Source organism: Salmo salar, chromosome ssa10, assembly GCF_905237065.1.
Source record: "Salmo salar chromosome ssa10, Ssal_v3.1, whole genome shotgun sequence".
NCBI lineage: Eukaryota > Metazoa > Chordata > Actinopteri > Salmoniformes > Salmonidae > Salmo > Salmo salar.
The window spans coordinates 123535676-123607764 of record NC_059451.1 but is presented as its reverse complement, the minus strand read 5'-3'; the positions used below and the strand labels follow the sequence as shown (position 1 = coordinate 123607764).

Here is a 72089-nt window from a genome sequence, read left to right as displayed (position 1 = left end):
GAAATGCTGAATACAACATGTGTAGACCTTACAGTGAAATGCTGAATACAACAGGTGTAGTAGACCTCACAGTGAAATGCTGAATACAACATGTGTAGACCTTACAGTGAAATGCTGAATACAACAGGTGTAGTAGACCTCACAGTGAAATGCTGAATACAACAGGTGTAGTAGACCTCACAGTGAAATGCTGAATACAACAGGTGTAGTAGACCTCACAGTGAAATGCTGAATACAACAGGTGTAGTAGACCTCACAGTGAAATGCTGAATACAACATGTGTAGACCTTACAGTGAAATGCTTACTTACAAGCCCTTAACCAACAATGTAGTTCAAGAAATAGAGTTAAGAAAATATTTACTAAATAAACTAAAATAACACAATAAGATTACATAACAATAATGAGGCTATATACAGGGGGTACCGGTACAGAGTCAATGTGGAGGCTATATACAGGGGGTACCGGTACAGAGTCAATGTGGAGGCTATATACAGGGGGTACCGGTACAGAGTCAATGTGGAGGCTATATACAGGGGGTACCGGTACCGAGTCAATGTGGAGGCTATATACAGGGGGTACCGGTACCGAGTCAATGTGGAGGTTATATACAGGGGGTACCGGTACAGAGTCAATGTGGAGGTTATATACAGGGGACACCGGTACAGAGTCAATGTGGAGGCTATATACAGGGGGTACCGGTACAGAGTCAATGTGGAGGTTATATACAGGGGACACCGGTACAGAGTCAATGTGGAGGCTATATACAGGGGGTACCGGTACAGAGTCAATGTGGAGGCTATATACAGGGGGTACTGGTACAGAGTCAATGTGGAGGCTATATACAGGGGGTACCGGTACAGAGTCAATGTGGAGGTTATATACAGGGGGTACCGGTACAGAGTCAATGTGGAGACTATATACAGGGGGTACCGGTACAGAGTCAATGTGGAGGCTATATACAGGGGGTACCGGTACAGAGTCAATGTGGAGGCTATATACAGGGGGTACCGGTACAGAGTCAATGTGGAGGTTATATACAGGGGGTACCGGTACAGAGTCAATGTGGAGACTATATACAGGGGGTACCGGTACAGAGTCAATGTGGAGGTTATATACAGGGGGTACCGGTACAGAGTCAATGTGGAGGCTATATACAGGGGGTACCGGTACCGAGTCAATGTGGAGGTTATATACAGGGGGTACCGGTACCGAGTCAATGTGTGGGGGTGCAGGTTAGTGGAGGTAATTTGTACATGTAGGTAGGGGAAAATAAACAAGTAGCAGCAGTGTAAAAACAAAGGGGGGGGGGTCAATGTAAATAGTCTGGGTGGCCATTGATTCATTGTTCTGCAGTCTAATGGCTTGGGGGGTAGAAGCTGTTAAGGAGCCTTTTGGACCTAGACTTGGTGCTCCGGTACCGCTTGCTGTGCGGTAGCAGAGAGAACAGTCTATGACTTGGATGACTGGAGTCTTTGAAACATTTTTGGGCCTTCCTCTGACACCACCTGGTATATAGGTCCTGGATTGCAGGAAGCTTGGCCCAGTGATGTACTGGGCCGTACGCACTACCCTCTGTAGCGCCTTGCGGTCGGGTGCTGAGCAGTTGCCATACCAAGCGGTGATGCAACCGGTCAGGATGCTCTCATGGTGCAGCTGTAGAATTTTTTGAGGATCTAGGGGCCAATGCCAAATATTTTTTGGGAAAAGGTTTTGTCTTGCCCTCTTCATGACTGTCTTGGTGTGTTTGGACCGTGATAGTTCGTTGGTGATGTGGACACCAAGGAACTTGAAACTCTCGACCCGCTTGAAACTACACTTGAAACTACATCCCCGTCGATGTTAATGGGGGCATGTTCGGCCCTCCTTTTCCTATAGTCCACGATCATCTCCTTTGTCTTGCTCGCAATGAGGGAGAGGTTGTTGTCCTGGCACCACACTGGCAGGTCTCTGACCTCCCTATAGGCTGTCTCATCATTGTCGGTGATCGGGCCTACCACTGTTGTTGTCAGCAAACTTAATGAGGGTGTTGGAGTTGTGCCTGGCCACGAAGTCGTGGGTGAACAGGGAGTACAGCAGGGGACTAAGCACACACCCCTGAGGGGCCCCGGTGTTGAGGATCAGCGTGGCAGATGTGTTGTACCCTTACAACCTCGGGGCGGCCCGTCAGGAAGTCCAGGATCCAGTTGCATAGGGAGGTGTTTAGTCTCAGAGTCCTTAGCTTAGTGACGTTGAGCTGTGGTCAATGAACAGCATTCTCACATAGATGTTCCTTTTGTCCAGGTGGGAAAAGGCAGTGTGGAGTGCGATTGAGATTGCGTAATCTGTGGAGCTGTTGGGGTGATATGCGAATTGGAGTGGGTCTAGGGTTTCCGGGATGATGGTGTTGATGTGAGCCATGACCAGCCTTTGAAAGCACTTCATAGCTACAGATGATAGTGCTATGGGGCAGTAGTCATTTAGGCAGGTTACCTTTGCATTCTTTGGCACAGGGACTATGATGGTCTGCTTGAAACATGTAGGTATTATAGACTTGGTAAGGGAGAGGTTGAAAATGTTGGTGAAGACACTTGCCACTTGGTCCGCGCATGCTCTGAGTACATGCCCTGATAATCCGTCAGGCCCCCATTCCTTGTGAATGTTGACCACATCGGCTACGGAAAGCGTGATCGCACAGTCGTCCAGAACAGCTAGTGCTCTCATGCATGCTTCAGTGTTGCTTGCCTCGAAGCGAGCATAAAAGGCATTTAGCTCGTTTTGTAGGCTCGCGTCACTGGGCAGCTCACGGCTGGGTTTCCCTTTGTAGTCTGTAATAGTTTACAAGCCCTGCCACATCCGACAAGCATCGGAGCCGGTGCAGTAGGAGGCAATCTTAGTCCTGTAGTGTCCCACTCCTTGAAAGCTGCAGCTCTAGCTGGATGCGGATGTTGCCTGTAATCCATGGCTTCTGGTTGGGATATGTACATACGGTCACTGTGAGGATGAAGTCCTTGATGCACTTATTGATGAAGCCAATGACTGAGGTGGTATACTCCTCACTGCCATTGGATGAATCACGGAACATATGTGTCTGTGCTAGCAAAACAGTCCTATAGCGTAGCGTCCTCGTCATCTGAACACTTCTATATTGAGTGAGTCACTGGTACTTCCTGCTTTAGTTTTTGCTTGTAAGCAGGAATCAGGAGGATATAATTATGGTCAGATTTGCGAAATGGAGGGCGAGGGAGAGCTTTGTATGCATCTCTGTGAGTGGAGTAAAGGTGGTCTAGAGTTTATTTTCCATCTGGTTACACATGTGACATGCTGGTAGAAATGAGGTAAAACGGATTTAAGTTTGCCTGCATTAAAGTCCCCGGCCACTAGGAGCGCCGCTTCTGGATGAGCATTTTCTTGTTTCCTTATGGCCATATAGAGTTGGTTGAGAGCGGTCTTAGTGCCAACATCAGTTTGGTGGTAAATAGACGGTTACGAATAATATAGATGAGAACTCTCTTGGTAGATAGTGTGGTCTACATCTTATCATGAGATACTCTACCTCAGGCGAGCAATACCTCAAGACTTATTTAATATAAGACATTGCACACCAGCTGTTATTGACAAATAGACACACACTCCCACCACTCGCCTTACCAGACGTAGCTGCTCTGTCCTGCCGATGCACGGAAAACCCAGCCGGCTCTATATTATCTATGTCGTCGTTCAGCCACGACTCGGTGAAATATAAGATATTACAGTTTTTAAATGTCCCATTGATAGGATAGTCTCGACTTTAGATCATCCAGTTTATTCTCCAGTGATTGGCCAATAGAACCGATGGTAGTGGTGATTTACTCACTCGCCTCTGAATCCTCTCAAGGCACCTCGATCTTCTCCCTCCGTATCTCCCGTCATTTCTTCACGAGAATGACTGGGATTTTGGCCTGGTCTACGGGAAGCAGTATATCCTTCACGGTGGACTCACTAAATAAAATGTCTTTGTCCAGTTCGAGGTGAGTAATTGTTGTTCTGATTTCCAGAAGCTCTTTTCGGTCATAAGAGACGGTAGTAGCAACTTTATGTACAAAATAAGTTACAAACAATGAAGAGAAAACAAACAAAATAGCCCAGTTGGTTAGGAGCCCGTAAAACACAAGCCATCCCCTCCGGCATCATTATATATTCTCCTAATTGAAGAGAATTGGAATTGAAATTACAGTGTTCTTCCTTAATTGGCTGGAATTTAAATGGAATTGTCTCCAATCCTGCTGTTTATAGCCTGGAGTTTAATCTGGGTCAGGGGAAAAACCCCAGTGTCTGTTTGGAGATTTTATCCTCTTCCTAATGACCGTAACAAACACCTTTCCTCCCTCAGATGTGTGACTTCATAGAGACCCACTATCTGGATGAGCAGGTCAAGTCTATCAAGGAGCTGAGTGACTGGATCACCAACCTGCGGCGTATGGGTGCCCCTCAGAACGGCATGGCAGAGTACCTCTTCGACAAACACACCCTGGGGAACGAGTAGCAGCTGAACCATCCCCTCTTATACTAGGGTCGTGTTCATTAGGGCACACCGTAGCAAAAAAACGTTGAAACAGAAAACGTCCATTTCTTATTGGATAAATTCAGATAGTAGTACCTCAGTTTCAGCTCGTTTTGTGACGAATGAACACAACCCATTTTCCCGCCTGCTGGTCAATTTTTTTTCACGTTTGGTCTGTCCTTACGACTGGTAATCTTCTAGTATCATAGATACACGCTGGCTTAAAGACCAAAATGACCAGAAGCCATTGCTCTATTTACATGACTGCTCTATATCGTGATTCACTTTTTTCATATGATCTCCCGAGGCTGACTTCCAGTCTGTTTTGTGTTTTATCATACCAACTCCTTGTCATTCAGTATGGCTTGACAAAGACTGCACAAACAGATCTGGGACCAGGCTATATTTTTCCCCTCTGTTTACCTACAGTATGTGTCCGTTTACAATTGATATGCGTTGCCAAAATTAAGACTTTAACTGGTTCCTAGAAATATCTCGTAGCTTGGTGGAGTTTAAAAGTGCGACTGTTGTGAGTAGGACCACATAACTATATATATATATTTTTTTTCTCTCTCTCTCTCTCTAATGCTTTTCATATTTAATTTGTAAAGCCAATATTGAGTGATTGCGGTGAAAGATATTACTTAATAAAATACCCTTTTTCCATTCTATATTACGTCTACACAGTTAATTAATTGGCCATTTTAATGAAATGATGTCTATATTTTTTGGAATTTGGGTCTGTGTCTTAAGGTGATGATGTATGACAATAAACATTTGAATCGCTGTGTGTTTACTGTTTCACTATTAGGAGGGTTAGATGTGCATTACATAAAGCAAAAAATAAAAATAAAACATCTGATATTTTTTGAAAGGTTCATATTTATTACAGAGCAAAACATCCCAAGTAAGACTACTACTAAAACTATACACAGTATCATTCAGGGCAAGACAATATATGTACATATATATATATTTTTTTTTTAATACATTACTTCATTTTCATGACCACTTGGCAATGTGTTGCAAAAAATACTGGTAACTTTTCCCAAATTCCTGACTATTCTAGATATCCTGGTTAGGGGGGGGGGATTCTGTATTTCCTGCTTATTTCCGTCCAGATTTCTATAAAACCTGGGGATTTGGGGAAAGTTACTGCAACCCTACTAACTCCTTGTTACAGAGACTTCTAGAACGAGACGTCCTGTTTCGAAACATTTATATTGTTCTGGGATTTGATCTGATCAGATCAGATCTGTAGTGTATAGAATAGATATCAGGATCAGATCTGTAGTGTATAGAATAGATATGAGGGGGATCAGATCTGTAGTGAATAGAATAGATATGAGGGAGATCAGATCTGTAGTGTATAGAATAGATATGAGGAGATCAGATCTGTAGTGTATAGAATAGATATGAGGGGAATCAGATCTATAGTGTATAGAATAGATATGAGATCAGATCTGTAGTGTATAGAATAGATATGAGGGGGATCAGATCTGTAGTGAATAGAATAGATATGAGGAGATCAGATCTGTAGTGTATAGAATAGATATGAGGAGATCAGATCTGTAGTGTATAGAATAGATATGAGGGGAATCAGATCTATAGTGTATAGAATAGATATGAGATCAGATCTGTAGTGTATAGAATAGATATGAGGGAGATCAGATCTGTAGTGTATAGAATAGATATGAGGGAGATCAGATCTGTAGTGTATAGAATAGATATGAGGGAGATCAGATCTGTAGTGTATAGAATAGATATGAGATCAGATCTGTAGTGTATAGAATAGATATGAGGGAGATCAGATCTGTAGTGTATAGAATAGATATGAGGGGGATCAGATCTGTAGTGAATAGAATAGATATGAGGAGATCAGATCTGTAGTGTATAGAATAGATATGAGGAGATCAGATCTGTAGTGTATAGAATAGATATGAGGGGAATCAGATCTATAGTGTATAGAATAGATATGAGATCAGATCTGTAGTGTATAGAATAGATATGAGGGAGATCAGATCTGTAGTGTATAGAATAGATATGAGGGAGATCAGATCTGTAGTGTATAGAATAGATATGAGATCAGATCTGTAGTGTATAGAATAGATATGAGGGAGATCAGATCTTTAGTGTATAGAATAGATATGAGGGAGATCAGATCTGTAGTGTATACAATAGATATGAGGAGATCAGATCTGTAGTGTATAGAATAGATATGAGGAGATCAGATCTGTAGTGCATAGAATAGATATGAGATCAGATCTGTAGTGTATAGAATAGATATGAGGGAGATCAGATCTGTAGTGTATAGAATAGATATGAGATCAGATCTGTAGTGTATAGAATAGATATGAGGGGGATCAGATCTGTAGTGTATAGAATAGATATGAGATCAGATCTGTAGTGTATAGAATAGATATGAGGAGATCAGATCTGTAGTGTATAGAATAGATATGAGGGAGATCAGATCTGTAGTGTATAGAATAGATATGAGGGAGATCAGATCTGTAGTGTATAGAATAGATATGAGGGAGATCAGATCTGTAGTGTATAGAATAGATATGAGGAGATCAGATCTGTAGTGTATAGAATAGATATGAGGGGGATCAGATCTGTAGTGTATAGAATAGATATGAGATCAGATCTGTAGTGTATAGAATAGATATGAGGGAGATCAGATCTGTAGTGTATAGAATAGATATGAGGGAGATCAGATCTGTAGTGTATAGAATAGATATGAGGGAGATCAGATCTGTAGTGTATAGAATAGATATGAGGGAGATCAGATCTGTAGTGTATAGAATAGATATGAGGGAGATCAGATCTGTAGTGTATAGAATAGATATGAGGGAGATCAGATCTGTAGTGTATAGAATAGATATGAGGAGATCAGATCTGTAGTGTATAGAATAGATATGAGGGGGATCAGATCTGTAGTGTATAGAATAGACATGAGATCAGATCTGTAGTGTATAGAATAGATATGAGATCAGATCTGTAGTGTATAGAATAGATAGTAGGGAGATCAGATCTGTAGTGTATAGAATAGACATGAGATCAGATCTGTAGTGTATAGAATAGATATGAGATCAGATCTGTAGTGTATAGAATAGATAGTAGGGAGATCAGATCAGTGGTTGAGACCCAGACGGTTCCCTATACCTTCCTTTTCTAGAGCTGCTGGACAAATAAACACCAGCCTTGGGATGATTACTATATAGCAGAATCTAAGGTCGCATAATTCTCAGGTCACTGGGGTCTTCCACTGTCATTTTTCAACCTCTCCCTGACCCAGTCTGGAATATCTACATGTTTCAAGCAGACCACGATCACCTCTGGGCCCCAAGAACGCCAGAATAACCTGCCTACGACACTATCAACATATATTAACATACAGCTGGCTGGTTATAAAATGCACCGGCAGGATAGAACAGCGGCGTCTGGTAAGACAAGGGGCGGAGGACTGGAAGACTGTGATCATGCTCTTCGCAGCCAATGTAAGACCTTTAAACAGGCCAACATTCACAAGGCCGCAGGGCCAGATGGATTACCAGGACGTGTACTGAGAACATGCGCTGACCAACTGCCAAGTGTCTTCACTGACATTTTCAACCTCTCCCTGTCCAAGTCTGTAATACCAACATGTTTTAAGCAGACCACCATAGTGCCTGTGCCCAAGAACACCAAGGTAACCTGCTTAAATGATTACCGACCTGTAGCACTCACGTCTGTAGCCAAGAAGTGCTTCGAAAGGCTGGTCATGGCTTACATCAACACCATCATCCCAGAAACCCTGGACCCATTCCAATTTGCATACCGCCCCAACAGATGAGACAATCTCTACTGCACTCCACACTGGACAAAAGGAACACTCTCTCTTTCCCACCTGGACAAAAGGAACACCTACAGTATGTGAGAATGCTGTTCATTGACAACAGCTCAGCGTTCAATACCATAGCTGCTTTCAAGCTCATCTCTAAGCTAAGGACCCTGGGACTGAACATCTTCCTCTGCAACTGGACTTCCTGACGGGCTGCCCCCGAGTGGTGAGGGTAGGCAACGACACATCCACCAAGTTGACCCTCACACCCCTTGGGTGTGTGCTCAGTCCCCTCCTGTACTCTCTGCTCACCCACCACTGCGTGGCCACATACGACTCCAACACCAATCGTTAAGTTTGCTGACGACGCGACGGTAAGACAGCATACAGGGAGGTCACAATGCCAGGACAACAACCTCCATCAACATGTGCAAGACAAAAGGAGCTGATGGTGGACTACAGGAAACGGAGGGCCGAGAACGTCCCCCATCCACATAGACAGGGCTATAGCGGAGCGGGTTGAGAGCTTCAAGTTCCTTTGTGTCAACATCACTAAGGAATTATCATGGTCCACACACACCAAGACAGTCGTGAAGAGGGCACAACAACACGTATTCCCCCTCAGTCATCTGAAAAGATTTGACATGGGGTCCTCAGATCCTCAAAAGGTTAGACAGCTACACCATCGAGAGCATCCTGACTGGTTGCGTCACCGCTTGGTATAGCAACTGCTCGGCATCTGACCGCAAGGCTCTACAAAGGGTAGTGCGTACGGCCCAGTACATCACTGGGGCTAAGCTGCCTGCCATCCAGGACATCTACGCCAGGCGGTGTCAGAGGAAGGCCCAAAAAATTGTCAAAGACTCCAGCCACCCAAGTTAGACTCTTCTCTCTGCCTCCGCATGGTACCAGAGCACCAAGTTTGGGAACAAAGGGCTCCTTAACAGCTTCTACCCCATAAGACTGCTGAACAGTTTATCAAATGGCTACCCGGACTATTTGCATATTGACCCCCTTATTTTATTCAGATTTCTTTTTTCACACACTACCCCATAATGAAAAAAGCAAAAAACAGGTTTTTCGAAATCTTTGCTAATTAATAAATAAATAAAAAATGGAAATATCACATTTACATAAGTATTCAGACACTTTACTCGGTACTTTGTTGAAGCACCTTTTTGGCAGCGATTACAGCCTCGAGTCTTCTTGGGTATGATGCTACAAGAGATGTAAGATTGGGTTCAAGTCCGGGCTCTGGCTGGTCCAATCCAGAACACTCTTGTCCCAGACTTGTCCCGAAGTCAGTCCTGCGTTGTCTTGGCTGTGTGCTTAAGGTCATTGTCCTGTTGGAAGGTGAACCTTCACCCCAGTCTGAGGTCCTGAGCGCTCTGGAGCAAGTTTCTGTCAAGGATCTCTCTGTACTTTGCTCCGTTCATCTTTGCCTCGATCCTGACTAGTCTCCCAGTCCCTGCTGCTGAAAAACATCTCCACAGCATGATCCTGCCGCCACCATGCTTCCCCGAAGGGATGGTGCCAGGTTTCCTCCAGACGTGACGATTGGCATTCAAGCCAAAGAGTTCAATCTTGGTTTCATCAGACCAGAGAATCTTGTTTCTCATGGTCTGAGAGTCTTTAGGTGCCTCATAGTAAACTCCAAGCGGGCTGTCATGTGCCTTTTACTGAGGAATGGCTTCCGTCTGGCCATTCTAGCATAAAGGCCTGATTGGTGGAGTGCTGCAGAGATGGTTGCCCTTCTGGAAGGTTTTCCAATCTCCACAGAGGAACTCTAGAGCTCTGTCAGAGTGACCATCGGGTTCTTGGTCACCTCCCTGACCGAGGCCATTCTCCTCCGATTGCTCAGTTTGGCCGAGTGGACAGCTATAGGAAGAGTTTTTGTTGTTCCACATTTTTCCCATTTAACAATGATGAAGGCCTCTGTGTTCAATGCTGCAGAAATGTTTTGGTACCCTTCTCCAGATCTGTGCCTCGACGCAATCCTGTCTCGGAGCTCTTCGGACAATTCCTTCGACCTCATGGCTTGGTTTTTGCTCTGACATGCACTGTCAACTGTGTGACCTTTATATAGACAGGTGTGTGCCTTTCCAAAACATGTCCAATCAATTGAATTTACCACAGGTGAACTCCAATCAAGTTGTAGAAACATCTCAAGGATGATCAATGGAAACAGGATGCACATAAGCTCAATTTCGAGTCTCATAGGAAAGGGTCTGAATACTTATGTAAATAAGCTATCTGTTTTTATTTTTAATACATTTGCAAAAATTCTAAAAACCTATTTTCGCTTTGTCATTATAGGGCATTGTGTGTAGATTGCGGAGTTTTTAAATGATTTAATCAATTTTAGAAGAAGGCTGTAACGTAACATAATGTGGAAAAAGTCAAGGGATCTGAATACTTTCCGAATACACTGGATCCCCCTCAATTACCTCGACTACCCTGTATACCTGCACATTGTCTCGGTATCGGTACCCCTTGTATATAGCCTCGTTAATGTTGTTTTATTGTGTTACTATTTTTCCTTTAGTTTATTGAGCAAATTGTTCATACTTACTTTTTCAAAACGGCATTGTTGGTTAAAGGCTCGTCAGTAAGCATTTCACGGAAAAGTCTGTTATATTTTGTGCATGTGACAAATACAATTTGATTTTCCAGAAATCCTGGTTGGAAGAATCCTGGAATCAGGAGAGAATAAGCAGGAAATCCAGAAATCCTCCAACTGGGATTTCTGAAAATGTAGGAAAAATTACCAGAATTTGGCAACCCTAGCAGAAACACACCAGAGATATTGATTGCCGAGGTACTTAGCACCTCTGACCAGAATGTTATCAGTCAATATTTTCTGAAGGGGTTGATGATTGATAAAGAGATTATTCAGTAGTTCAGGTAGGCCTCCAGTCCGTAGGCCTCTGAGATTCAGCAAACAAAGGATTCTTTCTTCAGTAGATTTCGTACTGGTTTACTAGCTGGAATAGTATGAAGAAGAAATGTCATATTAGCAACCTCTCCACTCTGTGAGATTCCAATAAACATTTCAGAAGCAGCCTCTACGCTGGTCTAGCCTTGGACATCCAGGCTTCGCAAGACTACCACTGATCAGAAATGCTGGAACCCTCCAGTCTGAAAGAAAGATGTGCGTACTGCGTAGGTCAACACTACTTCTGAACCCTGAGTCCGTCCAACCATCTCCCTCCTTCCTCAGTCCTGCTCCCATCCCCCAGGGGCCTTGTCCAATCATCTCCCTCCTTCTTCATTCCTGCTCCCGCCCCCCAGGGGCCTTGTTCATCCCACTATCCACTACCAGAGCTCCCAGCCAGTTAGGGCCCCCCTCAGCCAATGAAATCCCTGAATCATTGGGCGAGTTTTGATGCTGAATGGCTTCTTGCTGAGAGGATCCAGAAACGGAAATGGTGTTCACAACGTTGTTGCTTAGACCACCATTGGTTCCACTGTTGATACCTGCTGCTCTAGTGCTGTTGAAGTTGGCATGGTTACAAAAGGTGTTGGGGTTGGTACCATTGCAGAAGTTGGACGTAGTAGTGGTGTTGGGGTTGGTACCATTGCAGAAGTTTGTTGTAGAAGTGGTGTTGGTACCACTCAACATGTTGGCTGGAGTAGTGGTGTTAGGGTTGGTGGTGTTGATAGTGCTTGTGGCGTTGATACTAGAGGAGGAGCTGTTGGGATTGGTAGCTGGGGTGCGAGAGGGAGGGGTAAAGGAGAACACCCGCTCCCCTCCACCTCCCACTCCCCGGGGGCTGATGGGTCCAGGCTCCAGGCCCTCGGCCAACGGTGTGTTATCTAAAGAGAGGCGCGGAGGCGGGGGCCGTCGAGACAGCAAACCTTGCCCGGGCCGGAGCTTTGATATGGGGCAGAGCTCCGGAAGGTTGCCAGGGTCAGGGAAGGAGAAGGCTGGAACACAAGGACCCTCTCCCTCCTCACTCAGCCAGGGGAAGGCAGAGGAGGGTGGAGGGAGCATATGACCTGGAGTATCAGGGGGCAGCAGACCTCCAGAGCCAACCATCGGAGGAGCTAGCGAGCTGGAGCTGCGATCCCAGGCGTAAGTTCCTCGGGTGGGCCGTGGACGAGGCATAGCGGGGGGAACACAGTGGATGGGGGTCTGGGGACAGCTATAGAAGCCGGACCTCTCGTACAGCGGCATGGAGGAGAAGGCGTAGTCCAGGTGGCTGGAGTCGTGGCGGGGACCAGGGCCGTGGCTCGGCGTTGAGGGGTCCCCCTCAGAGTGCAGGAAGAGGGGGAAGCGGTTGAATGGAGCCCCTGGGCGCCGGCGCAGGAGAGAAACCCGGGAGGAGGTGGAGGAGCGGGGGAAGACGGGGGACTGAACCCCCAGGAGGCGACTCAGTCCCCCCAGGAGAGGAGTAGAGTGGTTGGCCTCCTCATGCTCCTTGATCTGCTCCAGGTTGGACTGGAACTCCATCTCCTCTTTGGGAACACTAGAGAGAAGAAGAAGAAGACTTTATTGACCATCTGCTCTTTACACTAGAGTGATGATAGGAATGTGTTAGCTAGTTCAGTGATTAAAAGGAAGAAACTTCCCTAAACAATTTAATAGATCTCACACCAAAGTATCAAGCTAGTTAGGTACTGGAAGTGTTATAGTGCACAATCAACCCTGTGGATTGATGAGGAATTGAAAAATGGTATGGTTGAGAGGGATGAGGCAAAAGGTAACAATTAAGTCTGGCAGACCATCTGATTGGCAAACGTACTGCAAATTAGGAAATCATGTGACTAAACTAAATAAAAATAAACTATACAATGAAACAAAGATAAATAATATAAAGAACGGTAGTAAAAAGACTACCACTGGTACCACCTTAAATGAAATTTTTGGTGAAAAAAATAAACTCGGCTCCTTCATTCATTGAATCAGATGGCTCATTCATCACAAAGCCCACTGATAATGCCAGCTACTTCAATGACTTTTCCATTGGCAAGATAAACTTAGGGATGACATGCCAGCAACAAACACTGACAATACACATCCAACTATTTCGGACCAAATTATGAAAGATAAGAATTGTACTTTGAATTCCGTAAAGTCAGTGTGGAAGAGGCTACTTTTTTTGTTGTTGTCTATCAACAATGACAAGCCACCGGGGTCTGACAATCTGGATGGAAAATTACTGAGGATAATAGCAGACGATATTGCCACTCCTATTTGCCACATCTTCAATTTAAGCCTACTAGAGAGTGTGTTGCCTCAGGCCTGGAGGGAAGCTAAAGTCATTCCGCTAACCAAGAATAATAAAGCCCCCTTTACTGGCTCAATTAGCCGACCAATCAGCCTGTTACCAACCCTTAGTAAACTTATTTCACAGTAAACAAATTGACAACAGAATTTCAGCATGCTTATAGGGAAGGCCACTCAACAAGCACAGCACTTACACAAATGACTAATGATTGGCTGAGAGAAATTGATGACAAAATTATTGTGGGGGCTGTCTTGTTAGACTTCAGAGCAGCTTTTGACATTATCGATCATAGTCTGCTGCTGGAAAAACGTATATGTTATGGCTTTACACCCCCTGCTATAATGTGGATAAATAGTTACTTGTCTTAAAGAACACTGAGGGTGTTATTTAATGGAAGCCTCTCAAACATAATCCAGTTAGAATCAGGAATTCCCCATGGTAGCTGTTTAGGCCCCTTGCTTTTTTCAATTTTTACTAACGACATGCCACTGACTTTGAGTAAAGCCAGAGTGTATGCGGATGACTCAACACTATACACGCCAGTTACTACATAGGCTGAAATGACTGCAACAATTCACAAAGAGCTGCAGTTAGTTTCAGAGTGGGTGGCAAGGAATAAGTTAGCCCTAAATATTTCTAAAACTTAAAGCATTGTATTTGGAACAGAACACTCACTAAACCCTGAACCTAAACTAAATCTTGTAATAAATAATATGGAAATTGAGCATGTTGAGATGACTGAACTGCTTGGAGTAACCCTGGATGGTAAACTGTCATGGTCAAAACATATTGATGCAGTAGCTGAAATGGGGAGAAGTCTGTCCAAAATTGCAATTGTCTCAGAACAGGGCAGCACGGCTGGCCCTTGTATGTACACAGAGAGCTAATATTAATAATATGCATGTCAATCTCTCCTGGCTCAAAGTGGAGGAGAGATTGACTTCATCACAACTTTTATTTATGAGAGATATTGACATGTTGAATGCACCGAGCTGTCTGTCTAAACTACTGGCACACTGCTCAGACACCCATGCATAACCCACAAGTCATGCCACAAGAGGTCTCGTCACAGTCCCCAGGTCCAGAACAGACTATGGGAGGCACACAGCACTACATAGAGCCATGACTACAGGGAACTCTATTCCACATCAAGTAACTGATGCAGCAGGAGAATCAGATTTACAAAACAGATAAAAATACACCTTATGGAATAACGGGGACTGTGAAGCAACACAAACATTAGCGCACACACACACACACACACACACACACACACACACACACACACACACACACACACACACACACACACACACACACACACACACACACACACACACACACACACACACACACACACACACACACTATACATACACATGGATTCAGTACTGTAGATATGTGGTGGAGTAGGGGCCTTAGGGCACACAGTGTGTTGTAGATATGTGGTAGTAGAGTAGGGGGCCTGAGGGAACACAGTGTATTGTACATATGTGGTAGTGGTGGAGTAGGGGCCTGAGGGCACACAGTGTGTTGTAGATATGTGGTCGTGGTGAAGTAGGGACCTTAGGGCACACAGTGTACTGTAGATATGTAGTAGTGGTGGAGTAGGGGCCTTAGGGCACACAGTGTGTTGTGAAATCTGTGAATGTGTTGTAATGTTTCCCCAAAAAAATTGTATAAACTGCCTTGATTTTTGCTGGACCCCAGAAAGAGTAGCTGCTGCTTTGGCTAAAATGTGCCATGGCTGTGTCAGAGTCGATTGTAAGTTAAACTTGGGTATTCCTTTATGGGCAGCGTGATGCCTAAGACACATTTTTACTTGCAGTCATTAGCGGCCTTTAGAATCTATGTTCCTTTTTCCTTCTTCATGTCTCTCTGCTGATAGGAATACAACAGGATATAATGACTACATGTCTCTCTGCTGATAGGAATACAACGGATATAATGAGGACTACATGTCTCTCTGCTGATAGGAATATAACAGGATATAATGACTACATGTCTCTCTGCTGATAGGAATACAACAGGATATAATGACTACATGTCTCTCTGCTGATAGGAATATAACAGGATATAATGACTACATGTCTCTCTGCTGATAGGAATACAACAGGATATAATGACTACATGTCTCTCTGCTGATAGGAATATAACAGGATATAATGACTACATGTCCCTCTGCTGATAGGAATACAACAGGATATAATGACTACATGTCTCTCTGCTGATAGGAATACAACAGGATATAATGACTACATGTCCCTCTGCTGATAGGAATATAACAGGATATAATGACTACATGTCTCTCTGCTGATAGGAATACAACAGGATATAATGACTACATGTCTCTCTGCTGATAGGAATACAACAGGATATAATGACTACATGTCTCTCTGCTGATAGGAATACAACAGGATATAATGACTACATGTCCCTCTGCTGATAGGAATACAACAGGATATAATGAGGACTACATGAAATATGTCTTGCATGTAATGGCCATAAAAAAAGGACATGCTTATAGTTTTGCCTTGGGATGCAAAGGTGTGTCATGAGTCAGGGAGAATGGTCTGATCGTCTTAGTGACAACAGACCTAGATATGGGGGGGAGGTTTTAGTGGGTGCAATATTAGGACAACTGGAGGTTTACATGGTTGCAGCTACAGTATGCTTAAAAGGTGCAAATATTATGGTACAGCTATATGGACACTTAGTCATCATGGTGCTTTTTAATGATAAGTTTACAAACATTGGTTGTGGGAAGTATAATTGAAACTTGGGTATTATTATTGTAAGTGGGGAAATAAGTATAGCAAATTATAATTGTAATAGCTTAGTAGATCATAATAAAAGAAGATACATTTTTACATGGCTAAAAGAGAAAGAATATAATATCTATTTTAGTTTTACAGGAAACTGATTCTACAAGTATAGATGAGGTTGGGTGGAAAAAGGACTGGGAAGGAGAAATATATTTCTGTCATGGGCAAAGAAACTCAAAAGGGGTGATTATACTAATTAATACAAATTTTGATCCGATTGTGCAAACAGATCCGCAAGGAAGATGGATTATTATATGCTACTGGACCAAAAACAGATCTGGCTAATTAATCTATATGGGCCAAATAAGGATGATCCACACTTCTTCTAAAATGTATATATAATAACCTATTGAGCTCACAAGCAACAAAATAATTGATTATTATGGTGGGAGATTAAAATACGGTTTTAAGTACCTCAATGGATCGTAAAGGAAATCACTCTACAAACTATCACCCTCAAGCACTTAAGGAAATCATGAATGTCATGGATATATTGGAATTAGTGGATATATGGAGGCTTAAATATCCTGACCTAGTGAGATATACATGGAGGTTTAATATCCTGACCTAGTGAGATATACATGGAGGAGGTTTAATATCCTGACCTAGTGAGATATACATGGAGGAGGTTTAATATCCTGACCTAGTGAGATATACATGGAGGAGGTTTAATATCCTGACCTAGTGAGATATACATGGAGGAGGTTTAATATCCTGACCTAGTGAGATATACATGGAGGAGGTTTAATATCCTGACCTAGTGAGATATACATGGAGGAGGTTTAATATCCTGACCTAGTGAGATATACATGGAGGAGGTTTAATATCCTGACCTAGTGAGATATACATGGAGGAGGTTTAATATCCTGACCTAGTGAGATATACATGGAGGAGGTTTAATATCCTGACCTAGTGAGATATACATGGAGGAGGTTTAATATCCTGACCTAGTGAGATATACATGGAGGAGGTTTAATATCCTGACCTAGTGAGATATACATGGAGGAGTTTTAATATCCTGACCTAGTGAGATATACATGGAGGAGGCTTAATATCCTGACCTAGTGAAAAATACCTGGAGGAGGTTTAATATCCTGACCTAGTGAGATATACATGGAGGAGGTTTAATATCCTGACCTAGTGAGATATACAAGGAGGAGGAATTAATATCCTGACCTAGTGAGATATACATGGAGGAGGTTTAATATCCTGACCTAGTGAGATATACATGGAGGAGGTTTAATATCCTGACCTAGTGAGATATACATGGAGGAGGTTTAATATCCTGACCTAGTGAGATATACAAGGAGGAGGAATTAATATCCTGACCTAGTGAGATATACATGGAGGAGGTTTAATATCCTGACCTAGTGAGATATACATGGAGGAGGTTTAATATCCTGACCTAGTGAGATATACATGGAGGAGGTTTAATATCCTGACCTAGTGAGATATACATGGAGGAGGTTTAATATCCTGACCTAGTGAGATATACATGGAGGAGGTTTAATACCCTGACCTAGTGAAAAATACCTGGAGGAGGTTTAATATCCTGACCTAGTGAGATATACATGGAGGAGGTTTAATATCCTGACCTAGTGAGATATACATGGAGGTTTAATATCCTGACCTAGTGAGATATACATGGAGGAGGTTTAATATCCTGACCTAGTGAGATATACATGGAGGAGGTTTAATATCCTGACCTAGTGAGATATACATGGAGGAGGTTTAATATCCTGACCTAGTGAGATATACATGGAGGAGGTTTAATATCCTGACCTAGTGAGATATACATGGAGGAGGTTTAATATCCTGACCTACTGAGATATACATGGAGGAGGCTTAATCAAGCTAGCCGTCTTGATTACTTCCTGGTCTCATTCTTGTTGGCATCAAAAGTTTTAAAAAGTATTAATAGGAGACCGAGTGCGATCGGACCACCATCTAATCGACCTCAATATAACTCTTACAGAATTTCCACATGGGCGGGGATATTGGAAATTTAATCAACGCCTATTGGATGACAATTTGTTCTTAACTAAGACAAAATAATTCATAATTGACTTTTTTTGCACAACATAGGTACAGCAGATCCTGTAATTGTATACAATGGGTTAAAGTTATGTACAGCATCCCCAGATGTAAAATAGTAAATAATGGTTACTTCTCAGAAAGTATTGCGCTTTTAAGAGGTGTAAAACAAGGCTGTCCATTGTCTCCATATCTATTTATTATGGCCATTGAAATGCTAGCTATTAAAATTAGATCCAACAAGAACATTAAGTGGTTAGAAATCCAGGGGATAAAAAAAAAATGTGTCAATGTATGCCGATGACTCTAGTTTTTTCTTAAGTTCACAATCTGGATCCCTGCACAGTCACATTAAAGATCTTGATCACTTTTCTAGCCTCTCTGGATTAAAATGAATTATGACAAGTGTACCATATTACATATTGTATTGTTAAAAATACAGTGTTTACACTACCTTGTAGTTTACCAATAAAATGGGCAGATGGTGAAGTAGACATACTTGGTATTCACATCTCAAAAAATATAAATGAACTTACCACAATTAATTTCAATAGAAAGTTATCAAAAATAGATAAGATTCTGCAACCATGGAGAGGTAAATACTTGTCTATTTATGGAAAAATCACATTGATTAACTCTTTGGTCCTATCACAGTTTTACTTACTTATGGCACGGCCTACTCCATATTACTCGTTTTTTAAATCATATGAGCAAAGAATACTTCATTTTATTTGGAATGCTAAGCTAGACAAAATTAAACATGCCTATTTATATAATGAAGATGAGTTTGTGGTGCTAAAATGATTAAATATTAAATATTAAAGCTTTAAACCTCTCACTATAAGCTTCACTCATGCATAAGTTATACTTAAACCCAAAATGGTTCTCCAGTAGATTATTTAGAAAGGCTCATCCTTTGTTCAAAAATTGCTTTTTTGCCTACATACAGATTACAACTTCTCATTTCCCACTAATTGAAAATAAAATTTTGTTTAAAGTATCGCCCAAGCCATACAAAGCTCATTACAATTTCAGTTTTATCCTCCAGAAAATATAGAACAAATATTACAACAAATGTTATGGTTAAACTCAGATAAACAAATTCATTAAAAAAACTTTCTTTATGGACAAAAAAATGTGTATTATATTTGTTAATGATATTATGAATGGAAACGGAGGCGTTATGTCTTGTAAAATGTATGTATATGTAGCAAAAAATCTGTAAAAAAAAACAAAAGATATTTGTCCTCCGAAGAGGGGAGGGGTTAAAAACACATTTGTTTTTAAAAATGAATATATACAAAAAATAGAATAAATACAAACCAAAAAAAAACGAAGTTACTGGGCATTTTATATGCATAGATCTTATTAAGCTTGTTATGACAAAGATTAGGTCTACTCCTGCAAGACTCTCCATTGAAACAAAATATATTTTTAGTTTAGGAATGGGCTTAATTGGGGTCTGGGAATCGGGTCCAATAGGTGTGAGTGTGTCTGTCTGTATCTGTGTGTAAGGTACCTGATGTCCAAGGCAGAGCCCATGAAGGAAGGTTTGCGATGCTCTGCGCTGGCTGCAGTGTATGGAGGCTGGGGCTCTGATTCGTTCCAGTACTTATCCCTCTCTACCAATGGGATAGTGTCGTACATCTCATCCACAGACAGCAGGGACACCTGGGAGGGATAGAACAGGATAGGAGGTAGTACAGTATTGTGTTCATTTGGCATCAAACGGAAGAAAACAGTCTGAAATAGGGAGGGACTACTAGGATGGGTTTTTTCCCTGTTGTTTTCGGTTCTGCCCTAATGAACACAACCCAAGTCTCAATCCTGGACTGGTCTAGCAAAAACATTTAGAAAACTAATTTTGTATTATGATTATTAATAAAAGCAATCACATTCAACTACATAGAGGTCCTTAATCTATAATGTAATCTGCTTGAGTGGCACCAGCACATGTAATTGCAGTGAACTCTACAGATTGTTCCACAAAATTAGGGGGCAAAAAAAAAAATCTGATTTTCCCAAATCTGTGGAGACTGGGGAGATCTTTAGTGCTATCCATTCCTGAGAACAGGGTTTAGTAACTTATAATTCTTAACCTAATGAAGTTACATATGAAGGGTCAGATTGCTTTCTAAATAAATAAAAGAGAATGTAGCTCTCTTCTTACAGACAGAGAGGTCCATCCCACATTTTTATACAGGCTACTATAATTATACAGACTACTATAATGCATTGTAATGAATGGAGAGAGAAACTGAAATCGATAGAGCAGAAGAATTGATTTTAAAAATGGAGGCAGCCAAACCTGTAGATTACGATCAACCAGATAGTTGGTTTCAAAATCATCATCGTCTTCCCCAAACGGGTTTATCAGTTGTTCTGCTACCTGTCCACAAAAATACCAAATGGCACATCACAATGAAGCAGAATGTGCATTTTATACATCATGAAGTAATTCTGTCATATTGTGAAAATAACTGTGTGTATGTGCGATTGTGTATCAATCAGTGAACCATCCATCCATCCATCCAACCACCTCTCCCTCCCTCCCTCCCTCCCTCCCTCCCTCCCTCCCTCCCTCCCTCCCTCCCTCCCTCCCTCCCTCCCTCCCTCCCTCCCTCCCTCCCATCTCTCCCCACCTTGAGCCAGCCCACGTAGAAGAAGAACTGTAGCAGGGTGAAGACAGGCAGGTAGAAGTCGATGTCATGACCAGCGTAGCCCTGGGCGGGGTCTAAGAACTGTCGACCAATCAGACACGCCAGGAAGAAACTGTAGACCGCCACTGTCACCACCTAACAGAGAGGAAGTACTTACAACCCAGGTTCCTGTAGTTAGTTCCTCATGACTGACAATAACAGACACATGATTTCATTAACACAGAATTTGTGGGATCAAGATCGATGTTTACTATTTTAGTGTTAGTTCTACTACTACAACAACTATTGGTAGTTACTACTGCTACTACTGCCACTACTACTGCTACTACTACTACTACTACAACAACTATTGGTAGTTACTACTGCTACTACTGCCACCACTACTACTACCACTACTGCTACTACTACTACTACTACAACAACTATTGGTAGTTACTACTGCTACTACTGCTACCACTACTACTACTACTACTACTACTGCTACTGCTACTACTACTACTACTACTGCTACTACTACTGCTACCACTACTACTACTACTACTACTGCTACTACTACTACTGCCACCACTACTGCTACTGCTACTACTGCTACCACTACTACTACTACTACTACTGCTACTGCTACTACTACTACTACTACTACTACTACTGCCACTACTACTACTACTACTACTACTACTACTACTACAACAACTATTGGTAGTTACTACTGCTACTACTGCCACCACTACTACTACTACTACTACTGCTACCACTACTGCTACTACTACTACTACTACTACTACTGCTACTGCTACTACTGCTACCACTACTACTACTACTACTACTACTACTACTACTACAACAACTATTGGTAGTTACTACTGCTACTGCTGCCTCCACTACTACTACTACTACTACTACTACTACTACTACTACTACTACTGCCACTACTACTACTACTACTACTACAACAACTATTGGTAGTTACTACTGCTACTGCTGCCACCACTACTGCTACTACCACTACCACTACTACTACTACTACTACTACTAATACCACTACTACTACTACTACTACTACTACTACTACCATTACTACACGTAGATAACAGAACCTGGGTGTACACAAGGGGTAGGCTGATCCAATCATAACTGTATAGCTTCATACACTGTGTCCGCAATGTATTTAATTCCTGCAGAGAGGAGATAAGATGTAAAATCTGAAAAACACACACAGGCACACAGACACACACAGGCACACACAGGCACACACAGACACACACAGGCACACAGGCACACACAGAGAGAGAAACTTACATTGAGAATGGCTGATAGCGCCACATCATTGTTGATGCGTCCCTCGGTGCGGGCCCTCAGTGCCAGGTTAACAAACCACATACAAGGAACCCAGAACTTGTTATGAGGTGAGGGCAACTCCTCCAACTGCCTATGTTCCTCTGCTGTCATCAGGCCTGAGAGACACACACACACACACACACACACACACACACACACACACACACACACACACACACACACACACACACACACACACACACACACACACACACACACACGAAGGGTAGGAATTAGGGAGGAGCGTCAAACCTTCTGTAAGAGCCCAGATTTAACCTACTTCTAGGTGTCATTCTCAAATTGACAGAGTGTTGTAGTCCAGGACTAAGCTTGATCTGGGTGGGTGGATACTGGCTATTTACCGTGATAACCAATATTATGACCTAATAATAGCAGCTGGCTACAGCATCGAGGAACTCCCCTCTTACTTTGTTACTTCTTCACTATAGTAGCATAGCATCCTGCATCCCTCCCGCTGGCTTGCTTCTGAAGCTAAGCAGGGTTGTCCCTGGTCCATCCCTGGATGGGAGACCAGATGCTGCAGGAAGTGGTGTTGGAGGGCCAGTAGGAGGCACTCTTTCCTCTGGTCTAAAATAATGCCCCGGCGCAGTGATTGGGGACGTTGCCCTGTGTAGGGTGCTGTCTTTTGGATTGGATGTTAAAATGCATCTCCTGACTCTCTGTGGTCACTAAAGATCCCATGGCACTTATTGTAAGAGTAGGGGTGTTAACCCTGGTGTCCTAGCTAAATTCCCAATCTTACCATCATGGCCACCTAATCATCCCCAGCTTACAATTGGCTCATTCATCCCCAGGTTTTTGCTGTAAATGAGAATGTGTTCTCAGCCAATGTACCTGCTTATATAACATGTTTTAAAAAGAGTTAAACTAAAGTGTAAATGTAATGTTCTAGATTACAAGCAAGCTAGTTTAGCACTAGCTGTGGTATCTGTTTGGGTGGCACTGAGAATACTGAAATAGACAAATGAATACAGGCTGCAGGTGAGATGTGCTATTTTGCTCTGCCCTGTAGAGTCTGTTGAGCTGTGTGTTTTAACTCTAGGGTGCTTGAGCGTTGTGACATCAGACATCACAGCGTACCTGGCTGTATATGACATCACAGCGTACGTACAGTACCTGCACCAGGTGGTTGATGGTGGGGAACCTCTTGGGGTCAACTAGGTTAAAGGGTTATGGCTAGGTTTGGTGTCGTACCCTAGAAGTCAACGAGGGTAAGGGTTAGGGGTCATGGGCTTGAGGTCGTAGGTCGTACCTGCCTGCACCAGGTGCTTCATGGTGGGGAACCTCTTGTAGACCGCCGTGCTGACCGATCGGTAGATGAGCACGCCGGACAGGTTAGCGTACCGCATCAGGGTCCGGCGGGTCAGCCTGGCAGTCTCATCGGTACCACGGATGTGAGCGCCCACCAGCGCACCCAACCGGTCCGGCCAGGGAACACTCTCAAACTGACCCCACCACCGAGACACCACCAGGGTCACATAAAAACCTGCGGGAGACAAACACACATGGAGACGACAAAAAAAAAAAATGTTATTTATCAATGACATTAAAAAGGGAAATGTCACCATGTTTCTACTGCATACTCATCATCTCCAGCACCCCAACATCAACATGTTTTGCAGTAAAACATATAGATGAAGATAAGTGTTTCCAGTGACATCGTCAGTCTGCATCGTGTGATTTTAACCAATCATGGGGGGGGGGGGGGGCTTGCCTACTAATTAACTACTAATTGGTTGATGTCATTGGAAACGCTTATCTTCCTCTATATGTTTTACTACTTAAACACAAAAATGTGTCATTTTCACTGGAGAAGATGAATGTAAAGTTTCCCTTTAACAGTAACATGTTGCCGGTCATAGCCTGCAGGTGTAACGCAATATGACGTGATAATAATACATTGTATTATTTATGGGAATTGGCTCTAATTTAATTAACATGATTAAAATACTATATGACAATCCCTCAGCCATAGCTATAACAGGCAATATCTGCTCTGTTCAGAATCACTAGAAGCAGCAGACAAGGCAATCTGATATCTCCTTTGCTATTTTATTAATGTATTTATTTTTTATTTTTTTATTAATGTATTTATTTACTTTTTACCCCTTTTTCGTGACATCCAATTGGTAGTTACAGTCTTGTCCTATCGCTGCAACTCCCCTACGGACTCGAGAGAGAGAGGCAAAGGTCGAGTGCCATGCGTCCTCTGAAACGCGACCCTGCCAAGCCGCACTGCGGAAGTCAGCCGCACCAATGTGTCGGAGGAAACACCATACAACTGGTGACCGAAGTCAACGTGCAGGCGTCCGGCCTGCCACATGGAGTTGCTAGAGTGCCTTGGCACAAGGATATCCCAAACCCTCCTCTAACCCGGACGAAGCTGGGCCAACTATTATCCATCGAACCCCTGGCCCAGGCAATTCGTCAATCGAAGGAAATAACATACATTTTTCCAAAATGTACTGATCACTTCATATCGTTATACGTGGACGATATTTTACTACACTGAACAAAAATATAAACGCAACATGCAACAATTTCAAAGATTTTACTGAGTTAGTTAATATAAGGAAATCAGTTAATTGAAATAAATTCATTAGGACCTAATCTATGGATTTCACATGACTGGGCATGAGTGCAGCCATGGGTGGGCCTGGGAGGACATAGGCCTACCCACATGGCAGCTGGCCCATCCACTGGGGAGCCAGTCCCAGCCCAGAAATACACCTCAGCACTCCCCCTCCCCACCCCTCAGATAATCCCGCAGGTGAAGAAGCTGCATGTGGAGGTCCTGGCCTGGTATGGTTACACATGGCTTGCGGTTGTGAAACCAATTGGACATTGGCCAAATTCTCTAAAATGATGTTGGAAGTGGCTTGTGGTGTTCCACACCTATCAGGTTGATGGATTATCTTGGCAAATGAGAAATGCTCACTAACAGGAATACAAAGAAATTTGTGCAAAAAAAATTAGAGAAATAAGCTTTTTGTCCAATTTTGGGATTTTTTTTTAAATTTCAGCTCAAGAAACATGGGACCAACACTTTACATGTTGCATTTATATTTTTTGTTCAGTGTAAATTACAATTTATCTCAATCGCTCCCAAATACATTGAAGATCATAGATAAATTCAGCTCCATCTCGTTATGAAATAAAATCTTACCAAATCAGCCCCTATCAAGACCCCGATGTAGGACTCCATCTCTACTTATGGAATCCCAATCGTTTCTCATTTTAAATATTTGGGAGTAAAGACATTTCCTTCCTTAGAGAAAACCATTACCAGAAATGTTAACAGAAAGCTCAAATCAATTGAATCCTACCTCAGTAGATGGACTAATATCCCAGTTGCTTTAACCGGCAGAATTTCTATTCTCAAAATTAATATATTTCCACGGCTGAATTTCTGTAGTTCAATACTTCCCATTTCTCCCCCTTCTGGCAATTGGGATAAAATCCATAGTTCCATTTCAAAATGTATATGGGAAGGTAAAACGAATAAAACTAAAAACGAATAAACTTACAAAGGGGGAAAGACGTAGGAAGACTATCCGTACCGAACTTTAAATTGTGTTTCCAGGCACTAGCATTTCACCCCATCCTAAATTGGTTTAGACATGATTCTTCCGCCCCCTACCTGAGTATAGAGAGAAATATGGTGTCTCCTATTACCCTGGAAGAGGTGGTCTTCACTGACATATCCCTTAAACAATGTAAACTACGCCTTGGTCCTATTATTACTAAAACAATTTCTATTTTGGTATAACATTTAAAAACAATGTAACTTGGAAACAAAATGGCATGCCAATACTCCAATGTTTCACAATAATGCCTTGCGATCTGGAGGGCATCCCCCCCAATGGTTCAAATGTGGAATCCGTACCCTTGGCGATATCATGGACAGTAATGGTTTGAGAACATTCCAAGATTTGAAAGTCACATACATATCACCATGCTGGCCTATGGAGTCCCTTGGGAAAACATAACTACTGAAACACCCAATGATGGGATTTATAAATAAATGATCTGGGCTCCAAAAAGGACTGATCTCTATAATATATAAACATCTTTTGGAAAGCTCATATTCTGAGATAGCCAAATCAAAAAGTATGGTCCACAGATCAAATTCAATCTGAACAACCCTTTAACTTTAAAGGTATAATAATTGGAACAGAATATGGAAAAATATGACCATAGCATCCCGTAATCCCAACCATCAACTTATACATTTTAAGTTTGTTCACAAACTGTATTTAACACCAAGGAAATGTTTTATGATGAAATTGGCCCTAACTCCCAACTGTTCACTGTGTCCCCAAAATCAGGTAGACACATTCCTTCATATGATGTGGGATTGCCCTGCAGTTAAATGCTTCTGGGACAAAATTCATTTTGAAGTGGATGAATGTAAATATTCAACGCTTTGCATCTACTATGTCACTTAACGATGATAGTTCCTTGCAGCTCTCAATTAATCAGAGATGATTACTGCTGGCAGGCAACACTCCTGCAAAAAAAAATATGTTGGTTCTAAGATGGCAATCATCTCACTCTCTCCCAAATCCCTAAAGGATACAGTTACTATTAGAAGTTAAGGCATTGGAATTATCAACAGTGAGAATGAATGGTGCTAGTCAAGGAACAAATGTACACGACTCTGCAAATAATAATCTCAGATAAAGCCCAACACATACAACTTAACAATATAGAGTTGAAGTCGGAAGTTTACATACACTTAGGTTGGAGTCATTAAAACTTGTTTTTCAACCACTCCACAAATTTCTTGTTAACAAACTATAGTTTTGGCAAGTCGGTTAGGACATCTACTTTGTGCATGACACAAGTAATTTTTACAACAATTGTTTACAGACAGATTATTTCACTTATAATTCACTGTATCACAATTCCAGTGGGTCAGAAGTTTACATACACTAAGTTGACTGTGCTTTTAAACAGCTTGGAAAATTCCAGAAAATGATGTCATGTCTTTAGAAGCTTCTGATAGGCTAATTGACATAATTTGAGTCAATTGGAGGTGTACCTGTGGATGTATTTCAAGGCCTACCTTCAAACTCAGTGCCTCTTTGCTTGACATCATGGGAAAATCAAAAGAAATCAGCCAAGACCTCAGAGAAAAATTGTAGACCTCCACAAGTCTGGTTCATCCTTGGGAGCAATTTCCAAACACCTGGAGGTACCACGTTCATCTGTACAAACAATAGTACGCAAGTATAAACACCATGGGACCACGCAGCCGTCATACCACTCAGGAAGGAGACGCATTCTGTCTCCTAGAGATGAGCGTACTTTGGTGCGAGAAGTGCAAATCAATCCCAGACTAATAACAACAAAGGACCTTGTAAAGATTATGGAGGAAGTAGGTACAGAATTGTCTATATCCACAGTAAAACAAGTCCTATATCGACATAACCTGGGGCGGAACTGTTGTCGGTCGTTTTGTTGTTTTGTTGAAGTGTCTTCATTAAAAAGTAAATATGAGCACTATACACGCTGCGCCTTGGTCTCCTTTAGACGACCCACGTTACAGAAATACCATGATTGGATCAAGCGGCGTGCCCGGGCTGAAATGGACACCTGGTCACATAGTGAGTGGACGGAGAGGAGAAATTGGACCTGGGGCCAGGTAATCGAGAGATACCGGAGCCTACCTGGGAAGAACGAGAGTCAGCCCCCCCCCCCCCAAAAGAAATTGGGGGGGCACACGGGCTGGGCCAGGGGTGAGGCCTGAGTCAACTCCCCGTGCTTTGTGTGGTGAGGATGTGCCTGCCTCTCGCACTCTCTCTCCAGTGCGCCTCCATAGCACAGTACATCCTGTGCCTGCTCCTCGCGCTCTCCCTCCAGCGCGCCTCCATCATCCAGTACGTCCTGTGCCTGCACCTCGTGCTCCCCCTCCAGTGTGCCTCCATCATCCTGTACGGCCGGTGCCTGCTCCTCGCACTCTCCCTCCAGTACGCCTCCATATCCCAGTACGGCCGGTGCCTGCTTTGAGCACTCGGTCCTCAGAGCGTCTCCCCAGTCCGGTGAGACCGGTTCCTGCTCCACGTACAAAGCCTCCAGTGATAATCGATGGTCCGACTCCTGTAGAGACGATCCATGGCACTAAGCCTCTAGTGATGATCCATGGCCCGGAGCCTGTAGGGATATTCCATGGCACAAAGCCTGTAGAGGTAATCCATGGCCCGGAACCTGAAGAAATAATCCTTGGCAAAAAGCCTGGAGGGATTATAAATGGTCCGGAGCCTGTAGGGATAAACCATGGCACGAAGCCTGTAAGAATAATCCATGGTAAGAAGCCTCCAGTGATGATCCTTGGCGCGGAACCTGTAGAGATGATCCATGGCATGGAGCCAGCAGCAACGGTCATTAGTCTGGAACCTATTACGACGCCTCCCAGTTCGGAGCCTAAGGTGACGCTCTTTAGTCCGGAGCCACCGGCGACGCTCTTCCGTCCGGAGCCTCCAGCGGTGGTCAAGCGGCGTGCCCGGGCTGAAATGGACACCTGGTCACATAGTGAGTGGACGGAGAGGAGAAATTGGACCTGGGGCCAGGTAATCGAGAGATACCGGAGCCTACCTGGGAAGAACGAGAGTCAGCCCCCCCCCCCCCCAAAAGAAATTGGGGGGGCACACGGGCTGGGCCAGGGGTGAGGCCTGAGTCAACTCCCCGTGCTTTGAGTCATCATTAACCCACTGCCAGATAGCCATCCGTTACCGACTAGCAGCGCTGTAGTTACTAATACTTCACAACGGAACGATTTGACTAGTGCAGTGTTACCTAGCGAGCTACCTAGTTGTCTTTGTCATAGCTTGATAATTGTTAATTGATAATTGTTAGCTAGCCAGCCATCGAGGTTAGCTAGCCAGCTATTTCCGTCCCCCGCGACGCCATTTTTCCTAACCTAGCCAACTATTACCGACGAGCAGCATTGTTGAAACTAAATACACTACAAGGAACGTCTTGATTAGTGTTATGTTAGCTAGCTAGCTACAAAGTTGCTTTGTATCATCACAAGGTGTAGTACTGAAACTACCGAGGTTACCTAGCCAGCTACACGTTCAAAGTCAACAACGCAGCCACTGCTAGCTAGCCTACTCCACCAGCCAGCAGTACTGTATCATTTTAGTCAATAACATTTTTGCAACGTAAACTTAACTTCCTGAACATTCGAGACGTGTAGTCCACTTGTCACTCCAATCTCATTTGCATTAGCGTAGCCTCTTCTGTAGCTTGTCTACTATGTGTCCGCCTATCCCTGTTCTCTCTCCTCTGCACAGGCCATACAAACGCTCCACACCGCGTGGCCGCTGCCGCTCTAACCTGGTGGTCCCAGCGCGCACGACCCACGTGGAGTTCCAGGTCTCCGGCAGCCTCTGGAACTGCCGGTCTGCGGCCAACAAGGCTGAGTTCATCTCAGCCTATGCTACCCTCCAGTCCCTAGACTTCCTGGTGCTGACGGAAACATGGATCACCACAGATAACACTGCTACTCCTACTGCTCTCTCCTCGTCTGACTACGTGTTCTCGCATACCCCTAGAGCATCGAGCCAGCGGGGTGGTGGCACTGGAATCCTCATCTCTCCCAAGTGGACATTCTCTCTTTCTCCCCTGACCCATCTGTCTATCTCCTCATTTGAATTCCATGCTGTCACAGTTACCAGCCCTTTCAAGCTTAACATCCTTATCATTTATCGCCCTCCAGGTTCCCTTGGAGAGTTCATCAATGAGCTTGACGCCTTGATAAGTTCCTTTCCTGAGGATGGCTCACCTCTCACAGTTCTGGGTGACTTTAACCTCCCCACGTCTACCTTCGACTCATTCCTCTCTGCCTCCTTCTTTCCACTCCTCTCCTCTTTCGACCTCACCCTCTCACCTTCCCCCCTACTCACAAGGCAGGCAATACGCTTGACCTCATCTTTACTAGATGCTGTTCTTCCACTAATCTCATTGCAACTCCCCTCCAAGTCTCCGACCACTACCTTGTATCCTTTTCCCTCTCGCTCTCATCCAACACTTCTCACTCTCCCCCTACTCGGATGGTATTGCGCCGTCCCAACCTTCGCTCTCTCTCTCCCGCTACTCTCTCCTCTTCCATCCTATCATCTCTTCCCTCTGCTCAAACCTTCTCCAACCTATCTCCTGATTCTGCCTCCTCAACCCTCCTCTCCTCCCTCTCTGCATCCTTTGATTTCCTCTGTCCCCTATCCTCCAGGCCGGCTCGGTCCTCCCCTCCTGCTCCGTGGCTCGACGACTCACTGCGAGCTCACAGAACAGGGCTCCGGGCAGCCGAGCGGAAATGGAGGAAAACTCGCCTCCCCTGCGGACCTGGCATCCTTTCACTCCCTCCTCTCTACATTTTCCTCTTCTGTCTCTGCTGCTAAAGCCACTTTCTACCACTCTAAACTCCAAGCATCTGCCTCTAACCCTAGGAAGCTCTTTGCTACCTTCTCCTCCCTCCTTAATCCTCCTCCCCCTCCCCCCTCCTCCCTCTCTGCGGATGACTTCGTCAACCATTTTGAAAAGAAGGTTGACGACATCCGATCCTCGTTTGCTAAGTCAAACGACACTGCTGGTCCTGCTCACACTGCCCTACCCTGTGCTTTGACCTCTTTCTCCCCTCTCTCTCCAGATGAACTCTCGCGTCTTGTGACGGCCGGCCGCCCAACAACCTGCCCACTTGACCCTATCCCCTCCTCTCTTCTCCAGACCATTTCCGGAGACCTTCTCCCCTACCTCACCTCGCTCATCAACGCATCCTTGACCGCTGGCTACGTCCCTTCCGTCTTCAAGAGAGCGAGAGTTGCACCCCTTCTGAAAAAACCTACACTCGATCCCTCCGATGTCAACAACTACAGGCCAGTATCCCTTCTTTCCTTTCTCTCCAAAACTCTTGAACGCGCCGTGCTTGGCCAGCTCTCTTGCTATCTCTCTCAGAATGACCTTCTTGATCCTAATCAGTCAGGTTTCAAGACTGGGCATTCAACTGAGACTGCTCTTCTCTGTGTCACGGAGGCTCTCCGCACTGCTAAAGCTAACTCTCTCTCCTCTGCTCTCATCCTTCTAGACCTATCTGCTGCCTTTGATACCGTGAACCATCAGATCCTCCTCTCCACCCTCTCCGAGCTGGGCATCTCCGGCACCGCGCACGCTTGGATTGCGTCCTACCTGACAGGTCGCTCCTACCAGGTGGCGTGGCGAGAATCTGTCTCCGCACCACGTGCTCTCACCACTGGTGTCCCCCAGGGCTCTGTTCTTGGCCCACTCCTATTCTCGCTATACACCAAGTCACTTGGCTCTGTCATATCCTCACATGGTCTCTCATATCATTGCTATGCAGACGACACACAATTAATCTTCTCCTTTCCCCCTTCTGACAACCAGGTGGCGAATCGCATCTCTGCATGTCTGGCAGACATATCAGTGTGGATGACGGATCACCACCTCAAGCTGAACCTCGGCAAGACGGAGCTGCTCTTCCTCCCGGGGAAGGACTGCCCGTTCCATGATCTCGCCATCACGGTTGACAACTCCCTTGTGTCCTCCTCCCAGAGTGCTAAGAGCCTTGGCGTGACCCTGGACAACACCCTGTCGTTCTCCACCAACATCAAGGCGGTGACCCGATCCTGTAGGTTCATGCTCTACAACATTCGCAGAGTACGACCCTGCCTCACACAGGAAGCGGCGCAGGTCCTAATCCAGGCACTTGTCATCTCCCGTCTGGATTACTGCAACTCGCTGTTGGCTGGGCTCCCTGCCTGTGCCATTAAACCCCTACAACTCATCCAGAACGCCGCAGCCCGTCTGGTGTTCAACCTTCCCAAGTTCTCTCACGTCACCCCGCTCCTCCGCTCTCTCCACTGGCTTCCAGTCGAAGCTCGCATCCGCTACAAGACCATGGTGCTTGCCTACGGAGCTGTGAGGGGAACGGCACCTCCGTACCTTCAGGCTCTGATCAGGCCCTACACCCAAACAAGGGCACTCCGTTCATCCACCTCTGGCCTGCTTGCCTCCCTACCTCTGAGGAAGCACAGTTCCCGCTCAGCCCAGTCAAAACTGTTCGCTGCTCTGGCACCCCAATGGTGGAACAAGCTCCCTCACGACGCCAGGACAGCGGAGTCAATCACCACCTTCCGGAGACACCTGAAACCCCACCTCTTCAAGGAATACCTGGGATAGGATAAAGTAATCCTTCTAACCCCCCCCTTAAAAGATTTAGATGCACTATTGTAAAGTGGTTGTTCCACTGGATATTATAGGTGAATGCACCAATTTGTAAGTCGCTCTGGATAAGAGCGTCTGCTAAATGACTAAAATGTAAAATGTAAATGTATATGGTCTGCAGCCCGGAGCCTTCAGCGGCGGCCTGCAGCCCAGATTCTCCAGCGGCGGCCTGTAGGTCAGAACCTCCAGCGGTGGTCTACAGCACAGAGCTTCCGATAATGATCTACAGTCCGATTCCTCCGATAATGAGCCACAGGCCAGTGTTACAGAAGCGGCGTGATCTGCGGGCGGAACGGGTGTTACGCACTGAGCCGGAGCCACCTCCGTTGTTGGAGGATCGGAGGGAGAGGAAGTTTCTGGGTGTAGCACATGAGCCGCCATAGACTTTTTTTTTTTCTGCCCTCCCTTTGAGTTTGGGGTTGTTTATGTTGGGTTTTGTTTGGGTGCAATCAGAGTCTGCACCTTTTGGGGGGGGGTACTGTCACGTCCTGACCCTTGTAAGAGGTCATTTTCCATAGTAGAGTGGTCAGGGAGTGACAGGTGGGTGTTTTGGGTGGTTTGTTTTCTGTTTCTATGTGGGGTTTTCTAGATTTCTATTTCTATGTTTTTGTTTTCTATGTTTTGGCCGGGTATGGTTTCCAATCAGAGGCAGCTGTCTATCGTTGTCTCTGATTGGAAGCCATACTTAGGCAGCCTGTTTTTCATGTGTGGGTGTGGGTAGTTGTTTTCCGTTTAGTCAAGTGAACCTTACGGAACTGTTGTAGGTTGTTTTATTGTTTTGTTAAAGTGTATTCATTAAAAAGTAAATATGAGCACTACACACGCTGCGCCTTGGTCTCCTTTAAAAGACCCACGTTACATTAACTGACTTGCCAGTTAAATAAAGGTAAAATAAAAAGAAAGGCAGCTCAGCAAGGAAGAAGCCACTGCTCCAAAACTGCCATAAAAAAGCCAGACTACGGTTTGCAACTGCACATGGGGACAAAGATTGTACTTTTTTGGAGAAATGTCCTCTGGTCTGATGAAACAAAAATAGAACTGTTTGGCCATAATGACCATCGTTATGTTTGGAGGAAAAAGGGGGACGCTTGCAAGCCGAAGAACACCATCCCAACCGTGAAGCACGGGGGTGGCAGCATCATGTTGTGGGGATGCTTTGCTGCAGGAGGGACTGGTGCTCTTCACAAAATAGATGGCATCATGAGGCAGGAAAAACTATGTGGATATATTGAAGCAACATCTCAAGACATCAGTCAGGAAGTTAAAGCTTGGTCGCAAATGGGTCTTCCAAATGGACAATGACCCCAAGCATACTTCCAAAGTTGTGGAAAAATGGCTTAAGGACAACAAAGTCAAGGTATTGGAGTGGCCATCACAAAGCCCTGACCTCAATCCTATAGAACATTTGTGGGCAGAACTGAAAAAGCGTGTGTGAGCAAGGAGGCCTACAAACCTGACTCAGTTACACCAGCTCTGTCAGGAGGAATGGGCCAAAATTCACCCAACTTATTGTGGGAAGCTTGTGGAAGGCTACTTGAAACATTTGACCCAAGTTAAACAATTTAACGGCAATGCTACCAAATACTAATTGAGTGTATGTAAACTTCTGACCCACTGGGAATGTGATGAAAGAAATAAAAGGTGAAATAAATCATTCTCTCTACTATTATTCTGACATTTCACATTCTTAAAATAAAGTGATGATCCTAACTGACCTAAGACAGGACATATTTACTAGTATTAAATGTCAGGAATTGTGAAAAACTGAGTTTAAATGTATTTGGCTAAGGTGTATGTAAACTTCCGACTTCAACTGTACATATGTACCTATTTGAATCTTTTTACATTCTTTGCTTTCAAAGACAGAACAATGAAAAGAGAGGAGGCTCTGTACAGAGACCTCAAAATGGTGCTCTTTGACCCCAACACTATTACACTACCGCACTGTGTTTATTTGTAACCTGCTAAAGTTTTTGTGGAGAGGAAGTTCAGAATTGTTGATGACGTCTGTCAGAGGAGGTTGTTTGTGCTTGAGAAGTGTTGACTGAGAGTGAGCGGCTAAATGATTACTGAGCACCAGGGTCAATTCCACTTCAATTCAGGAAGTGAAAAAGAAATTACAATCCGATTGTAAAAGCAATGAGGACAATTGGAATTTCAGAAATGGAGTCGACCCCAACCCTGCTGTGTACAAATCAGTTAGACAGCATAGAATACATCTGAACAGAGCATAACAGAGCATAACATAACAGAGCATAACATAACAGAGCATAACATAACAGAGCATAACATAACAGAGCATAACATAACAGAGCATCACATAACAGAGCATAACATAACAGAGCATAACAGAGCATCACAGAGCATAGCATAACAGAGCATAACATAACAGAGCATAACAGAGCATAACATAACAGAGCATAACATAACAGAGCATAACAGAGCATAACAACAGAGCATAACAGAGCATAACAGAGCATAACATAACAGAGCATAACAGAGCAGAACATAACAGAGCATCACAGAGCAGAGCATAACAGAGCAGAGCATAACAGAGCATAACATAACAGAGCAGAACATAACAGAGCATAACATAACAGAGCATAACAGAGCAGAGCATAACAGAGCATAACATAACAGAGCATAACAAAGCATAACATAACAGAGCATAACAAAGCATAACATAACAGAGCATAACAGAGCATAACAGAACAGAGCATAACATAACAAAGCATAACATAACAGAGCATAACAGAGCATAACATAACAGAGCATAACATAACAGAACATAACAGAGCAGAACAGAGCAGAACATAACAGAGCATAACAGAGCAGAGCATAAAAGAGCAGAGCATAACAGAGCATAACATAACAGAGCATAACAGAGCATAACATAACAGAGCATAACAGAGCATAACATAACAGAGCATAACATAACAGAGCATAACAGAGCAGAACATAACAGAGCATCACAGAGCAGAGCATAACAGAGCAGAACATAACAGAGCATAACATAACAGAGCATAACAGAACAGAGCATAACAGAGCATAACATAACAGAGCATAACATAACATAGCAGAACAGAACAGAACAGAGCAGAACAGAGCAGAGCATAACATAACAGAACATAACAGAGCATAACAGAGCATAACATAACAGAACATAACATAACAGAACATAACAGAACAGAGCATAACATAACAGAGCATCACAGAGCAGAACATAACAGAGCATAACAGAGCAGAACAGAACAGAGCATAACAGAGCAGAACAGAGCAGAACAGAGCAGAACAGAACAGAGCAGAACAGAACATAGCAGAGCAGAACATAACAGAACATAACAGAGCAGAACAGAGCAGAACATAACAGAGCATAACATAACAGAACATAACAGAACAGAGCATAACATAACAGAGCATCACAGAGCAGAACATAACAGAGCAGAACAGAGCAGAACAGAACAGAGCAGAACAGAACAGAACATAACATAGCAGAACAGAGCAGAACAGAACATAACAGAGCAGAACAGAACATAGCAGAGCAGAACAGAACAGAACAGAACAGAGCAGAACAGAACATAGCAGAGCAGAACAGAGCAGAACAGAGCAGAACAGAGCAGAACAGAACATAGCAGAGCAGAACAGAGCAGAACAGAACATAGCAGAGCATAACGGAACAGAGCAGAACAGAGCAGAACAGAACAGTATTCTCACCCAACACGAAGGACACGGGGATGAGTTCTGCGTAACGGTCACAGTAGATGGCCAGCTTCTCAAACAGCCTCTTCTGACCCTCATTCAACACAAACCTGGAGAGAACAGTTCTGTCACAAAGTTAACTAAGCTCCTGTATGATTGAACATGATAGGGAGGGAGTGACAACAATTGCAAAAAAGATAAGGGAGACTAATATTCCCACAAAAGGTCCCTGGCATTTGATTGTACAAAGTTGCTGTGATCTTTGATTTGAAGGGACCAGCAATATAAGCAAATAAATACATAAACGCGTGGTCACTGTAAAGAGGTTTATTTATACAAGTAAGATAGACCGTCTCTCTTCTAGATCAGATGAGGTTACATGTGTAAAGGTTGAGTTTACCTGTGTAAATGATGAGGTAACCTGTATATGATGAGGTTACCTGTGTAAATGACGGGGTTACCTGTGTAAATGATGAGGTTACCTGTGTAAATGATGAGGTTACCTGTGTAAATTACGAGGTTACCTGTGTAAATGACGGGGTTACCTGTGTAAATGACGGGGTTACCTGTGTAAATGACGAGGTTACCTGTGTAAATGTTGAGGTTACCTGTGTAAATGATGAGGTTACCTGTGTAAATGACGAGGTTACCTGTGTAAATTACGAGGTTACCTGTGTAAATGACGGGGTTACCTGTGTAAATGACGGGGTTACCTGTGTAAATGACGAGGTTACCTGTGTAAATTACGAGGTTACCTCTGTAAATTACGAGGTTACCTGTGAAGTTGTGAGGTTACCTGTGTAAATAACGAGGTAACCTGTATATGATGAGGTTACCTGTGTAAATGACGGGGTTACCTGTGTAAATGACGAGGCTACCTGTGTAAATGACGCAGTTACCTGTGTAAATGATGAGGTTACCTGTGTAAATGATGAGGTTACCTGTGTAAATGACGAGGTTACCTGTGTAAATTACGAGGTTACCTGTGTAAATTACGAGGTTACCTGTGTAAATTACAGGGTTACTTGTGTAAATGATGAGGTTACCTGTGTAAAGGTTGAGTTTACCTGTGTAAATGATGAGGTAACCTGTATATGATGAGGTTACCTGTGTAAATGACGGGGTTACCTGTGTAAATGATGAGGTTACCTGTGTAAATGATGAGGTTACCTGTGTAAATTACGAGGTTACCTGTGTAAATGACGGGGTTACCTGTGTAAATGACGGGGTTACCTGTGTAAATGACGAGGTTACCTGTGTAAATGTTGAGGTTACCTGTGTAAATGATGAGGTTACCTGTGTAAATGACGAGGTTACCTGTGTAAATTACGAGGTTACCTGTGTAAATGACGGGGTTACCTGTGTAAATGACGGGGTTACCTGTGTAAATGACGAGGTTACCTGTGTAAATTACGAGGTTACCTCTGTAAATTACGAGGTTACCTGTGAAGTTGTGAGGTTACCTGTGTAAATAACGAGGTAACCTGTATATGATGAGGTTACCTGTGTAAATGACGGGGTTACCTGTGTAAATGACGAGGCTACCTGTGTAAATGACGCAGTTACCTGTGTAAATGATGAGGTTACCTGTGTAAATGATGAGGTTACCTGTGTAAATGACGAGGTTACCTGTGTAAATTACGAGGTTACCTGTGTAAATTACGAGGTTACTTGTGTAAATGATGAGGTTACCTGTGTAAAGGTTGAGTTTACCTGTGTAAATGATGAGGTAACCTGTATATGATGAGGTTACCTGTGTAAATGACGGGGTTACCTGTGTAAATGACGGGGTTACCTGTGTAAATTGCGAGGTTACCTGTGTAAATGACGAGGTTACCTGTGTAAATTACGAGGTTACCTGTGTAAATGACGGGGTTACCTGTGTAAATGACGGGGTTACCTGTGTAAATGACGAGGTTACCTGTGTAAATTACGAGGTTACCTCTGTAAATTACGAGGTTACCTGTGAAGTTGTGAGGTTACCTGTGTAAATGACGAGGTAACCTGTATATGATGAGGTTACCTGTGTAAATGACGGGGTTACCTGTGTAAATGACGAGGCTACCTGTGTAAATGACGCAGTTACCTGTGTAAATGACGAGGTTACCTGTGTAAATGATGAGGTTACCTGTGTAAATGACGAGGTTACCTGTGTAAATTACGAGGTTACCTGTGTAAATTACGAGGTTACCTGTGTAAATTACAGGGTTACTTGTGTAAATGATGAGGTTACCTGTGTAAATGACGAGGTTACCTGTGTAAATGACGGGGTTACCTGTGTAAATTACGGAGTTACCTGTGTAAATTGTGAGGTTACCTGTGTAAATTACGGAGTTACCTGTGTAAATTGTGAGGTTACCTGTGTAAATTGTGAGGTTACCTGTGTAAATTATGTAGTTACCTGTGTACATTGTGAGGTTACCTGTGTAAATGACGGGGTTACCTGTGTAAATGACGGGGTTACCTGTGTAAATGACCGGTTAACTGTGTAAATGACGGGGTTACCTGTATATGATGCTGAAGGAGTAGTACAGTGTAGTGAAGATGATCAGTTCTCTCCACAGCAGCTTGTAGATGCTTCCCTTCCATCGGAGGAGCAGATGAGAGAAGGTCCCTAGCCCCGCGTCTGCAACCCTCCGCGAGTACGTTACCGTCATCACTACCCTTCCCTGGCCAGGCTGGCTGGCTGGCTGGCTGGAAATCTGGATAGATGGATGGATAGGTGGATGGATAGATGGATGGCTGGGTGACTGGCTGGGTGGTTGGTTGGCAGGCTGGCTGGATGGATGGATGGATGACTAGTTGAATGGCTGGCACAGAGAAAGCTGCCCTTGGGGGGCCAGTACAACAAACAAAAAAATGTATGAAATGTATGTATTCACTACTGTAAGTCGCTCTGGATAAGAACGTCTGCTAAATGACTTAAATGTAAATGTATCAAAATGGTCAACTACTGACTGGCTGGTTAGCTGGCTGGCTGGATGTATGGCTGGCTGACTGGTTAGCTGGCTGGCTGGATATCTGGCTGGCTGACTGGTTAGCTGGCTGGAGTAGTTGACTGGCTGGCACAGAGAAAGTTGCCCTTATTGTATCAAAATGGTCAACTACTGACTGGCTGTTTGGCTGGATAGCTGGCTGGCTGGATAGCTGGCTGGCTGGCTGGCTGGATAGCTGGCTCGCTGGCTGGATAGCTGGCTGGAGTAGTTGACTGGTTGTCACAGAGAAAGCTGCCCTTGGTGTATCAAAATGGTCAACTACTGACTGGCTGGTTGGCTGGATAGCTGGCTGGCTGGATATCTGGCTGGCTGGATAGCTGGCTGGCTGGCTGGCTGGCTGGATAGCTGGCTGGATAGCTGGATAGCTGGCTGGCTGGATAGCTGGCTGGATAGCTGGCTGGCTGGCTGGATAGCTGGCTGGATAGCTGGCTGGCTGGATATCTGGTTGGCTGGATAGCTGGCTGGCTGGATATCTGGTTGGCTGGATAGCTGGCTGGATAGCTGGCTGGATAGCTGGATAGCTGGTTGGCTGGCTGGATAGCTGGCTGGCTGACTGGTTAGCTGGCTGGCTGGATATCTGGCTGGCTGGCTGTATAGCTGGTTAGCTGGCTGGCTGGCTGGATATCTGGCTGGTTGGCTGGATAGCTGGCTGGCTGGCTGGATAGCTGGCTGGATAGCTGGCTGGCTGGCTGGCTGGCTGGCTGGATAGCTGGCTGGATAGCTGGATAGCTGGTTGGCTGTATAGCTGGCTGGCTGGCTGGATAGCTGGATAGCTGGCTGGCTGGCTGGCTGGATAGCTGGCTGGCTGGCTGGATAGCTGGCTGGATAGCTGGCTGGCTGGCTGGATAGCTGGCTGGCTGGCTGGATATCTGGCTGGCTGGCTGGCTGGTTAGCTGGATGGAGTAGTTGACTGGTTGTCATAGAGAAAGCTGCCCATATTGTATCAAAATGGTCAACTACTGTCACTTTCTCTGTTTGCTTTACAAGTCAACTTTCCAAAACACTGATAGTGACACATATGGCTGAATCGATCCACATATCTACTTGATAACAAAACTATTCAGAGAGACAATTCTTATAGATATTAGCTCATGGATCCACTATCTGAAGACATGGTGCTATTGAGGGTAAAGTTCAGCGGAAGATGGAGAGAGAGGGGAAGTAATATGTTGGTAATTAACCGAGAGTCATCTATAAACTTTGAACGGCTCTTAATAATAACCGGAAACGGAGCAAATGGAATGGCATGAAACACCTGGAAACCACGTGTTTGATGTATTTGTTAACATTCCACTGATTCCGCTCCAGTTCGTTAGAACGAGCGTGTTCTCCTCACCAATCTACAGAGATATCCACAATTAATCAATAGAGCCTAAAAAAAAAAAAAAATGTTTGCTGTCCAACTCAGTCGAGAAACATATTCAGAATATTTATATTACTTTATCGAAAAATCACTCTATTCAATCTTTACGTTAATTACAGAGTGATCAGATCGATTGTATATCATATTTACAATATACTCACTGGGCATCACATACATTTATAGCGATATCAGTAAAATCCTTTATCTATATTCCCATTGTGTCCATCAGATAACAATAGATGGATTGATCAGATAGATTGTATATGATATATATACTCACTGTGCGATAAGGGAAAGCGCCGTTGCCAGTCTGAATGTTGGAGAGACGGATGTGGGAGAGGGAAGGAGAGGGAAGGACATGTAGACCTCCGGTCACTTGATGTGTTAAGCTGTTTCTGCAACAAAGCTGCATTGTAAGGCCTGGTACCAAGCTAATCTCAACAAATCTGTGTACAACACACATTGAAACAAATACAAGTTCAAAGTAACAACACCATTTTTTTTATTTTTGTTTTATTGCCAACCAAATACCCCACAGCCCAATTTATTACCTCAATAATATCAAATACCACAGGAGGTTGGTGGCATGGGGAGGACATACTCGTGCTAATGCCTGGAACGGAATAAATTGAACGCTATCAAATACACCAAACATATTGGTTTTGATGCCATTCCATCCGCTCTGTTCCAGGTATTATTACGAACCGCGTTCCCCTCAGCAGGCTCCTCTGGAATTCTTCAATAGGATACATCTTTATTAACCACAGAAAACTCAAACAGCATGTCAAAACATAGAGATAGATAAAGGACTCATCTTTATATCTGTCCCAGTAACAGCATGGGCCGCGCCATGGAGGCTACCCCCCATAGTTATCCCCACCCAGTTGACTACTTTAAATGGCAAGAAGTACGGCGGAAGACCTAAATTGCGCTTGCCCATGTTAAAATGACTTTTTGACCGCTAGAGTCCTTTATCCTTCTCTATGGGTCAAACCAGTATGAGTCCAACTTGTCGGTGGCCACCTAGAGGTAGCAATGTGCACTGGCAGGCCACCAGGAGTGAAGGTGTTGTAATTAACCCGTTCGCCGTGAATCATGGGAACATCAACACGAACGAGAGGCTGAACTTCGGACTGTGGTGGTTTTTTTTCCCTGCCTTCCGCAACTTCCGGTTAATGACTTTAATGGTCACTAAGATTAAGAAGATTTTGAGATTGTGTTCAATATTGGACCATAAATTGATCTAACAGTTATCAAGTTTGAACCACACATGGTGAGTTGCTAAACCATACGGCCAGCAAACGTTTCACTTTTGCAAAAGCGTCTGTACAGCCAATCAATTTGTAAACGTGTCCTAAATTATTAATCTAAACAAATAGGGTATGATTTTTGTCGAACCCGTTCATGTGTATCTGTATGAGGGGGGGGAAAGAAAAATAACACTTTAATTTCTCTGCCGGACGAGCCGATTAACTCAAACCCATGGGAGCTCTGACGTCATAACACGATTTCAGCACCCGAACAAAAAGCCCACAATAACACAACACATTTGTTCTATGTAATTGCGTGCCATTCTTTTGGATGCTGGAAATCGGTCGTTTTGGTTAATAATAAAAATATTTAAAAAAAACGTAATTTTATGTGACACATCGGAGCTCCAGTCGGCCTCCAGCTGGAGTGAAGCAGACGGCTGGTTTATTATCAAAGTAGTGCCTCATTATAATACGGCAGGTTGAAAGTTCACCTAAGTATTTTCTTTATTCTATCCTGCATTATCATATTCTATTCTTGTAAAGAATATGTGTTTTTCCTAGGTAGACTTCAGGTGAACAAGTTGGAAAGTGTTTATACCAGCTAAAGTGAAGGTTCTTCCAACAACACCATACACATAAGGAAAGAAAAACAAGATTGAAAAACGGTGGAAGAACTCATCCCTTATTATTTAAGGGGCCTTAATTATGATCTCAGGAAAGCCAGAACCTTCACAGTAACTGAAGTTACAGTAAACTTGCAGTTGGATTAGTGGCTCTGCCTGGAACATGGATGCTTTTGAGGGTCTCCACAGTGTCCAGCTGTCCTCCTCTCCGCCTGCCTCCGCCTGCAACCCGGGGTATGAGGTCCTAGTATCAGCTAGGTCTGGTGTCCAGGTATACTCCAACCCTACGTTCTATGGAAAACCCAGTGTTCTGGAGCATGCACAGCGGAGAGGGAGAGACAAATATCCCTCCTACCGAGAGGACACTGAAGAGGAGAGGTGTGAGGTTGCGAGGTAAGACACCGATAATCGGTTTGATTTGATACTGACAGCTGGAGGTTGGTTCCAAACCTGAAGATATTTTTAGGTGTTGTTCATAACAAATCGTATTTTGTACTACATTAATGTCATATGCCACAGATTAACTGTGAACACCAATATTCTCTCTGGTAATGTGTAATAAGGTGTTTTGGAACTTTTCATAGCATGTGATAGTCAGTCCACTAATGCACGCTCTTTCCACTGATGCCCGGTGCCCCTTCAGTTAAAAAACAATAACAATCAAACCATAAATATCTAGGCCAATAGAAGTATGTATCTCCCACCAATAAACTGCACAGTCCATTTGCAGTATCATCATCAATGGACAGTAGAGAGAATATAGATTATGATTTGTATACACTATTCTATATCAACTATATATTCTACTCTATTCTATGATTCTACTCTATGATTCTACTCTATTCTGAGTCTATTCTATGATTCTGATCTATTCTATGATTCTGATCTATTCTATGATTCTACTCTATGATTCTGATCTATTCTATGATTCTACTCTATTCTATGATTCTACTCTATTCTATGATTCTACTCTTCTATGATTCTACTCTATTCTGAGTCTACTCTATTCTATGATTTTATTCTATTCTATGATTCTATTCTATGATTCTACTCTATTCTATGATTCTGATCTATTCTATGATTCTACTCTATAATATTGATTCTACTCTATTCTATGATTCTACTCTATTCTATGATTCTACTCTATAATATTGATTCTACTCTAATCTATGATTCTACTCTATTCGGAGTCTACTCTATTCTATGATTCTACTCTATAATATTGATTCTACTCTATTCTATGATTCTATTCTATGATTCTACTCTATTCTATAATTCTACTCTATTCTGAGTCTACTCTATTCTATGATTCTACTCTATTCTATGATTCTACTCTATAATATTGATTCTACTCTATTCTATGATTCTACTCTATTCTATGATTCTACTCTATTCGGAGTCTACTCTATTCTATGATTCTGCTCTATAATATTGATTCTACTCTATTCTATGATTCTATTCTATGATTCTACTCTATTCTATAATTCTACTCTATTCTGAGTCTACTCTATTCTATGATTCTACTCTATAATATTGCTTCTACTCTATTCTATTATTCTACTCTATTATTCTACTCTATTCTGAGTCTACTCTATTCTATGATTCTACACTATTCTATGATTGTACTCTATTCTCAGTCTAATCTATGATTCTACTCTATTCTGAGTCTACTCTATTCTATGATTCTACTCTATTCTGAGTCTACTTTATTCTATGATTCTACTCTATTCTATGATTCTGATCTATTCTATGATTCTGATCTATTCTATATCAACTATATATTCTACTCTATTCTATGATTCTACTCTATGATTCTACTCTATTCTATGATTCTACTCTATTCTATGATTCTACTCTATTTTGAATCTACTTTATTCTATGATTCTGATCTATTCTATGATTCTGCTCTATTCTATATCAACTATATATTCTACTCTATTCTATGATTATATTCTATGATTCTGATCTATTCTATGATTCTACTCTATAATATTGATTCTACACTAGACATGTGTAGTCTATATTAGCTGTATTGTATTGAAACTAGACATGTGTAGTCTATATTAGCTGTATTGTATTGAAACTAGACACGTGTAGTCTATATTAGCTGTATTGTATTGAAACTAGACATGTGTAGTCTATATTAGCTGTATTGTATTGAAACTAGACATGTGTAGTCTATATTAGCTATATTGACACTAGATACTGTATGCTTTTGTTGAGTTGAATTGCACACCTCGTGGCAGTAGTGTGAAGTAGGTAGTTTATTTGTTCTGTTTCCTTAAACTAGATTTTTGGGGGGTTGGGACGTGAGGATGTGTCATCATGTGACCTATGGACGACGACACAACTCGTTATTTTCTCTATTGGAATGAGCTGGAATGAACGTAGATTAACAGCGCATCGCAAACATCAGTTAACAAAATAACATTCGCTTTAACTTGATCTCGTTTGATAACTCGATGAAACATTCATTGTAATCCATAGCGTTGTCGTGAACATTATTTAATAGTAGACTAACATTTTGAACATTGTTTTGAAACTATTGCATTGGTCTTTCTGAATGATATCGACAGCAAGTAAACATTGAACACTAAGAATTTATGGAATTCTTGGGAACAGGGAGTAGATGCGGTCATGGCGGCGGTACGTGGTGAATCATCCAGCCGGGTGGTGAGAGGGTAAGTGCGGGGAGCTGGGAAGGTGAAATCCGATGAAATGTTGTGCTGTCAGACTGCCATCATGGCATAAGCGAAAGTTGTGAAAAAGTTGTGTAGGTTAGTTCAGCATCACATGTTGTGATGATTCTTAATGACATATTGATGTTTGTAATGTTATTGTTTTTGACAGGGCCGGATAAATGCAGGGGCTGAAGCCCTGGGGCCCAAGCCCGTAGAGAGCCCTTGAGGCATAGAAAAATGTAAATGTTTTTATTTCTTACTGCAAGCACAGGAGGCTGCTCTCAATGAGTGTAGATAGCCTGCTACAGCTCTACTAATGAGCAGATGGGGGAGGAGAGCAGGTAGAGAGGCCTGTAGTAGCCTAGTGGTTAGAGCATTGGGCCAGTAACCGAAACGTTGTTGGATCGAATCTCCGAGCTGACAAAGTAAAAAAATCTGTTGTTCTGCCCCCTGAGCAAGGCGGTTAACCCACTGTTCCCCGGGGCGCCGATGACGTGGATGTCGATTATGGCAGCCCCACCCCCCCCCTGCACCTCTCTGATTCAGAGGGGTTGGGTTAAATGTGGAAGACACATTTCAGTTGAAGGCATTCAGTTGTACAACTGACTAGGTATCCCCCCTTTCCCTGTACAACTGACTAGGTATCCCCCCTTTCCCTGTACAACTGACTAGGTATCCCCATTTCCAACTGACTAGGTATCCCCCCTTTCCCTACAACTGACTAGGTATCCCCCCTTTCCCTGTACAACTGACTAGGTATCCCCCCTTTCCCTGTACAACTGACTAGGTATCCCCATTTCCCTACAACTGACTAGGTACCCCCCCTTTCCCTGTACAACTGACTAGGTATCCCCCCTTTCCCTGTACAACTGACTAGGTATCCCCCTTTCCCTGTACAACTGACTAGGTATCCCCCCTTTCCCTGTACAACTGACTAGGTATCCCCCCTTTCCCTGTACAACTGACTAGGTATCCCCCCTTTCCCTGTACAACTGACTAGGTATCCCCCCTTTCCCTGTACAACTGACTAGGTATCCCCCCTTTCCCTGTACAACTGACTAGGTATCCCCCCTTTCCCTGTACAACTGACTAGGTATCCCCCCTTTCCCTGTACAACTGACTAGGTATCCCCCTTTCCCTGTACAACTGACTAGGTATCCCCCTTTCCCTGTACAACTGACTAGGTATCCCCCCTTTCCCTGTACAACTGACTAGGTATCCCCCTTTCCCTGTACAACTGACTAGGTATCCCCCTTTCCCTGTACAACTGACTAGGTATCCCCCTTTCCGTACAACTGACTAGGTATCCCCCTTTCCCTGTACAACTGACTAGGTATCCCCCTTTCCCTGTACAACTGACTAGGTACCCCCCTTTCCCTGTCCAACTGACTAGGTATCCCCCCTTTCCCTGTACAACTGACTAGGTATCCCCCTTTCCCTGTACAACTGACTAGGTATCCCCCCTTTCCCTGTACAACTGACTAGGTATCCCCCCTTTCCCTGTACAACTGACTAGGTATCCCCCTTTCCCTGTACAACTGACTAGGTATCCCCCCTTTCCCTGTACAACTGACTAGGTATCCCCCCTTTCCCTGTACAACTGACTAGGTATCCCCCCTTTCCCTGTACAACTGACTAGGTATCCCCCCTTTCCCTGTACAACTGACTAGGTATCCCCCCTTTCCCTGTACAACTGACTAGGTATCCCCCCTTTCCCTGTACAACTGACTAGGTATCCCCCTTTCCCTGTACAACTGACTAGGTATCCCCCCTTTCCCTGTACAACTGACTAGGTATCCCCCCTTTCCCTGTACAACTGACTAGGTATCCCCCCTTTCCCTGTACAACTGACTAGGTATCCCCCTTTCCCTGTACAACTGACTAGGTATCCCCCCTTTCCCTGTACAACTGACTAGGTATCCCCTTTCCCTGTACAACTGACTAGGTATCCCCCCTTTCCCTGTACAACTGACTAGGTATCCCCCCTTTCCCTGTACAACTGACTAGGTATCCCCCTGTACAACTGACTAGGTATCCCCCTGTACAACTGACTAGGTATCCCCCCTTTCCCTGTACAACTGACTAGGTATCCCCCCTTTCCCTGTACAACTGACTAGGTATCCCCCCTTTCCCTGTACAACTGACTAGGTATCCCCCCTTTCCCTGTCCAACTGACTAGGTATCCCCCCTTTCCCTGTACAACTGACTAGGTATCCCCCCTTTCCCTGTACAACTGACTAGGTATCCCCCCTTTCCCTGTACAACTGACTAGGTATCCCCCCTTTCCCTGTACAACTGACTAGGTATCCCCCTTTCCCTGTACAACTGACTAGGTATCCCCCCTTTCCCTGTACAACTGACTAGGTATCCCCCCCATAACTGGGGATCCTGCCATGGTTGGGCAACTGATTCAGGGCCTTTTGGGGGCCCTAATCGATATTTGGTTGGGCCCCCCCCCACCTTCAGTCGCACCCCTCTTGATGGGAGCGAGAAAGTTGACCTCTTAAGAGTCGATTTGTGCACCCACCAAATCTCCCCGGAGAAAGCGTTTGAGCGAGTGAAACAGCGTCTGCTGTCTTACTATATGAAGCCCATGTATTCTGTCTGGCCAATAAGAGTTTGACATTATATACTCTATTTGGACAGACAGCATCAGATACATGATCTACACGTACTGAGACTGAGAGGTGCTGTTTCACTGTCCAGACAGCATCAGATACATGATCTACACATACTGAGACAGAGAGGTGCTGTTTCACTGTCCAGACAGCATCAGATACCTGGTCTACACATACTGAGACAGAGGGGTGCTGTTTCACTGTCCAGACAGCATCAGATACATGGTCTACACATACTGAGACAGAGAGGTGCTGTTTCACTGTCCAGACAGCATCAGAGAGATGCTGTTTTACTGTCCAGACAGCATCAGATACATGGTCTACACATACTGAGACAGAGGGGTGCTGTTTCACTGTCCAGACAGCATCAGATACACGGTCTACACATACTGAGACAGAGAGGTGCTGTTTCACTGTCCAGACAGCATCAGAGAGATGCTGTTTTACTGTCCAGACAGCATCAGATACATGGTCTACACATACTGAGACAGAGAGGAGCTGTTTCACTGTCCAGACAGCATCAGAGAGATGCTGTTTTACTGTCCAGACAGCATCAGATACATGGTCTACACATACTGAGACAGGGAGATGCTGTTTCACTGTCCAGACAGCATCAGATACACGGTCTACACATACTGAGACAGAGAGGTGCTGTTTCACTGTCCAGACAGCATCAGATACATGATCTACACATACTGAGACAGAGAGGTGCTGTTTCACTGTCCAGACAGCATCAGAGAGATGCTGTTTTACTGTCCAGACAGCATCAGATACATGATCTACACATACTGAGACAGAGGGGTGCTGTTTCACTGTCCAGACAGCATCAGATACATGATCTACACATACTGAGACAGAGAGGTGCTGTTTCACTGTCCAGACAGCATCAGATACCTGGTCTACACATACTGAGACAGAGAGGTGCTGTTTCACTGTCCAGACAGCATCAGATACATGGTCTACACATACTGAGACAGAGAGATGCTGTTTCACTGTCCAGACAGCATCAGATACACGGTCTACACATACTGAGACAGAGAGATGCTGTTTCACTGTCCAGACAGCATCAGATACATGGTCTACACATACTGAGACAGAGAGATGCTGTTTCACTGTCCAGACAGCATCAGATACACGATCTACACATACTGAGACTGAGAGGTGCTGTTTCACTGTCCAGACAGCATCGGATACATGGTCTACACATACTGAGACAGAGAGGTGCTGTTTCACTGTCCAGACAGCATCGGATACATGGTCTACACATACTGAGACAGAGAGGTGCTGTTTTACTGTCCAGACAGCATCAGATACATGGTCTACACATACTGAGACAGAGAGATGCTGTTTCACTGTCCAGACAGCATCAGATACACAGTCTACACATACTGAGACAGAGAGGTGCTGTTTTACTGTCCAGACAGCATCAGATACATGGTCTACACATACTGAGACAGAGAGATGCTGTTTCACTGTCCAGACAGCATCAGATACACGGTCGACACATACTGAGACAGAGAGGTGCTGTTTTACTGTCCAGACAGCATCAGATACACGGTCTACACATACTGAGACAGAGAGGTGCTGTTTTACTGTCCAGACAGCATCAGATACATGGTCTACACATACTGAGACAGAGAGATGCTGTTTCACTGTCCAGACAGCATCAGATACACAGTCTACACATACTGAGACAGAGAGGTGCTGTTTTACTGTCCAGACAGCATCAGATACATGGTCTACACATACTGAGACAGAGAGATGCTGTTTCACTGTCCAGACAGCATCAGATACACGGTCGACACATACTGAGACAGAGAGGTGCTGTTTTACTGTCCAGACAGCATCAGATACACGGTCTACACATACTGAGACAGAGAGGTGCTGTTTTACTGTCCAGACAGCATCAGATACATGGTCTACACATACTGAGACAGAGAGATGCTGTTTCACTGTCCAGACAGCATCAGATACACGGTCGACACATACTGAGACAGAGAGGTGCTGTTTTACTGTCCAGACAGCATCAGATACATGGTCTACACATACTGAGACAGAGAGGTGCTGTTTTACTGTCCAGACAGCATCAGATACATGGTCTACACATACTGAGACAGAGAGGTGCTGTTTCACTGTCCAGACAGCATCAGAGAGATGCTGTTTTACTGTCCAGACAGCATCAGATACATGGTCTACACATACTGAGACAGAGAGGAGCTGTTTCACTGTCCAGACAGCATCAGGTACATGGTCTACACATACTGAGACAGAGAGGTGCTGTTTCACTGTCCAGACAGCATCAGATACATGGTCTACACATACTGAGACAGAGAGATGCTGTTTCACTCGCTCGGCTGCTGTACAGTCTAGGTTTCAAACTATACAGCAGGCCTAACTATAAACAAATGTAACTATGTTATTTAGTAAGTCTAAAACAACCAATTCCTTCCCGATCTATTAAATATCATGTATTTTTATGTGTTGTAAAGGTTGGTAGACCTGGAGCCCGGTCCGAGCCCCCGGGTGGACGGTGGTGGGCCGGCTGACCCAGGTTCCACCAGGCCCCAGGAGGGATCTGTTACCCAGGCCTGGAGCCAGATCAGGGGTAGGGAGGGCAGCAGGCTGGAGGGTAATACCCAGCTGGAGGCTGCCCGTGGCGGGGAGCATGAGGACGACGTGTCCCGCCTCCGGAGCTCTTCCCTGGAGATCAGAGAGAAGGGATCAGAGATCCTACGGGAACAACTGGATGCTGCACAGCAGGTAGAGAGCGTTATTACAGGCTGGCACACACTCACCCCCTAATCACACACTCACCCCCTAAACACACCCCCTGATCACACACTCACCCCCTGATCACACCCTGATAACTCTGACGCCCATCTCTACTGTATGACAGTTGCTTGACTCCATAACAATGTGTGACCTGGAAAAGGGTGTGACCATGCAGTCATCCCAATAGGTTTAGCCCTACGCTATGCTGCTGCATACTGACCCAGTTCCCCTCAACCTCTTCTCCTCTCCTCTCTTCTCCTCCCCTGTCCTCTACCTCTCCCCTCTTGTCCTCTACCTCTCCCCTCTTTTCCTCCACCTCTCCCCTCTTGTCCTCCACCTCTCCCCTCTTTTCCTCCACCTCTCCCCTCTTTTCCTCCACCTCTCCGCTCTTTTCCTCCACCTCTCCCCTCTTTTCCTCCACCTCTCCCCTCTTGTCCTCCACCTCTCCCCTCTTGTCCTCCACCTCTCCCCTCTTGTCCTCCACCTCTCCCCTCTTTTCCTCCACCTCTCCCCTCTTGTCCTCCACCTCTCCCCTCTTGTCCTCCACCTCTCCCCTCTTTTCCTCCACCTCTCCCCTCTTTTCCTCCACCTCTCCCCTCTTTTCCTCCACCTCTCCCCTCTTTTCCTCCACCTCTCCCCTCTTTTCCTCCACCTCTCCGCTCTTGTCCTCCACCTCTCCCCTCTTGTCCTCCACCTCTCCCCTCTTTTCCTCCACCTCTCCCCTCTTGTCCTCCACCTCTCCCCTCTTGTCCTCCACCTCTCCCCTCTTGTCCTCCACCTCTCCCCTCTTGTCCTCCACCTCTCCCCTCTTTTCCTCCACCTCTCCCCTCTTGTCCTCCACCTCTCCCCTCTTGTCCTCCACCTCTCCCCTCTTTTCCTCCACCTCTCCCCTCTTGTCCTCCACCTCTCCCCTCTTGTCCTCCACCTCTCCCCTCTTGTCCTCCACCTCTCCCCTCTTGTCCTCCACCTCTCCCCTCTTGTCCTCCACCTCTCCCCTCTTGTCCTCCTCCACCCCTCTCCTCTCCTCTCTCCTCCCCCTCTGTCCTCCTCTCCCCTCCTCCCCTTCTTCTCCTGTCCTCCACCTCTCCCCTGTCCTCCACCTCTCCCCTCTTGTCCTCCACCTCTCCCCTCTTGTCCTCCACCTATCTCCTGTCCTCCACCTCTCCCCTCTTCTCCTCCCCCTCTTCTCTCCTCCCCTCTCCTCCATCACCTCGCCCCTCTCCTCCATCACCTCGCCCCTCTTGTCCTCTCCTCCATCACCTCGCCCCTCTCCTCCACCTCTCCCCTCTTGTCCTCTCCTCCACCACCTCGCCCCTCTCCTCCATCACCTCGCCCCTCTCCTCCATCACCTCTCCCCTCTTGTCCTCTCCTCCATCACCTCGCCCCTCTCCTCCACCTCTCCCCTCTTGTTCTCTCCTCCATCACCTCGCCCCTCTCATCCACCTCTCCCCTCTTGTCCTCTCCTCCACCACCTCGCCCCTCTCCTCTACCACGCCGCCTCTTTCCTCTCCTCCACCTCGCCCCTCTCCTTCACCTCTCCCAGGAGCTGAAGCTGAAGGATAAGGAGTGTGAGCGTCTGTCGCAGGTCAGAGATCAGCTGGAACAGGAGCTGGAAGAACTCACTGCCAGTCTATTTGAGGTTAGTCTTGCGTGACCATACTCCCTGGAGCCTGGACTCGAGGCTAGTCTGAGGGAGGCAGGAATGAGTCCTACAGCCTGCAACACAGTGATCTGTCCTGGGTGTGCTCTGTGATGGTATCAGAACATCTTGACATTGAGAAGTGTGGCCCCTGCGTGGTTGTTGTTAACACACGGTTGTCTTCCTGTCCTCCAGGAAGCTCACAAGATGGTGCGTGAAGCCAACGTGAAACAAGCTGCAGCAGAGAAGCAGCTGAAGGAGGCTCAGGGCAAGGTTAGTCTGTGATCCCTCCGGGAATTGAACCCACAACCATGCCGAGCTCTAACCAATAGAGCCACACAGGTTACCTGTACCTGATTTAATGCAGGAAAACCCATAAGAATCTGGTGGTTGATGGAAAAATTTGGCGTGAGTGAGCCGGCAGCCAAAGGGTTGCTGATATCAATATCTCATTTGTCACCTACTGCCTTTGTACCCTTGAGCAAAGTACTTTACCCCTAACCTGCTCCAGGGACGCTGCTCTACATCTGACCCTGTGGTGTCTGACCCTGTGGTGTGTGTGTGTGTGTGTGTGTGTGTGTTGGTTTGGGTACAATCTATAACTACTGTCTATAACCACACTCTGTGTTCTTGTCTCTTCCCAGATTGATGTCCTTCAGGCGGAGGTGTCAGCGCTGAAGACCATGGTCCTGACCTCCACCCCGTCTTCCCCCAACCGCCAAGCCCACCCTCAGCTCCTCTCCCCGGGCACTAGGTCCAAGGGGGCCAGCCCCCGCCATGGAGGAGGACACACGCGCAACAAGAGCGCCAGCTGGGCCTTGCCATTGGCCCCTGGTGGGAACTTAGACCCCCCCTCTGTCTCCCTGCAGCCAGTCAGAGAGGACAAAGAGGTAGGGGCAAGCTGCCTTTTAAACTACACACTGGCCGTGTCCAAATACCCACAATTGTGTTCTAAATAGTTGGCTTTTTGGGTATGTGAAAACACTTACATGTGACTTCTGCTATCAGAATACAAAGATCACATTAAAAAAGACGGGTCTAGAAGCACAAATGTTGCATTGTGGTCTGATTGTGTTCAGATCTGGTCGCATTGTGTGCGGATTTCTCTTCAGTCTGGACGCATTCAGGCTTCCGAAAGCACGTACAGTGGGCAAAATCATTAGCACTCCGCCCACAAGTCTCCAGAAACCGTGTGTTTTGGGAGAGATGCACCTTTTTCATTATAACGTTAGAGGAAATACGTTCCAAGCGGGTAAGGAACATGTTTGTTGGCCTCATAAATGCTAACCAGCTAGCTAATGTTTAGAAAATAAATGTGGGTTTGGCTAGAGTTATGGTAACCTGTTTGCAATCCCTTTAGCTTTGCTTGCAGGTTAGCTACAGAGGTTAGCTGGCTAGTTAGCTACAGAGGTTAGCTGGCTAGTTAGCTACAGAGGTTAGCTGGCTAGTTAGCTACAGGGGTTAGCTGGCTAGTTAGCTACAGGGGTTAGCTGGCTAGTTAGCTACAGGGGTTAGCTGGCTAGTTAGCTACAGGGGTTAGCTGGCTAGTTAGCTACAGGGGTTAGCTGGCTAGTTAGCTACAGGGGTTAGCTGGCTAGTTAGGTACAGGGGTTAGCTGGCTAGTTAGCTACAGGGGTTAGCTGGCTAGTTAGCTACAGGGGTTAGCTGGCTAGTTAGCTACAGGGGTTAGCTGGCTCGTTAGCTACAGGGGTTAGCTGGCTCGTTAGCTACAGGGGTTAGCTGGCTCGTTAGCTACAGGGGTTGTTGTGTTATCATATTTTGACTATTCCACCGTGTGTAGAATGCATACTGGCATTTGAATATAGCGCAGGAAATAGGGATCCGGACACTGTGGACACATTTAAATGTAAACTCAGCAAAAAAAGAAACGTCCCTTTTTCAGGACCCTGTCTTTCAAAGATAATTTGTAAAAATCCAAATAACTTCACAGATCTTCATTGTAAAGGGTTTAAACACTGTTTTCCCCTGCTTGTTCAATGAACCATAAACAATTAATGAACATGCACCTGTGGAACGGTCATTAAGACACTAACAGCTTTACAGACGGTAGGGAATTAAGGTCACAGTTATGAAAACTTAGGACACTAAAGAGGCCTTTCTACTGACTCTGGGAAAAGTCTAGACAGGCCGATACTCACTTTGGCTTTTCATCTAGTATACTTTTCTGCACACTATTGAGGAAAAGTATTGCCTTCTCACACCCCACGTGTGTTTGACAGCAGCTGATAATCAGAATAGGGGAGACGTGCTCTACAAAAAATGAACGAATGGAACAAGCACGAGATGATGTCTTCTCTGTATGAGTGAGTAGTATGTTGATATTTGTCACTTACTGCATACGTTTTTACTAAACAGTACTCTCTAAATAGTACACTTGTATATACAAAAGTATGTGGACACCCTTTCAAATTAGTGGATTCGGCTGTTTCAGCCACGCCCGTTGCTGACAGGTGTATAAAATTGAGCACACAGCCATGCAATCTCCATAGACAAACACTGACAGTAGAATGGCCTTACTGAAGAGCTCAGTGACTTTCATCGTGGCACCGTCATAGGATGCCACCCTGCTAGAGCTGCTCCCCGGTCAACTGTTAGTGCTGTTATTGTGAAGTGGAAATGTCTAGGAGCAACAACGGCTCAGCCAGCGACGTGGTAGGCCGCACAAGTTCACAGAACGGGACCGACGAGTGCTGAAGCGTGAAAAAATCGTCTGTCCTCAGTAGCAAAATCAATCAATCAAATGTATTTATGAAGCCCTTCATACATGGTCATTTAGTGTATGTAGTATTATTAGTACACAGTATGTAGTTATTAGTAGGCAAGACAGATTTCAGACACGACCATACTGTTGTGTTGTGCGTACTTATGTACTTAGATTATGACATCAATCTAATCTTGGGTCTGCTATTGGTTGAACTTTTCAATCAATCGACCTACTGTGACCACTAACAGCGATCTACAGAAATGCACAACAATTCAATGCTTGTTTCTGCACTAACTCTTTTGCTGCTTCCCACTATAACCCTTGTAAATGTATTTCTTTCCTCACCTCCTGCATCCTTTCATCACTCTCTCCATTTCTCTCCTCCCTCTGGTGGTTTTCCCTTTCTCTTTTTATCCTCCTCTCCCTATCGTATCCTGTTCCTCTCCCCGTCTCCGTATCCTCCTCCTCTCCCCGTCTCCGTATCCTCCTCCTCTCCCTGTCTCCGTATCCTCCTCCTCTCCCCGTCTCCGTATCCTCCTCCTCTCCCTGTCTCCGTATCCTCCTCCTCTCCCTGTCTCCGTATCCTCCTCCTCTCCCTGTCTCCATATCCTCCTCCTCTCCCTGTCTCCGTATCCTCCTCCTCTCCCTGTCTCCGTATCCTCCTCCTCTCCCTGTCTCCGTATCCTCCTCCTCTCCCTGTCTCCGTATCCTCCTCCTCTCCCTGTCTCCGTATCCTCCTCCTCTCCCTGTCTCCGTATCCTCCTCCTCTCCCTGTCTCCGTATCCTCCTCCTCTCCCTGTCTCCGTATCCTCCTCCTCTCCCTGTCTCCGTATCCTCCTCCTCTCCCTGTCTCCGTATCCTCCTCCTCTCCCTGTCTCCGTATCCTCCTCCTCTCCCTGTCTCCGTATCCTCCTCCTCTCCCTGTCTCCGTATCCTCCTCCTCTCCCTGTCTCCGTATCCTCCTCCTCTCCCTGTCTCCGTATCCTCCTCCTCTCCCTGTCTCCGTATCCTCCTCCTCTCCCTGTCTCCGTATCCTCTTCCTCTCCCTGTCTCCGTATCCTCTTCCTCTCCCTGTCTCCATATCCTCCTCCTCTCTCCGTATCCTCCTCCTCTCCCTGTCTCCATATCCTCCTCCTCTCCCTGTCTCCGTATCCTCCTCCTCTCCCTGTCTCCGTATCCTCCTCCTCTCCCTGTCTCCGTATCCTCCTCCTCTCCCTGTCTCCGTATCCTCCTCCTCTCCCTGTCTCCGTATCCTCCTCCTCTCCCTGTCTCCATATCCTCCTCCTCTCCCTGTCTCCATATCCTCCTCCTCTCCCTGTCTCCATATCCTCCTCCTCTCCCTGTCTCCGTATCCTCCTCCTCTCCCTGTCTCCGTATCCTCCTCCTCTCCCTGTCTCCATATCCTCCTCCTCTCTCCATATCCTCCTCCTCTCCCTGTCTCCGTATCCTCCTCCTCTCCCTGTCTCCGTATCCTCCTCCTCTCCCTGTCTCCGTATCCTCCTCCTCTCCCTGTCTCCGTATCCTCCTCCTCTCCCTGTCTCCGTATCCTCCTCCTCTCCCTGTCTCCATATCCTCCTCCTCTCCCTGTCTCCATATCCTCCTCCTCTCCCTGTCTCCATATCCTCCTCCTCTCCCTGTCTCCATATCCTCCTCCTCTCCCTGTCTCCATATCCTCCTCCTCTCTCCGTATCCTCCTCCTCTCCCTGTCTCCGTATCCTCCTCCTCTCCCTGTCTCCGTATCCTCCTCCTCTCCCTGTCTCCGTATCCTCCTCCTCTCCCTGTCTCCGTATCCTCTTCCTCTCCCTGTCTCCGTATCCTCTTCCTCTCCCTGTCTCCGTATCCTCCTCCTCTCCCTGTCTCCATATCCTCTTCCTCTTCCTGTCTCCATATCCTCTTCCTCTTCCTGTCTCCATATCCTCTTCCTGTCTCCATATCCTCTTCCTGTCTCCATATCGTGGGGTTATTTTTTGATTCCCTTTTTTTCTTTCACTTGCTCATTGCCTTTGCCGGACCTCTTCTCTTCTCTTCTCTTTCTTTCTCCCTCTCTCCTTCCCTCCATTCTCCTCTCTCTCAGCCTACGGTTCCTGCGCTCCTCTCTCTGATTTTGTGTCTGGTTCCGGGCCACTCGATCTCTGTGACCTATGAACCCTACTGGGCAGAGAAGGGGGAGGGGCCACGCTCTCTCAGCCGACAGGTAACCACACCCCTCTGGTTCCTCTTAAGGTTTCTTCCTTCTAGGGACTTTTTTCCTTGCCACTGTGTTTCTGCTTGCTCTTTTGAGTTCTAGGACGGGGGTAGCCTCGGCTTCCCTCACGTTCTCCAGAGCCAGAGTTCATGTTGGAAAAGTATGTTTGAGTGGAGCGCTGATTGTCTATCTTCTGCTGGCTGATTGGCTGTGAGTAGACGTTGATTAAAAAATAAACAAATCTACCAACCCTTCCAGAGTCAGCTAATTTGCGTTGCTAGCGTGCTATAGTTTTAGAAAATTGATACTTCAGACAAAAAACAATTATAAATGTTTTTTATTTTATTTATATAATTTGGTTGAAATGACTCTACCCCATGGGGGCACCACTGGAAGATTATTGCCTTTTTGGTTTCAAATCTCCTCTGTTTGAACGTGCCTATTCCAGCTGTTGGGAGGGGCAAACGGCTTTTCATGCTCCACCTTCTGTTGGCCTCATTTTCTACAGGCCTTCATACCGAAGGTGAGGTGAACTGGAAGAGACTAAGGATGGGTTACTGGAAAACTCTGTGACAACAAATTATATTTAAAAAAAAAGGCTTCATTACAGGGCCTATACACGGCCATTGACGGGTTGGGAAGCTTGGCCGTTGACGGGGTTGGGAAGCTTAGCCGTTGACGGGGTTGGGAAGCTTAGCCATTGACAGGGTTGGGAAGCTTGGCCATTGACAGGTTGGGGAAGCTTGGCCATTGACAGGTTGGGGAAGCTTGGCCATTGACAGGTTGGGGAAGCTTAGCCATTGACGGGTTGGGGAAGCTTAGCCATTGACGGGTTGGGAAGCTTAGCCATTGACGGGTTGGGAAGCTTAGCCATTGACGGGTTGGGAAGCTTAGCCATTGACGGGTTGGGAAGCTTAGCCATTGACGGGTTGGGAAGCTTAGCCATTGACGGGTTGGGAAGCTTAGCCATTGACGGGTTGGGAAGCTTAGCCATTGACGGGTTGGGAAGCTTAGCCATTGACGGGTTGGGAAGCTTAGCCATTGACAGGTTGGGAAGCTTAGCCATTGACAGGGTTGGGAAGCTTGGCCATTGACAGGGTTGGGAAGCTGTGGACATGCAGTCATTTCTATAGTCGTTATTCTTTTCCTACTTTACTGTGTGATCAGGGTCTAGTGGTTGATGTGTCAGTTTTATTCGGTCTGACTGAGTAGGTTTAGATCAACATTATTATCCCACTAAGGGGGAAATTCATTTGTTCATGTGCTGAAAAATGTACTTGTTCATGTGCTTACAAAGTACAGAAAAGCTGAATAATACACCATACAATTCATATGTGAGTGAATGTCTATCTTTCCTCTACGGAGTGATGTTGCCTGGATAATTTTTTACATGGACTGTGTAACTACAGTGCATTCGGAAAGTATTCAGACCCCTTGACTTTTTCCACATTTTGTTACGTTGCAGCCTTATTCTAAAATGGATTAAATAGTTTTTTTCCCCCACATCAATCTACACACGATTACAGCCTAGAGTCTTCTTGGGTATGACGCTACAAGCTTGGCACACCTGTATTTGGGGAGTTTCTCCCATTCTTCTCTGCAGATCCTCTCAAGCTCTGTCAGGTTGGATGGGGAGCGTCGCTGCACAGCTATTTTCAGGGCTCTCCAGAGATGTTCGGGTTCAAGTCCGGGCTCTGGCTGGACCACTCAAGGGCATTCAGAGACTTGTCCGGAAGCCACTCCTGCGTTATATTGGCTGTGTACTTAGGGTCGTTGTTCTGTTGGAAGGTGAACCTTCACCCCAGTCTAAGGTTACGAGCGCTCTGGAGCATGTTTCCATCAAGGATCTCTCAGTACTTTACTCCACTCATCTTTCCCTCAATCCTGACCAGTCTCCCAGTCCCTGCCGCTGAAAAACATCCCCACAGCATGATGCTGCCACCACCATGCTTCACCGTATGGATGTGTGCCGGGTTTCCTCCAGTCGTGATGCTTGGCATTCAGGCTAAAGAGTTCAATCTTGGTTTCATCAGACCAGAAAATTTTGTTTCTCATTTGTATTTTGTATTTATTATGGATCCCCATTAGCTGCTGCCAAAGCAGCAGCTACTCTTCCAGGCGTCCTGCAAAATTAAGGCAATTTATAGAATTTTACAATACATTCAGATTTCACAACACACTGTGTGCCCTCAGCCCCCTACTCTACCACTACCACATAACTACATTACTAAATCCATGTGTGTGTGTATGTTATCGTATGTGTGTGTATGCATGTGTCTGTGCCAATGTTTGTGTTGCTTCACAGTCCCCGCTGTTCCATAAGGTGTGTTTTTTTAATCTGTTTTTTTAAATCAAGTTTTACTGCTTGCATCAGTTACCTGATGTGGAATAAGAGTTCCATGTAGTCATGGCTCTATGTAGTGCTGTGTGCCTCCCATAGTCTGTTCTGGACTTGGGGACTGCGAAGAGACATTTACATTTTAGTCATTTAGCAGACGCTCTTATCCAGAGCGACTTACAGTAGTGAATGCATACATTTCATACATCTTTTTTTTTTTTCTGTGCTGGCCCCCCGTGGGAATCGAACCCACAACCCTGGTGTTGCAAACACCATGCTCTACCAACTGAGCTACAGGGGAGACCTCTGGTGGCATGTCTTGTGGGGTATGCATGGGTGCATTCAACATGTCAATACTTCTCATAAATAAAAGTAGTGATGAAGTCAATCTCTCCTCCACTTTCAGCCAGGAGAGATTGACATGCATATTATTAATATTATCTCTCTGTGTACATCCAAGAGCCATCTGTGCTGCCCTGTTCTGAGCCAATTGTAGTTTTCCTAAGTCCTTCTTTTTCCTGACCACACGACTGAACAGTAGTCAAGGTGGGACAAAACTAGATCCTGTAGGAACTGCCTTGCTGATAATGTTGTTAAGAAGACAGAGCATCGCTTTATTATGGACAGACTTCTCCCCATCTTAGCTACTACTGCATCAATATGTTTTGACCATGACAGTTTACAATCTAGTGTTACTCCAAGCAGTTTAGTCATCTCAATTTCCACATGATTTATTACAAGATTTAGTTGAGTTTTAGGGTTTAGTGAGTGTTTTGTTCCAAATACAATGCTTTTAGTTTTAGAAATATTTAGGGCTAACTTATTCCTTGCCACCCACTCTGAAACTAACTGCAGCTCTTTGTGAATTGACGTGTGTAGTGTAAAAATTTTAAAAAGCAAGGGTCCTAAACAGCTGCCCTGGGGAATTCCTGATTCTTACTGGATTATATTTGATATGCTTCCATTGAAGAACACCCTCTGCGTTCTGTTGGACAAGTAACACTTTATCCACATTATAGCAGGGGGTGTAAAGCCATTATAGCAGGGGGTGTAAAGCCATTATAGCAGGGGGTGTAAAGCCATAACGCATACTTTCCAGCAGCAGACTATGATCAATAATGTCAAAAGCTGCGTTGAAGTCTAACAAGACAGCCCCCACAATCATTTTATCATCAATTGCTCTCCAATCATCAGTCATTTGTGTAAGTGCTGTGCTTGTTGAGTGTCCTTCCCTATAAGCATGCTGAAATTCTGTTGTCAATTTGTTTACTGTAAAATTAGCATTGTATCTGGTCAAACATTTTTTTCTCCAGAAGTTGGTCGGCTATTTGTACCAGTAAAGGGGGCTTTACTATTCTTGGTTAGCGGAATGACTTTAGCTTCCCTCCGGGCCTGAGGGCACACACTCTCTAGTAGGCTTAAATTGAAGATGTGGCAAATAGGAGTGGCAATATCCTCTGCTATTATCCTCAGTAATTTTCCATCTAGATTGTCAGACCCCAGTGGCTTGTCATTGTTGATAGACAACAATCATTTTTTCACCTCATGGTCTGAGAGTCTTTAGGTGCCTTTTGGCAAACTCCAAGTGGGCTGTCATGTGCCTTTTACTGAGGAGTGGCTTCCATCTGACCACTCTACCATAAAGGCCTGATTGGTGGAGTGCTGCGGAGATAATTGTCCTTCTGGAAGGTTCTCCCATCTCCACAGAGGACCTCTGGAGCTCTGTCAAAGTGACCATCGGTTCTTGGTCACCTTCCTGACCAATGTCCTTCTTCCCCAATTGCTGTTTGGCCGGGCAGCCAGGAAGAGATTTGGTGGTTCCAAACTTCTTCCATTTAAGAATGACGGAGGCCACTGTGTTTTTGCGGACTTTCAATGTTGAAGACATTTTTTTGGTACCCTTCCCCAGATCTGTGCCTCGACACAATCCTGTCTCGGAGCTCTACGGACAATTCCTTGGACCTCTAGCTTGGTTTCTGCTCTGACATGCGATTTCAACTGTGGGACCTTTTTATATAGACAGGTGTGTGCCTTTCCAAATCATGTCCAATCAATTGAATTTACCACAGGTGGACTCCAATCAAGTTGTAGAAACATCTCAAGGATGATCAATGGAAACAGGATGCACCTGAGCTCAATTTTGAGTCTCATATCAAAGGGTCTGAATACTTATGTAAATAAGATATTTCAGTTTTAGATTGTTTTTTTTTTTACACATTTGCAAAAATGTCTTAAACCCTGTTTTTGCGTTATCATTATGGGATATTGTGTTTAATTCGTTATTTAATAAATTTTAGAATAAGGCTGTAAATGTCTCTGAGGAAGCCCTTATATATTAACCACACAGTACCAAATGTCATGGAAACACCAGTGAGAGGGGCTTGTAGGAAGACATTATCAGCTCCAGAATCACACCAGTGAGGGGGGCTTGTAGGAAGACATTATCAGCTCCAGAATCACACCAGTGAGAGGGGCTTGTAGGAAGACAATATCAGCTCCAGAATCACACCAGTGAGAGGGGCTTGTAGGAAGACGATATCAGCTGCTCCCAGAATCACACCAGTGAGAGGGGCTTGTAGGAAGACAGTTATCAGCTCCAGAATCACACCAGTGAGAGGGGCTTGTAGGAAGACAATATCAGCTCCAGAATCACACCAGTGAGAGGGGCTTGTAGGAAGACATTATCAGCTCCAGAATCACACCAGTGAGAGGGGCTTGTAGGAAGACATTATCAGCTCCAGAATCACACCAGTGAGAGGGGCTTGTAGGAAGACGATATCAGCTGCTCCAGAATCACACCAGTGAGAGGGGCTTGTAGGAAGACATTATCAGCTCCAGAATCACACCAGTGAGAGGGGCTTGTAGGAAGACATTAGCAGCTCCAGAATCACACCAGTGAGAGGGGCTTGTAGGAAGACAATATCAGCTCCAGAATCACACCAGTGAGAGGGGCTTGTAGGAAGACGATATCAGCTGCTCCCAGAATCACACCAGTGAGAGGGGCTTGTAGGAAGCCAGCTGCTCCAGAATCACACCAGTGAGGGGGGCTTGTAGGAAGCCAGCTGCTCCAGAATCACACCAGTGAGAGGGGCTTGTAGGAAGACAATATCAGCTCCAGAATCACACCAGTGAGAGGGGCTTGTAGGAAGACTATCTGCTCTAGAATCACACGGGGTCACAGATACATTATCAGTCTGGCATCACACTTTAACCATAACATTCAATACTGGCAGACATTTGATACTGGCAGTTTAACAGGTCAAAGGTAGGAACATCAATACTAAGTTGCAACAGATGATTTATAAACTAACAAGTGACAACTACTTACTTAAATATACCTGGGTAATCTGCGTCTTCCTGCAAATACAATCATGTTTATTACATATCCATACAGTAAATCAAATACAGGAAAATAATTAAATAAAATAATTTCTCATTGCAATTATACAGTGTTTCCTGTCCTCAGATGGACAACGTGCTGTATGCAGAGTTCCTGACCTGGAAAGACAGACCAAGTCTGGACAGAAAGTCAGCCTTCCTGGGCCGTATCTACAGAGAGGACATCGACCCCTGTCTCTCCTTCACCGAATCTGAGGTATGTACCTTTTTGTGTTTCTCTGTACATACAGTTGAAGTCGGAAGTTTACATACACTTGGGTTAGAGTCATTTTAAACTTGTTTTTCAACCACTCCACAAATTTCTTGTTAACAAACTATAGTTTTGGAAATTCGGTTAGGACATCTACTTTGTGCATGACACATGTAAATTTTCCAACAATTGTTTACAGACAGATTATTTCACTGTATCACAATTCCAGTGGGTCAGACGTTTACATACACTAAGCTGACTGTGCCTTTAAACAGCTTGGAAAATTCCAGAAAATGGTGTCATGGCTTTAGAAGCTTCTGATAGGCTAATTGACATAATTTGAGTCAATTGGAGGTGTACATGTGGATGCATTTCAAGGCCTACCTTGAAACTCAGTGCCTCTTTGCTTGACATCATGGGAAAAATCTAAAGAAATCAGCCAAGACCTCAGAATAAAATTGTAGACCTCCACAAGTCTGGTTCATCCTTGGGAGCAATTTCCAAATGGCTGAAGGTACCACTATTGTACAAACAATAGTACGCGGGTATTAACACCATGGGACCACGCAGCCCTCATACCACTCAGGAAGGAAAGGCATTCTGTCTCCTGGAGATGAACGTACTTTGGTGCAAAAAGTGCAAATCAATCCCAGAACAACAGCAAAGGACCTTGTGAAGATGCTGGAGGAAACCGGTACAAAAGTATCTATATCCACAGTAAAACGAGTCCTATATCGACAATATGAAAGGCCGCTCAACAAGAAGCCACTGCTCCAAAACCACCATAAAAATGCCGGACTACGGTTTGCAACTGCACATGGGGACAAAGATCGTACTTTTTGGAGAAATGTCCTCTGGTCTGATGAAACAAAAATATAACTGTTTGGCCATAATGACCATCGTTATGTTTGGAGGGAAAAGGGGGAGGCTTGCAAGCTGAAGAAAACCATCCTATCCGTGAAGCACGGGGGTGGCAGCATCATGTTGTGGGGGTGCTTTGCTGCAGGAGGGACTGGTGCACTTCACAAAATAGATGGCATCATGAGGATGGAAAATGATGTGGATATATTGAAGCAACATCTCAAGACATCAGTCAGGAAGTTAACCTCTCTTGGGGAGGTGGGAAGCTACCGTTGACGATCTTCATCAGATGACACTCCTAGGACATCATGTTACACAATACATGCATTTTTTTTGTTCGATCAAGTTGATATTTATATCCAAAAACAGCATTTTACATTGGTGCGTGATGTTCAGAAAATATTTTGCCTCCAATACTGCCGGTGAATCAGCACAAAAATTTACAAAAATACTCATCATAAACGTTGATAAAATATTAAACTGTTATTCAAAGAATTATAGATGAACATCTCCTTTATGCAACCGCTGTGACAGATTTCAATAAAGCTTCACGGGGAAAGCACACTTTGCAATAATCTGAGTACAGCGCTCAGAAAAAGACATCAAGCAAACAGATACCCGCCATTTTGGAGTCATCTAAAATCATAAATAGCATTAGAAATATTCACTTACCTTTGATGATCTTCATCAGAAGGCACTTCCAGGGATACCAGGTCCACAATAAATGTTGTTTTGTTCGATAAAGTCCATAATTTATGTCCAAATACCTCGTTGTTGTTTGCGCGTTCAGTAAGCTACTCCAAGTGTAGGAAGCGCGGCCAAAATGTCACGACGAAAAGTCAAAGTTTTATATTTACGTTCGTTCAAACATGTCAAACATTGTATAGCATCAATCTTTAGGGCCTTTTTAACTTAGAACTTCAATAATATTCCAACCGGATGATTCCAATGTCTTGAAAAACTATTTGGAACACATGAATGCGCGCCAATGAACTCATGTGCTTTCCTGAGTCAACAACTTCCAACTTCCTTTGTTGGCTCTCTGTTCACCGTAGACGCCTCAAACAACTTTCTAAAGACTGTTGACATCTAGTGGAAGCCTTAGGAAGTGCAAAATGAACCCTAAGTCACTGTGTGTTAGTTAGGCAATCACTTGAAAAAACTACAGCCTCAGATTTCCCACTTCCTGGTTAGATTTTTCTCAGGTTTTTGCCTGCCATATGAGTTCTGTTATACTCACAGACATTATTCAAACAGTTTTAGAAACTTCAGAGTGTTTTCTATCCAAATCTACTAATAATATGCATATTCTAGTTCCTGGGCCCGAGTAGTAGGCTGTTTTAATTTGGGTATGTTTTTCATCCGGCCATGAAAATACTGCCCCCTACCCTAGAGAAGTTAAAGCTTGGTCGCAAATGGGTCTTCCAAATGGACAATGACCCCAAGCATACTTCCAAGGCCAACAAAGTCAAGGTATTGGAGTGGCCATCACAAAGCCCTGACCTCAATCCTATAGAAAATTTGTGGGCAGAACTGAAAAAGCGTGTGTGAGCAAGGAGGCCTACAAACCTGACTCAGTTACACCAGCTCTGTCAGGAGGAATGGGCCAAAATTCACCCAACTTATTGTGGGAAGCTTGTGGAAGGCTACCCAAAACGTTTGACCAAAGTTAAACAATTTTAAAGGCAATGCTACCAAATACTAATTGAGTGTATGTAAACTTCTGACACACTGGGACTGTGATGAAGGAAATAAAATCTGAAATAAATCATTCTCTCTACTATTATTCTGACATTTCACATTCTTAAAATAAAGTGGTGATCCTAACTGACCTAAAACAGGGAATTTTTACTAGGATTAAATGTCAGAGATTGTGAAAAACTGAGTTTAAATGTATTTGGCTAAGGTGTATGTAAACTTCTGACTTCAACTGTACATACAGACATAGAATGGAATGGCATAACTACTCGTACCAGAATGGAATGGCATAACTACTCGTACCAGAATGGAATGGCATAACTACTCGTACCAGAATGGAATGGCATAACTACTCGTACCAGAATGGAATGGCATAACTACTCGTACCAGAATGGAATGGCATAACTACTCGTACCAGAATGGAATGGCATAACTACTCGTTCCAGAATGGAATGGCATAACTACTCGTACCAGAATGGAATGGCATAACTACTCGTACCAGAATGGAATGGCATAACTACTCGTTCCAGAATGGAATGGCATAACTACTCGTACCAGAATGGAATGGCATAACTACTCGTACCAGAATGGAATGGCATAACTACTCGTACCAGAATGGAATGGCATAACTACTCGTTCCAGAATGGAATGTTATTTTTCTGAGAGGGAACTTCATCTGTAACATTCAGATTAGACAATAAATGCATAATGACACAATTCACAACTGACAAGTATAAATGCATATGAAACAAGTCAGTCACAAGAATCAATGTCTATATTCTATATGTGTCTGGGAGAGGGCTTTGTTTACGTCTTTTTTTGTTTTCATTCAGGTTTTTATTAATACTCTTCTGTCAACAGTTGTCTCAGTCGGTGCAGAACGCAGTGGAGAACAACTCGCTGACCATCGAACCAGTGGCCGTGTCCACTTTACCCGTGGTCAAAGCCAACGCCGTAGAGTGTGGCGGACCCAAGTGAGTTATCAGTCAACGTTTTTACAATGGTTGTTTTCCTCAGGAAATGTAGTCTGGTTCATGTGTTTTTTGTTGTTGTTGATACTATCTTGACAACAGTAAATCACATCTGCATCACTCGTTCTTCCTCTGTCACTTCTCATTCACTGCTTATTCATGCTCAAATTAAAACGGACAGTTTCTCTCCTCTTGGTGACGACACCTCGGCCCCCATTCCTCACTAAACCACATCTCTCCGTCCTTATCAGTGACCTGACCTCGGCCCCCATTCCTCACTAAATTCTCGTATACCTGACTCGGCCCCATTCTACTAATCCAATCTCTCCGATAGTGACCTGACCTCGGCCCCCATTCCTCACTAACCCACATCTCTCCGTCCTGACCTCGGCCCCCATTCCTCACTAAACCACATCTCTCCGTCCTTATCAGTGACCTGACCTCGGCCCCCCATTCCTCACTAAACCACATCTCTCCGTCCTGATCAGTGACTGCAACCATGTGATTATCTTTCCTTCACTCAGTACATTCCGAGCTTAATTGACTCCAACATATACATTCCTCCTACAGATACCCATTTCATTTCTGGTTTAGAAACCAGACTGTGGCCCTCCTCATTTCCATAGGATACCGGATGATTTAACAAACAATTTCAAGTTTTAGAAGTCAGAACCTATCAGTAGTTTCTGTCTATAGCTTGATGATTTTTTTTTTGGGGGGGGGGGATTAGTCAGACTTTCTAATAGATTGGTATGGTTTTTCTCTTTAGATCTGTTTCGTGTTTTCTGTGTGCTAATGGATTGACTCAATGGGCTACATTGCTTCACCTCTTGCTTCCTATTCACAATTTGATTATATTCTTTTCCCCCAGTGGCCTGAGAGCAGCAGTAGAGACGTAAGTGACTTTTAGGAGCCAATCGTTTTGATTTACTTTCCTTTTCCACCCCCAAAAAATATGACTTGTTCTATGGTGTGACTGTGTATAGTACTGTATACATGCTACCTACTGTATACTAATCCTTAGTCGCTCTTCTTCGTCAGAATGTCCTCTAATACTTTGTCTAACCAGGCAGGCATGTCTTGTTCCAGTGTTCAGACCACGCTTTTGTTCATTATCGTTTCTTACGTTAAACAACTAACAATGACATTTTTTCATATCGTTTACATGTAGGGCCAATTTCACAGACCCAGAATAAGCCTGCTCTTGGGCAACAAATAGTAAGGATTAGTCTTAATTTGATCCGGAAACTGGCCCATAGAGTTCCATAGATGAATGAGGTCCTGAAACTGGCCCATAGATGAATGAGGTCCTGAAACTGGCCCATAGATGAATGAGGTCCTGAAACTGACCCCACAGAGTTCCATAGATGAATGAGGTCCTGAAACTGGCCCCATAGAGTTCCATAGATAAATACGTGAGTAGTGTTTGTTTCTCTGCCTCTGACAGGAAGTGTGCGTTGAGTGGCTTGTCCCGGTCCTGTAAGCATCGCATCAAACTTGGAGACCGAGAGAGTTACTACTACATCTCTCCCTCCAGCAGGGCACGGGTACCCAAACATGTTTGTTTTTGTTTTTCTAATAGTTTAAACAACATTATTCATTCATCCTCAACATCTATAGACAGATGAATATATGGCTACCTTTTTTGTGTTCATAAATACTTGTATCATGTGAGAGAACTTTTTTTTATTTTGAAGTTGTGAACCCCTTTCTCATTTCCACCCCCTCCAGATCACAGCTGTGTGTAATTTCTTCACCTATATCCGCTACATTCAGCAGGGCCTGGTCAGACATGATGGTAAGAGTGACATCCTTCCTTTTAACAGATAAACACTGAGGTCAACAGTAATGGTGACACTGGCATTACATTCTCAGTTTGTCAATGTAGACAGCAAATCTGTCTGGTGTTCTGAAACCCTAATGTCTTTGAACCCTGACCCCCAGCGGAGCAGATGTTCTGGGAAGTGACACGTCGACGGAGGGAGATGACTGTGGCCAAGCTGGGCTTCTACCTCACAGACACAGACCAGGGGTAGAAGACAGACTAGAGGAGTCTACGTCACCGTCGACCTGGGTCATGTTCATTAGGGCGCACCGTAGCAAAAATGTTGTGCAACGGACCATTTTTTTTTTTTTTTGCAAGCGCTTCGTATTGGACAAGTTCAGATATTACCACTCGTTTAGGGACGCTTTCTTCCGTTTCATGCCTACTGAACACGACCCTGGGCTAGAAGACAGGAGACACCAATCAGCTGTACAGAGACACAAGATAACTAGTACCCTTTTTACACTGTCCTGATAATCCAACCCCAAAACAAACTGGGCTGGTTTGGCTCAGTAGTGTGAAAAGTCCTCAGGTGGACACGTGGGGAAAACACAGAAACCAGAACACTGATTTTGAGTAGGAGAGCGATTTTCAAGTGTGTCTGACAAGGGAAGCAGAAAATGCTACAGTAAAAAATGACACCACTAGCTTTGCAATTAGATTAGCCTCGTACAAATCAGCCCGATCTGGTGAGCTACACGGTAGAGAAAAACCATTGTAGCAAAACAGAATGTAAGCTTGTGAGATCAGTATAGTTCGTACGACGCTAGCAGTTAGAGCTATGTACTTTATAAACTAGCACAATATTATAACACTACTACAAAGAACATGCAATGGATAGCATCTTTAAAAGGACAGTAGCGTATATGTGAAAATGAATCAATATACCATAGAAATTCTGTAATTATTATAGTTATTATGTATAATTGACAAGTGGTCACAGCTGATCTCAGTCGGCACAGATTGAAACTATATACGCATGTGTCATGCTGCCACGGAAACACTAACATGGGTTGAATCCTAACTGGTCAGTTTAATCACACAGATGTTTTAGGTTGGAGTTCTGACCAATAGAGAACTATGCTGCTCACTTTTCATTCTAACAGCTGTCCTATGGTACCGGTGTACTGGTCCTGCATGTTGTCGTCTCCTCTCACCTTAACAACCAGACTACGTACGTGTTGTCGTCTCCTCTCACCTTAACAACCAGACTACGTACGTGTTGTCGTCTCCTCTCACCTTAACAACCAGACTACGTACGTGTTGTCGTCTCCTCGCACCTTAACAACCAAACCACCCATTACTTTGCCTTAACCTTGATAAATTATTACACTACGTTGTAAATGCCTTGCACGGCTTATATAGGAAAAACACCTCGACTGAGAATGGGTTATGGAAGGGAAGTATTCACTCAGTGTGGATATAAAAAGAAAAATAGCCGAGTCTGTTTTAGTACTAACCAGTTCAGAAGTAGTGTGTGTGTTGCAGGTACACAAAGTAAAAACATAGTGAGTTATCTGAAATATCCTTGTCTTCACTCTGGGTCCTGTGACCACTTAGCAACGACTATCCTAGAAATTAAGGATACTTTTTTTTATTTTTTATTATTATAATAATTTTTTTAAATAAATATAATGGAGTTATAAAACAATCATAGATGACTAAGCAATAAGTAGTTTCTCCTCCTTCCTGACACTACCGATTTTTAAAAAAATAACTATGTAGTTGGGAGAGAAAACAGCTGTAAGTGACTGCAGTCTGTTATGCACAACCTTAGGTGAAAATTGCACTCCTGCAAAATGTTATTGAAATTGCTCTCCTGTTGTGTATGATAATGATGTATAAGCCATACATGACCATGAATTGTGTAGCTTTGCATGGATACATAGCCATTGTGTGTACAGGTGTGTGTGTGTGTGTGTGTGTGTGTGTGTGTGTGTGTTCAGCAGTGATGTTCCATAACTCCAAACACTATAGTGTTGATATTAGCCATATCTTGCATGAAAATCTTTATCAAACTAAATGAAGAATATCGGAAGTTTGAAAGTGCAATAACAGCTTTGTTCTTACAGCCATTTTATATGAGTTTGGAATCCTTGACTTATTATGTCAATAAAACAACCAGTATGATTGTACTCTTCAAGGGTAATAGTCACACACCATCTATAGATTGATAGAAAATACACTGAGTGGACAAAACATTAAGAACACCTGCTATTTCCGTGAGATTGACCAGGTTAAGGCTATGATTGATGTCACCTGTTAAATCCACTTCAATCAGTGTAGATGAAGGGGAGGAGACGGGTTAAAGAGGGATTTTTAAGCCTTGAGACAATTAAGACATGGATTGTGTATGTGTGCCATTCAGAGGGTGAATGGGCAAGACAAAAGATTGAAGTGCCTTTGAACGGGGTATGGTAGTAGGGGGCACCGGGTTTGTGTCAAGAACTGCAATGCTCCTGGTTTTTTTTCTTTTTTTTTTTCTCACACTAAACAATTTCCCCGTGTGTATCCAGAATGGTCCACCACCCAAAGGACATCCAGGCAACTTGAAACAACTGTGAGAAGCATTGGAGTCAACATGGACCCAGCATCCCCTGTGGATGACGGATTGAGCCGTTCGGGATAAAAGGCTGAACCACCCATCTGTGTGTTGTCTGCTCTGGCACTGTTATAGTCTCTTGAGTCTGCAATGATTATTCACGGGCAAACGATATAACCCTTTAAAGTAATTGTTGCTGCTAGATGTCACAGAAATTATAACTTCTATTTGTATGTGAAAATGCCATGTGATGCACTTTCTCCATTGTCTCTTATTTGTTGGGTGTCTTTTTGCCCCCCCCCCCCACCACCACTGTTTTTGTGGAGATGCACAAATTAAGGAGTGTGGCTTTAATCCATAGAAGCCCTGCCTGAAGTAGCCTGTAAATCATGTCGCATGTTAAAGCCTTCCAGTAAAACCCGGAAGACAGAGAGACCTAATTTGACTTCAAGGCTCAGGTAGGTCATTGATGTCACTAGATTTAGGTCGTTGCCAGAAAGTGTTTGGTTAGTTACCCTCTAACAGAGATGAAATGGCAAAGCGTGAGAAGTCATTTTTTTTTTAAAATTTTTAGGTCTATGAGAGAAAAAAATTATATTACAGCGGTATGAATACTTTCTGAAGGCACTATATATAGTGCCTTCAGAAAGTATTCATACCGCTGTAATATAATTTTTTTTATTAATTTGTCAAATTTCTAAAAACATAATTCCACTTTGACATTATGGGGGGTATTGTGTGTAGGCCAGTGACCCAAAATCTCAATTTAATCCATTTTAAATTCAGGCTGTAACAACAAAATGTGGGAAAAAGTCAAGGGGTGTGAATACTGTAGATATAGAAATCTGACACGCAAACAGAAAATTCTGCGTGCAGCACGACTGCGATATATGGTCGGCCTGGAACGGGGCCATAGTCTGAGTGTTGCAGTCTGAGTCAGAAAAGCTGTTTCAGGAACATGCGTTCCGGATGCTAATGGATTATTGTTCCATTAGTTTTATGCACTTCAAACGCTA

At 44.3% G+C, this 72089-nt stretch overlaps 3 protein-coding genes across 12 annotated transcripts in view; 2 read left to right on the top strand and 1 right to left on the bottom strand.

The window, feature by feature from the left end:
• fth1b (ferritin, heavy polypeptide 1b) overlaps positions 1 to 5307 on the top strand; it is a 29123-nt gene extending 23816 nt beyond the window's left edge. Inside the window, 1 exon segment of the mRNA NM_001146488.1 lies at positions 4351 to 5307. Within this exon segment, the coding sequence (NP_001139960.1) occupies positions 4351 to 4503 (153 nt within the window). The 3' untranslated portion in view covers positions 4504 to 5307.
• A 5273-nt stretch (positions 5308 to 10580) lies between these two features.
• LOC106561822 (bestrophin-1) lies at positions 10581 to 39727 on the bottom strand. The gene is made up of 9 exons (XM_014126080.2): positions 38900 to 39727; positions 36410 to 36504; positions 23706 to 23939; positions 22394 to 22548; positions 22192 to 22269; positions 21077 to 21229; positions 20743 to 20823; positions 19954 to 20105; positions 10581 to 12813 (listed from the first exon to the last, which is right to left on the bottom strand). Exons 1-9 carry the CDS (start codon positions 39049 to 39051, stop codon positions 11613 to 11615), a joined length of 2301 nt encoding a protein of 766 aa, XP_013981555.2. The 5' UTR covers positions 39052 to 39727; the 3' UTR covers positions 10581 to 11612.
• A 2105-nt stretch (positions 39728 to 41832) lies between these two features.
• Positions 41833 to 70666, top strand: LOC106561819 (guanine nucleotide exchange factor for Rab-3A). Of its 10 annotated transcripts, none has more exons than XM_045688671.1 (13): positions 41834 to 42026; positions 42568 to 43022; positions 50418 to 50688; positions 52244 to 52339; positions 52535 to 52612; positions 52984 to 53229; positions 57139 to 57258; positions 63054 to 63182; positions 66597 to 66709; positions 67578 to 67601; positions 68154 to 68265; positions 68438 to 68504; positions 68651 to 70666. In XM_045688671.1, exons 2-13 carry the CDS (start codon positions 42793 to 42795, stop codon positions 68740 to 68742), a joined length of 1578 nt encoding a protein of 525 aa, XP_045544627.1. In that variant the 5' UTR covers positions 41834 to 42026; positions 42568 to 42792; the 3' UTR covers positions 68743 to 70666. The 10 variants fall into 10 exon arrangements, with proteins under 10 accessions (XP_045544630.1, XP_045544627.1, XP_045544629.1 ...); XM_045688673.1 differs by having other exon boundaries at positions 41835 to 42026; positions 68154 to 68253; XM_045688672.1 differs by having other exon boundaries at positions 41842 to 42026; positions 42572 to 43022.
• Positions 70667 to 72089: the final 1423 nt, after the last annotated feature.

Coding starts and splice junctions, on each gene's coding strand:
- LOC106561819 (XM_045688671.1), top strand. CDS start 42,793: ATGGATGCTTTTGAGGGTCTCCACAGTGTCCAGCTGTCCTCCTCTCCG. Junction 57,259..63,053: donor CACGCTCTCTCAGCCGACAG/GTAACCACACCC, acceptor TCCTGTCCTCAG/ATGGACAACGTGCTGTATGC. Junction 66,710..67,577: donor GTAGAGTGTGGCGGACCCAA/GTGAGTTATCAG, acceptor CTTTTCCCCCAG/TGGCCTGAGAGCAGCAGTAG.
- LOC106561822 (XM_014126080.2), bottom strand. CDS start 39,051: ATGACGGTAACGTACTCGCGGAGGGTTGCAGACGCGGGGCTAGGGACC. Junction 23,940..36,409: donor CCCCGTGTCCTTCGTGTTGG/GTGAGAATACTG, acceptor TGTCTCCCGCAG/GTTTTTATGTGACCCTGGTG. Junction 21,230..22,191: donor TACCCCTTGTGTACACCCAG/GTTCTGTTATCT, acceptor CCTCTCTGTTAG/GTGGTGACAGTGGCGGTCTA.